Genomic DNA, 72089 nt, shown 5'->3' with positions numbered 1-72089 from the left:
AGGCATCCCGGTGCGCGTAGTCTACCTGGAGACCTGCTAACCCGCGGTGCATTGCCTGCGCTGACTCCCGTTGGAGCGCCCATTCGTCGTCACACATTTCGTCCAGAGTTATGGTATGTGCACGGGTTGGCCAAAGATAAAAGTGACAGAAGTGGGAGCTCCAGGCGACCGACTGTTTAGAAATGACAGCTTTTTTGGCACGGGTCGGGCGCGGTATAAGCCATTTCTGTCAGTGCAGTTTCCCAAGCAGCGCTCGGTGCGCTGCAAGGACAACAGAACGACAAAGTGAGGGTCGTGGGTTCGAGTCCCTACAGGGAACCTTTTTTGTTTTCAATTTTTACGTTACTAACACTCCAAATAAACCGAAGTAATGCTCAATACAGGGTGGTCCATTGGTAGTGACCGGGCCAAATATCTCACGAAATAAGCATCAAACGAAAAAACTACAAAGAACGAAACTCGTCTAGGTTGAAGTGGGAAAACAGATGGCGCTATAGTTGGCCGCTAGATGGCGCTGCCATAGGTCAAGCGGATATCAATTGCGTTTCTTAAAATAGGAACCCACATTTTTTATTACATTTTCGTGTACTACGTAAAGAAATATGAATGTTTTAGTTGGACCACTTTTTTCGCTTTGTGATAGACGGCGCTGTAATAGTCACAAACGTATAAGTACGTAGTATCACGTAACATTCCGCCAGTGCGGACGGTATTTGCTTCGTGACACATTACCCGTGTTAAAATGGACCGTTTACCAATTGCGGAAAAGGTCGCTATCGTGTTGATGTATGGCTATTGTGATCAAAATACCCAACGGGCGTGTGCTATGTATGCTGCTCGGTATCCTGGACGACATCATTCAAGTGTCCGGACCGTTCGCCGGATATTTAGGTTATTTAAGGAAACAGGAAGTGTTCAGCCACATGCGAAACGTCAACCACGACTTGAAACAAATTATGATGCCCAAGTAGGTGTTTTAGCTGCTGTCGCGGCTAATTCGCGTATCAGTAGACAAACTACGCGAGAATCTGGAATGTCAAAAACGTCGGTGTTGAGAATGCTACATCAACATCTATTGCACCCGTACCACATTTCTATGCACCAGGAATTGCATTAAGACGACTTTGAACGTCGTGTACAGTTCTACCACTGGGCACAAGATAAATTACGGGAAGATAGATCTTTTGCACGCGTTCTATTTAGCAACGAAGCGTCATTCATCAACAGCGGTAACGTAAACCGGCATAACATGCACTATTTGGCAACGGAAAATCCACGATGCCTGCGACAAGTGGAACATCAGCGACCTTAGCGGGTTAATGTATGGCGCGGCATTGTAGGAGGAAGGATAATTGGCCCCCATTTTATCGATGGCAATCTAAATGGTGCAATGTATGCTGATTTCCTACGTAATGTTCTACCGATGTTACTACAAGATGTTTCACTGCGTGACAGAATGGCGATGTACTTCGAACGTGACGGATGTCCGGCACATAGTTCGCGTGCGGTTGAAGCGGTATTGAATAGTATATTTCATGACAGGTGGATTGGTCGTCGAAGCATGGCCCGCACGTTCACCGAATCTGACGTCCCCGGATTTCTTTCTGTGGAGAAAGTTGAAGGATATTTGCTATCGTGATACACCGACAACGCCTGACAACATGCGCCAGCGCATTGTCAATGCATGTGCGAACATTACCGAAGGCGAACTACTCGCTGTTCAGAGGAATGTCGTTACACGTATTGCCAAATGCATTGAGGTTGACGGACATAATTTTGAGCATTTATTACATTAATGTGGTATTTACCGGTAATCACGCTGTAACAGCATGCGTTCTCAGAAATGATAAGTTCACAAAGGTACATGTATCACATTGGAACAAACGGAAAAAAAATGTTCAAACGTACCTACGTTCTGTATTTTAATTTAAAAAACCTACCTGTTACCAACTGTTCGTCTAAAATTGTGAGCCATATGTTTGTGACTATTACAGCGCCATCTATCACAAAGCGAAAAAAGTGGTCCACCTGAACCATTCATATTTCTTTACGTACTATACGAATATGTAATAAAAATGGGGGTTCCTATTAAAAAAAAAAAGTAGTTGATATCCGTTTGACCTATGGCAACGCCATCTAGCGGGCTAACCACAGCGCCATCCCCCTTCAAGTTAGACCAGTTTTTTCGTTTGACGCTTATTTCGTGAGATATTTGGCCGGGTCACGATCAATGGACCACCCTGTATATACTATTCATTAATAATTTCATAAAATGTGCAAAAAGGGAAGGCAAAAGAAAATTTGGGTTTCCAAATAAATTTACGAGAAAGAATTATACCTACAGCGTCACCGCGCGACTGCTACGGTCGCAGGTTCGAATCCTGCCTCGGGCATGGATGTGTGTGATGTTCTTAGGTTAGTTAGGTTTAAGTAGCTCTAAGTTCTAGGGGACTGATGACCACAGATGTTAAGTCCCATAGTGCTCAGAGCCATTTTGAACCTACAGCGTCCACGAGGCCTCTGCAAATAACTTTCTGAGAAGAGACTGTAATTAAATGGACAGGATTTAGTATTCCATTAGTTTCATTTTAAACTTCGAGCAGCCTTCGGCAGATATTGCAGTCTCTGATGTCTCTTTTTATTGTCGCGTGAAGAAGTTTATCATGAAGCTTCAGTACTGCTCGTTTCTCGTCGAGAGAGAAAAACAAATCACATCACGAGAAGACTGCTTCAAAATACGTTCCACCATACGTTGCCAGCTGTCCTCGCGAATATTTGGGGAGATGATGCTTTATGTGTGGTTTACTGGCGATCTGTGCAATGAGAGAGAACCTTTAAAACAACCATGCAGTTATAAAAGTTAAAGTTCGGCGTTTACAACGTAGGCAAGATACCGAGGAAATTACTGCTTCCGTTCTTTTTACGATGAAATTCACCGTACGTGTAATTCGTAAATTGTAAAATATAAAAAAAATATGATATTACTTACGAAGTTCTCGTGTACGCCTTACACTCTCTCCTGGGAAATTTATTTGCAATCCTAAACTGTCCTTTGTCTTTTCTTTTCTTGCCTTTTATAACAGTATTGATAAATACAATATATTGAGCATTATTTCAGCTTATTTCCACTGTAAGTAAAGAAAAACTGAAAATAAAAAACTTTTCTATGTAGGGACTCAACCTTATGATCTTCATATGACCGCTTTGCACTATTTCCTCTGCGCCAACCGCTAGCTGCAACCTATGCTAATAGAAATGATCCATTCCTACCTTAACCGTGTCAAAACTGTTATTTTTTTGTAAACCCTACGTCATTTGGTGTTCCCACATCCGTCATTTTCATTTTTGGCAAAGTTCTGCATATGCCGCAAAATTTGGACAAAAACTGTGATAGCGCGTAGGCACGGTCCGTCTGTGAGTGACTTTTTGTCGATAGAGAGGAATTCTTTTTGACATCGTAAAATTTCAAGTCGAAAACTATACACCTTTATACGAGTTATGATATTCATACTTGTATTCTTGCTTTCGTAATGCTTTCTGTTTAAATTTTTAATTCTATTACTTAGATTATAGTTTGTAATAAATGAATTCACTTTCTGCTCGCTAGCCCAAACACTAACATTTCATTGTATGAGAATTTTCGGTTCTTTTCATTGAAATTCAGACTTTCTTCTTTAATCTTTCCAACGTAGCTCAAGCAGGTTCTCAGGTAGCAGATGCCTCAGTGGCAGACTATTGACTTGTTCAATGCTAGGGCTGGTTCAAAATCCCTGTCTGGCTTTACAGATTTAAGTTTCCTACGGTTTCACTAAAATATTTAGGTTTCGTACTCATTTCCTGAAACGATTAAGACAAATATTAGAGCGATTCCTTTAAAAGCAACAAGGCCAATTTTTCGGCCATCAATATCCTGTCCGTGGTAATGTCCTTAAAGCTGATGAGATCTTAAGGCCTTATTTTCCTTTCCTTCTCAAGCTTTTCATTTTTAAGGCCTCATTTTCCTTTCTTTTTCAAGCTTCTCATTTTTAATACATCACACAACTTTTTTCCTTGTCTCACCTTCAGGAAATTACCGTTCTAGTTTCATTCCACCTCCTCGTCTGGATTATAATGTGCAATTATTGAGTTTATTTTGTGGAAGTAATTTCGAAATCTACACTGCCACAGAAGCGAACTTTATTACTCATTTTCTTTTTTTGAGGGCACTTTTTTTGAAATACTGTAAACGGCATCATTTAGACAAGATTAGCAGTGGAGAATAGCAATGAAGTATTTTGTCTGCCTTCGAAAAGACTTCTGCGCCCTAGAAACGTCTTCCATGCAGCAACTAAGTTAGTTGCAGGAGAAAAATTTATTAATTGGGAATTCGTTTCTTAAACTCTGTAAAACGTTGTATTCTGTTGAAGTTATTAAAATTCTTTGATTTTTACAGCGCAAGCGAAGCATTTAAAGTGATTTCAATTTAGTATTCGTTATCATTGGAAGATATCCAGATCTTCAGTACGTCAGATGAGTCAGCCAAGCAGAAATTTAACACAGTAGTTGCCACGGCATGTCTCTAGATATGACCCCAGCGCGTTTTGAAGCAGTCTATAAAAATTATTCATTTCACGTATCTTCAAGAGAGAATGGAAGAGGTGAAAACATTTGAGTGCCTCCAACGAACTTGTCTTTCATTTTTATACTAATGAAGAACAAATCATATCATCTATTATAATTCTGTGAAAATACTACTTATTAATGGTTCATCTGACTGAAAACCGCAACAGATCAGGTAATAATCTTGTCTCATTATCTACTGCACGCTCAGTATCAGATGCTGGACCATTGCAGCAGCTTTATCTTGTAGATCATGTTCCTGTGTGTTCCCACCATATGACCATAACAGAAGTGATTTCAGGCTTTCCCCAAGGTAGTGTTATAGGCCCTTTGCTGTTCCTTATCTACACTCCTGGAAATTGAAATAAGAACACCGTGAATTCATTGTCCCAGGAAGGGGAAACTTTATTGACACATTCCTGGGGTCAGATACATCACATGATCACACTGACAGAACCACAGGCACATAGACACAGGCAACAGAGCATGCACAATGTCGGCACTAGTACAGTGTATATCTACCTTTCGCAGCAATGCAGGCTGCTATTCTCCCATGGAGATGGTCGTAGAGATGCTGGATGTAGTCCTGTGGAACGGCTTGCCATGCCATTTCCACCTGGCGCCTCAGTTGGACCAGCGTTCGTGCTGGACGTGCAGACCGCGTGAGACGACGCTTCATCCAGTCCCAAACATGCTCAATGAGGGACAGATCCGGAGATATTGCTGGCCAGGGTAGTTGACTTACACCTTCTAGAGCACGTTGGGTGGCACTGGGTACATGCGGACGTGCATTGTCCTGTTGGAACAGCAAGTTCCCTTGCCGGTCTAGGAATGGTAGAACGATGGGTTCGATGACGGTTTGGATGTACCGTGCACTATTCAGTGTCCCCTCGACGATCACCAGTGGTGTACGGCCAGTGCAGGAGATCGCTCCCCACACCATGATGCCGGGTGTTGGCCCTGTGTGCCTCGGTCGTATGCAGTCCTGATTGTGGCGCTCACCTGCACGGCGGCAAACACGCATACGACCATCATTGGCACCAAGGCAGAAGCGACTCTCATCGCTGAAGACGACACGTCTCCATTCGTCCCTCCATTCACGCCTGTCGCGACACCACTGGAGGCGGGCTGCACGATGTTGGGGCGTGAGCGGAAGACGGCCTAACGGTGTGCGGGACCGTAGCCCAGCTTCATGGAGACGGTTGCGAATGGTCCTCGCCGATACCCCAGGAGCAACAGTGTCCCTATTTTGCTGGGAAGTGGCGGTGCGGTCCCCTACGGCACTGCGTAGGATCCTACGGTCTTGGCGTGCATCCGTGCGTCGCTGCGGTCCGGTCCCAGGTCGACGGGCACGTGCACCTTCCGCCGACCACTGGCGACAACATCGATGTACTGTGGAGACCTCACGCCCCACGTGTTGAGCAATTCGGCGGTACGTCCACCCGGCCTCCTGCATGCCCACTATACGCCCTCGCTCAAAGTCCGTCAACTGCACATACGGTTCACGTCCACGCTGTCGCGGCATGTTACCAGTGTTAAAGACTGCGATGGAGCTTCGTATGCCACGGCAAACTGGCTGACACTGACGGCGGCGGTGCACAAATGCTGCGCAGCTAGCGCCATTCGACGGCCAACACCGCGGTTCCTGGTGTGTCCGCTGTGCCGTGCGTGTGATCATTGCTTGTACAGCCCTCTCGCAGTGTCCGGAGCAAGTATGGTGGGTCTGACACACCGGTGTCAATGTGTTCTTTTTTCCATTTCCAGGAGTGTATATAAACGATTTGGGATACAATCTGAGCAGCCGTCGACGCTTGTTTGCAGATAACGCTGTCGTTTATCGACTAATATAGTCATCACAAGATCAATACGAACTGCAAAAGATTTAGAAAAAATATCGGAATGGTGCGAAAAGTGGCAGTTGACCCTAAATAATGCAATGTGTGAAGTCGTCCACATGGGTACTAAAAGGAACTCGTTAAACTTCGGTTACACGATAAATCAGTCTAATCTAAAAGCCGTAAATTCAACTAAATACCTAGGTATTACTATTACGAACAACTTAAATTGGAAAGAACACATAGAAAATATCGTGGGGAAGGCTAACCAAAGACTGCGTTTTATTGGCAGGACACTTAGAAAACGTAACAGACCTACTAAGGAGACTGCCTACACTTCGCTTGTCCGTTCTCTTTTAGAATACTGCTGCGCGGTGTGGGATCCTTACCAGGTAGGACTAACGGAGTACATCGAAAAAGTTCAAAGAAATGCAGCACGTTTTGTATTATCGCGAATTATGGCAGAGAGTGTCACAGAAATGATACAGGATTTGGGCTGGACATCATTAAAAGAAAGGCGTTTCTAGTTGCGACGGAACCTTCTCACGAAACTCTAACCACCAACTTTCTCCTCCGAATGCGAAAATATTTTATTGACACCGACTTACATAGGGAGGAACGATCACAAAGGTAAAATAAGGGAAATCAGAGCTCGTACGGAAAGATATAGGTGTTCATTCCCCCCGCACGCTATACGAGATTGGAATAATAGAGAATTGTGAAGGTGGTTCGATGAACCCTCTGCCAGGCACTTAAATGTGATTTGCAGAATATCCATGTAGATGTAGATGTAGACCATGAGCATGTGGTGGCTCAAAATTTTGCCAGTGGAATAACATATCATTTCAAAAGTTTATTACGTTACTTGTTGAAGTTTTCTGTCACATTAACTGCTATTACCCAGTACTCACAGTGTTCAGCGCCAAGAGTGGATAAGATAAGTTTACTACACATTAACTTCTTTTTTAATTGCGTACTTTGTTTGAGATTCGGAGGATGACTTCCATTGACTTAATTGGGTTCATTGATTTGCAGTGTGAGTTGTAAGTAGTTAAGAACAAGGTAGTAAAAGTTTCCGTTTTTCCACAGAAACATTTTTTCAGTAACACTTGCTCATTTGCCAATTCTCTTCTGATCGACTACACTCCCCGAATGCTTTGATCATATTTGTTAAAAGTATCTACATGCTACTCTTAGCTGAAAACTATCTAGAATCAAGATGGAAAATTGTAGCCAATAAATTTCTAAGTGGTAAAGTCCATAATTAAAAATCAGTCATCGACACTGAAATGCATTTTACGCCTTTGTGTCCTGCTGGGTCATCTATCCTTCCCTCAACAGCCGCAGAGGTGGGGAGGGGGGGGGGGGAGATTTAGAGTACTGCGTCATTCTGGAAACTGAAGCAAGCGACGGTTTGACTTTATGGCACCAAACTTCTTCAGGGCATCTAATATTCTGGATCTAAATGTTATTTTATACAAAATGCCACAATTTGGTTGACGTGTGAGATACATTGTTATTGTTGAAAGTCGGTTGTAGCGCCTGCACTTTCACACTGTGGTGCGGCATTCTACCCGAAAATATTTCATACAAATCTAAGCTGAACGCATAAACGTGCATAGAACTTCTCACCGGTTCTCTGTTGATATACTGTCGAACATGAACCCGACTGGTTGATTGGTTGCTTGATTTGGGGGAGGGGACCAAATGGCGAGGTCATGTCTCATCGGATTAGGGAATGATGGGAAAGGAAGTCGGCTGTGCCATTTCAAAGGATCCATCTCGGCACTTGTCTGAAGCGATTTAGGGAAATCACGGAAAACCGAAATCAGGACGGTAGGACGCGGGTTTGAACCCTCATCCTCCCGAATTGAAGTCCAGTGTGCTAACCACTTCGCCACCACGCTCGGTGAACATGAACCCGAAAGCGAGGTCCTCCAATTGGCTTAATGTGCTGTCAAGCGCGCGAAAACTGAGGCCGTGGCGTCTACAACGCCGAGTACGGACGCTCCTAAATTACTGGTTGTGCCGCACGATGACTTCAATATTTGCACAAGACATATTCAGAAAATAAGGGTAGATCACTTTGTTTAAAAATTGACAACTTACTCCGAAGTTGCACATATGCAGCATCGTCTATTGCTTATAAAGCCACAGAAGTTGCTATGATTCAGTAGTTGCCTGATTGTGGGTGAAAGCAAATAGCTATTCTTGCTCACTCCAGTTCCGAAGTGCGCGCTGTAATTCGATTTTTGTGTACTGAGTGCTCAAATTCAACCGCTGTCGGGCCTAGTTTATGAGCCTACTGCGGTGAGTGAAGGAAAGATTAAAGTATAGTGTCAGACTATTTAAAAGAGGCGCCACAAATATGAATGACGCTAAACGGAGTGCAGGCTCAGCATACAGACCGATCAAGTTGTGCAACAAGTGGATCGATAACTCCTATTTCATGGACGGTTGATTTTCGAGGTTCTGAGTGGCGAATTTCCTCAAGTTGGGCCCACCACTGTTTACATGACTGTCACGAAAAAACTCTGATATCACAAATTGTGTGCAAGTGGGTATCAAAAAAGCTTACCAACCAACACCCAAAGAAGGAGATGTCAAGTGGACGGTCGTTTATAGATCGCTGTCCACAGGATGGAGACGATCTGTTTTCCCACATTGTTACGGACAGATATCCTGCTCCAACGTGGAATCAAAACAGCAGACAGTGTAATGGCGCCTTTCAGTTCCTCCACAGCCCAAAAAGATCCAAGTAGTCTCCTTATTCGGAAAACGGTGGCTTCCGTTTCTGGGACGAAGTGGGTGCTCATTTGGACGACTTCAGGCAACGTGGGTCAACAATTACTGTTGACACGTACTTTGAAACGCTCACTAAACGGAGGTGTGCCACCCAAAATGGACGGCGAGGAAGACTGCTACCCAGGTCCAATATCTAAGAGAAGAATTTCTATACAGAGGAGATGAAGAAGCCGGTGCAGCGTTACCAAAGTGAAGTGCTTAGAGATGAAAGGCAAACACGTAGAAAACTCAAGTAGTTCTGTAGGGAACGAAATCTCCCTTTTTTCTTTTTTTTTTTTTTTTTTTTGATGTGGTTCGTTTGCGCAACAAAATGAAAGGCAGCAAGTTTGTTTTGTGCTACAGATGTTTTGCTTCTTTTTATTTGTGAAGCAGCTTTACTGTTACATGTGGTGTTTTTTATCTGTATGATGATTACATACATTTTACTATATTACAGCTTTTATTATTCTCTTGTTGCTTGGTAACAATGAACTTTTTCGAGTGCAACATTCGTATGGTTATATTAGTGTTTGATTCCACTCACTTTTTGAGATCTTATTAATCCATATGTGTCATCCTGGGGCGGCCGATGTGGCCGTGCGGTTGTAGGCGCTTCAGTCTGGAACCGCGAACCGCGTGACCGCTACGGTCACAGGTTCGAATCCTGCCTCGGGCATGGATGTGTGTGGTGTCCTTAGGTTGGTTAGGTTTAAGTAGTTCTAAGTTCTAGGGGACTGATGACCACAGATGTTAAATCCCATAGTGCTCAAAGCCATTTGAACCGTTTGTGAAATCCTGGACTTGTAACTCAGTTGGCATGTGTACACCAGGGTGCCCGACTTTCAGCTTTTTTCTACTTCAGCTTTCACTCTTCACTGTGTGTTAGTTGCATGCTTTTACTGTACATAGTGTTGCCAACTGTCGCTGTGATTTCTTCTGTCACCTTTTGTTTGTGTTGTGATGTCCGCATGTAGCTTTACATTAATTTGTTATGTGTGCATGGTTTTGATGTGTGAGATTAAGCTGTTATTTAGTCTGCTTATATCCTTTACCTCTGTTTGTTATTGTTTTAGAGGCTAAAACAATCAGTAGGCTGTTATTTAAATTGAATTAGTCATTTATTACTTTCTTGTTCATTGCAAGAACTCTTAGTCTGTGAAAGTTATCCTGTTTTGATAAGAGTTTTCTGTTGTAATTGTTCATTCTAAGAATGTCCATATCCCGTTCATAGATGGTTTTTACCCATGCTTTATTAGATGCTCAGCATATGTAGAACGAATATTTTTCTACCTGCAGCTTCTTACGTGTTCTTTGTATCTAGTTTTGAGACTTCTGCCTGTTATTCCCAGATACAATGATCGGCAAGCTTGAGATTCTAACTGGTGTATATCAACTCCTTGGTATTTGTCTGGATTTTTATTGGTGTTTATAAATGTGGCAGGAGCGTGCTTCTTGTTGTGTATACTATGCGTAATCCTTGTTTCTTCAGTAGATTTGCTAATCTGTGTATAGCTTCATGTTTGTATGTTATAGTGTACCATTTATTTTTGTTAGTCACGTCATGAGTGTTCGTGGTGTGTGTGTTTGTCTGAGCTGTAGTGTCTGCGTTGTTAGTGGAGTTTTCTAATACTTATGTTCCCTGTTTATTTTCACTTTTGTTTAGTTGTGTTGTATAGATGTTACTTCCATTGTTTTTGACAATGAGCTGTATTGTTTCTTTTTTTATAGTTTTCTCATTCTGCACATCAGTTTTTGGAATGCTGCTAGTCTGTGGTTTTATGGGTAGTTTGATGTGGCATGTATAATTGTGTCTGTCGCCGTTGGCAATGTGTAAATGTCAAGTTTGTGCTTATTGCTTGCTGTCTATGTTTATTGGTACATCAAACAAGTATACTTGTGCTTGTGTTTCTTTTCTAATGAATATTTTTTTTGGCTAAATGACCCTTACGTTTCGAATACCTTTCATATTTTCATTTTCTGTAACTCATGTTCTGTACTGTAAGGGTAAACTATACTGGTAGTGAGATGCATAAACATTTTGTTATTATTCTGAGGTCTATTTCAACCGACTCATGATGTCTGTACGAGCACTATATCACAATATCAGTGGTAATGTTGGCAATCTACTGGTTCATGCAACACTATTCTTTTTGTAATTATATACTAAATTATTTTTCAGCTGGAGGAGTGTCTTCAGTTCCGACGTGTTAACGTATCTAGATGCTTGAATAATCCCCATTTAGTTAATATACTGAAGGCAGACGAAATAAATGTTTCATTCTGTGCCTTCTTATTTTCAAAGCGGAATTATTAAATTAGTTCCATTGCAGTCATAACAGAAATACTAAAAGATGAACTATGGGGTAAGGGGTGGTGGTTGTATTTACAATTTTAATTACAGTAGTACTCTTTAGTGTAATTTTTTGGTAAGTCATATGTAGCAAATAACGGTCATTATACATAAATACATTGACGTCGCATTAGATACAAGATTATTTAGATTATTTCAGTCACTAAACTAATACACTGTAATTATGACTGAATAGAGAAATGATAGTGGCATTCAAAGGGATGTGATAACTCAAACGAAAAAGGAAGGAAATCACGAATGTCTGTGCCTGTCAGGAGTTATTGCGGTTTCTTATTATCTACTGACGTAGCGTAGTTGGTCATAAATAGAGCTAGAACTTTTTCTGCAAAAAAAGTACCAGATTTCAAAAGGAGTTAAAAATCTTAGACCATCCTTTTATAAAGGACACACTAAATAATTCAATGATCGCAAGATACCTACGAAATATTAGCACAGTTAAACCAAATAAAATAAAGCATTTTTTACAGAGATTCTATCCGCATTAATCAGGAAATGTTTGTAGATAAGGAAGGGTCGTTTTTCACCAATAGTCACAAAGTGGACGTGTTTTATACCATGGTAAAGCGTCTTCTGCAGGTAATTTTTTTTAACATGGTTTTGGAGTACATAATACGTTTAGGTAATAATTGTGGCTATGCAAAAAGATGAGTAACATTACGTAACTTGTACTTATACAACGGTTCTAGCTAACTGATTCTTAGTCTTGAAGCATGCCTCAAATTTTTGTTATTATTCTTCATACTTGACGCCCACCACCAATCATGCTACTAGAGATATTCCAGCTTTGTGTGTCATTCCCTCGTGCATTCGCCAGACTAGGGACTTACTAAACGCCGGCAGTGCGCTCTCCAAGACAACAGGCCTTGAGATAACAGGGAGCAGCGGCAGTGGCGGCGGCGGCGCGTACGTTACGAAATAAAACGGTTGTGCGCCGGCGCGTGCTGACGTCACACGCTGCCATTCAAAGCTTCTTATCTCCGACGCTGCGCCACGCTACGCTGCCGACAATACGGGCAGGCACGCCTGCCAACATTTGAATTACTCACAACGTTCAATTCGACAGCGTTCAGCTATCTTTGATATCCTCATATGCAGTCTCTGATAATCTTTTGCGAAAGGAATGCCCAGCTGCAATCGTTTGCAACATACGAATATGACTGCGTTATGGGGACCATACAGTCATAACTTGCTGATGTAAGGACGTGGCGTGTTAGGACGCTAATATATATATTGCATAACGGATTTATTTCATGGTATAAAACACTGGCAATGCTTAGATATCTGTAAAATTTTGTTTTTCAGTAAGCAAAAGGATAAGGCGGATTTCAAATGTGGCGCTAAAGAAGGATGTGAAACAGTTAAGTACCGTGGGCAAAGAAGTTACAAAATGAAAAGCTGCCATGAGCAGTACGGAAGGAACCTTTGTCAGAATTACAGAGACGTTTGTGGCACATCTGGTAGGGCATCCAGCTAGGAAGCTAAGGAAGAAAACAGTAGCAACAGCCAGAGTTTGGAACATTTCTTTGACGACGTTTGGTTTAGCAGAGATGGAGATATGAAAAGATATAAACAGATACAGGACTGCGTGAAATTAGTTGACTGGACCTTTCAAAACATAAATACGTACAAATTTAGAATCTACAACAGAGTGGAGCCCTGCAAAACATTCAGAAATTAAATGTATAAAAATTGTTAAAATACAACTGACGAGGAGTGAGGTTAATAGTCCTGCCTTAGTATGGACTATGGCACCCACACATGGGCCCCTTCTGCTAAAACTTCATTGGTAGTGCAAGTGGTCATTTGTGCAAATTATGCATGTTTGTATGACGACTAAACTTGAAATTACTGTTACTGTACGCCGTTCACTTCCATACAACCAAAATTAAAAATTAACAATAAATCACAATCAAATGTTAACAGTTTCACTCGTGAAAGCGTATGATTTCTTAAAGATGTAGTTATATAAGGTTGAAACACTGTGTGCAACGATTTTTCTGCTGATGCTGATGACGGTTTTAGGGAGACTAAGAACATTTAAGATCACCAGTCTCCTCTTCACCACAATTTTAATGCACAGATTTCTTCGATTGTCCTCCCGCTCAATTGTGAAGTTCTTTGGCACCATTTTGGCACAAACCTTTCGCATGTGCAAAATTTCGGTCATAATTTAATGTACGGTGAGAGTGTTCAAGTTTAACAGGTCACCTATCATCCTTATTGTTAAACGTTGGTATGATCTCATGAAAGCAGGCACACGTTCGACATTTTCGTCAGTTTTTGAAGCTGAAGATCTTCCCGAGCGAGGTTCATCTTGATCGTGTGCTGGTCTTTCCCATAGGCCTGTTTCAACTTTTCAAACGTCATTCCCCTAGTTTAACGCAAAGCGCAATGGCATAACTTTGCTCTTTATTCCGCTGTTCCATTTTCGTAGCAAAAAAAGAAAAAAACCTTCGCTCACGGCTGTACGGAACTGGAAATCGGAAAGGTTGCTGAAGAGCAGATAAAATGAGAAATGACTCTAAAAGGAAAGAACCAAATGAGCTACCAATAGCAGAAACATAATACGGACCAAGATTAAATGAGAAAAACACGTTCTGCGATTTTTGTTTTTTCCCTTATTGAGTTTCGATTCCCCCCGAAGGGGGCGGGCTGGCAGCAGCTTACTACGCCGCTCTTCAGCCTACAGAATTTGTTTTAAAAGGATGAAGATAATAAATAATAAAAGCAGGCGATAATATCGGTGACTTAAATGGTAAAATGGCGGAAAATCATGGTACTTAAAACACAAAACAAAGGGTAGATGATGCTAATAAAAATACATATGAAGCATACAGGTAAAAGAATAGACATACAATTAAAAAAAAAAACACAGCGACAGTCTGGTTTCTGTTTGCAAGAGATATAAAATTTACACCCAGTGACAGCATTGTTTCTGTTCGCAACACTTTGGATAGATGAACAACACTGATCATTCACTTGAACACTGCACTAAAAAATTTTCACAAATATGATATACCACAGGGCAGATGGGAGGGGGAGGACCTGGACAGATGACGGGAAAGGAAAGGGGGGGAAGGAGAGGAAAAAACGATGTGGGGGAAGGGGGAAGGGAGCCGATGGGGGATGAGGACCCATAAAAGGGGGAGTGGGTGCTGGGCAGACTTGACAGGGAGTGGGGAAAAGCAGAGGATGAGTATTCAAAAGGACTCAGTGGGGGGGGGGGGGGGGGAGGCAGGGAGAGGTGAGGTGGGGAGAAAACAGGATGGAAGGGCGAAAGGGAGCCCAGGGAAAGGACAGGAAAGGAGGATAGTGAGGATCAGGGTTGATAGGAGGGACAAATGCAGGGAGAGAGGGCACTGTCTGGGAGGGGGAGTTGATGGAAGCCACCTTGGAAAAGGAGAGGAAGGGTGTAGAGATGGAGGGTAGGGGGACACAACAGTGAAGGCGTGGCAGGGGGAGGGGATGGGAGAGGAGAGGAGCAAACAGGGGGTGAGGGGGATGAAGGCGGTGGGAGGTGTAGAGTATGCGGATATGTTCGAGGAATAGGAGCAGATGGGGGAGAGGAATGAGGTCATAATGGATCCGCATGGGGGATGGGAGGCATATACAGAAAGTGAGGCGGAGTGGTTCTGTGAAAGACAGAGACAAGCATTCCAAAGCAAATCCTACATTACAGCCTTGAAGGAAGACACTGGGTGAAATGCGTTTTCTTCCCCTCCAGTCTTGTTTTTCTACTGCTACTTTTTCTCTAATACAAGCATACGTTTCAAACTGTAGTTTCATTAACTCTTTTGCAGTTTACTTTTCATTTTCTGTTTATTTATATTATGCTCTGCAGTTCAATAGCTTGTCTCCAGACTGTTCCTTCGGATTTTCTCCACGTGTCCTCGAGAACAGCTAGTGCAGTTAACGCAGCTATTGCGCGCGTGTCCGTTTTCGGAAGCAAGATCTGAGGAGTGGGTACGCCAGATGTAACAGGAAACTGCCGTCGCAGATGAAGTTGCCGAGCTCGTGCTGCGAGATCGTTTTTGAACGCTCACCGATCACGCTGGAAACCACGCAACGTGCACGGTCGCTTTCACACTTACGTCTCCTGTGAGGACAAAGTAGGTTAACACCGCCCGCTGGGCCACGTCAGGTAATGCTACTCGTGCTGAGGATTAGTGGCTTGTAGAAATCACCGGTGCGTTATGACACGAGTTTAATGTTTTAAAGTTGTGTCATAACGCACCTCTTTCTTTCTTTTTTTACCCGAGCTGCAAAATACACCCCCTGAATTGACAAATATGTTCCGGCCGCTGGTGGCCGAGCGGTTCTGGCGCTACAGTCTGGAACCGCGCGACCGCTACGGTCGCAGGTTCGAATCCTGCCTCGGGCATGGATGTGTGTGATGTCCTTAGGTTAGTTAGGTTTAAGTAGTTCTAAGTTCTAGGGGACTAATGACCTCAGCAGTTGAGTCCCATAGTGCTCAGAGCCATTTTGACAAATATGTCTGCCGACTGGTTTAACCGTAAAGTACCCGTTAATAGCAGCGTAAATTTGTTTAGATAATTTTTGACGGAACAACAACTAGAACGTACAATACTACCGATTACACTATATAACTTATTTCCTAACGCGCAGACGATGTCGGAAGCTAATGTGGCAACAACGGTGTTGACTAGTAAGCCGGTACTCGCAGCTCAAAATCACGTACAAATGTAGCGTTTCTATAAAGTGGGTGCTAATGAACCTCCTTCACCTTTAATCGAGACGGTAGGTGTATGGAAACGAGCGCTAGATGCTACAGAGAAATAAGCTGCGATACACTCCATCTAATGATATCATCATCGCTATTAATGTTCCTCCCACACAGATATCAACAGATTTGCTGGTATCACGTGAATATTCCATACCTCCGTGACGTTTTAGTAACATAATGCGGCCAACTACACAGGAAACTGCCACTCAGTCTATTAGTGCGACAGCTAACTCCTGATGATGAAGTAAGAGGAAGTCGTTGAAACCTTGAGAATACAACAAAATTAGAAGTGACAAGAAAAGCGAGACGCGTTTATCCACTTATATATCGTTCCGAAACGATACTACATGCAGATGCACACGGTCTGCTCCATGTCAACATTTATTTATTAACAGCACAGCTTTCCTGACGAGTTTCACTATTCCCACTGCGACTTATTTTTTATATAGTCTGAGATCCGACCAAAGTGTGAAATCTTGAATTCTATTATTGGAACTTTTCCAGTTCCAAACTTCCTTCCTTACTTAAAAGATTACATTTTCAAAAAAAGGCTTTGAGCACTATGCGACTCAACTTCTGAGGTCATCAGTCGCCTAGAACTTAGAACTAATTAAACCTAACTAACCTAAGGACATCACGCACATCCATGCCCGAGGCAGGATTCGAACCTGAATGGCCTCCCTATTGCGAGAGACCGTCTGTGCTTCGAAGCAAAGCTCCTACCGCGTCTAGACCATCGTGGAACAGACTGGTCCTGATAACAGAGTTACAATAAAACCGTCGCGAGTCGGAAAAGTTAGCAATTATCCCGACTGCTAAGAATTTAATGTAATGACAATCTAGGCTCTAGTAGCACAGTTCTGGTGATGGAGTCTCCCTACACAATAAAGAGAATGTGCGAAATCTAACTTTGAAATTAAATTTAATGTCCAAAATATTAACTGTTTCAAAAGTGTCTTCTCACCCTCAACTTTACAAAGATTTAAGCAAATGAAAGTTGTAACAAAAATAGACTGTACAGAAGATAACATTATGAACAGCAAAAATGACGATACTAACGTTCATCTGAAGTACTGGGAATATGGAGGCTACATTATTAAAAAAATGGACTGGTGCAGAAAATAACTGAAATAAAAACAGTATGCGATTTTGTGATGAACGAACGTGTGAAATAAGTAAAAACATTCTTTAATGAATATATAAATCTATTTTGATACGGCGACAGGGAATATATAGAAAACTGTGCAATCTGTTCAAAAATGGCTCTGAGCACTATGGGACTTAGCATCTAATGTCATTAGTCCCCTAGAACTTAGAACTACTTAAACCTAACTAACCTAAGGACATCACACACATCCATGCCCGAGGCAGGATTCGAACCTGCGACCGTAGCGGTCGCGTGGTTCCAGACTGTAGCGCCTAGAACCGCTCGGCCACCCCGGCCGGCCTGTGAAATCTATGAAGAAGACAATATGTAATACCGTTTGTCTTCCTCGTTAGGAGGAGAATGCAGAACACTACTTCTCTCGACTGAAAATAATTAGGTTCTATTATACGCTGATCGAATGTAAGGATCTGTAATAATTGCGTTAATGTCAGTATATGTTTTAAAACGAGTTCTTTGTGTTTCTTTAAGTAGTACTAGAAGATATCCTCCATTTCAAAGAAATAAATATCACAAAGTGCGAGAAATAAATACCGCCAATATTAACAGCATCTCAGCTGTCATACTTCGAAGCTCAAAAATACGCCGCCATTACTCGCTGGGTTCTAACATCCTAAGTTGTAACGTAGGATCTTCACACCATGAGGTAAAGATAGAATAATTCCAATTTGAATAACAATTTTGGAGAAGTGTAAAGTTATATTTTACCGTTATTACGTTTCCAAGTAGGTATGCCAGCGAACAGCTTTGGCCTGTACTCATGTTTGCAAAAGTTTGCGAGAAGTGTAAATTAAACTCGACACCCAGAAAATATTAAGGAAATAAATAACAACCACATTTGGTTCAAAGAAAATATTCAAAGGAAATAACAATTTTTATTTTTTCTACTAACTGTCATGTAACTTAGTATTAATAGTACAAAACCCAACATAAAAACGCATCAGGCTAACATCGCGAGGGACGTTATAGACGTAAGACCATACAGGGAAGGAATAAGGAAAATAATTTTGTCATATCACGCATGAAAGCAAGTCACAAGTTGACCCTCCACTGACCATCGACATGAGTGATTACTCGATACCTAGTGAAGTAAAAAACATGGCACAAAGCCCAAGGTGTTCGCTGGTAATCTCCGGTGAGTCTCGCAAACACATGCATCCACCGTCTAACAGTTCCAAGTTAACTAAACTATAAGTCGACTGCTCCTAAGTATTATTACCCACTCGATTCACAGCGCTGCACCACCGCTGAACTGAGGATGGTTCAAATGGCTCTGAGCACTATGGGACTTAACGTCTATGGTCATCAGTCCCCTAGAACTACTTAAACCTAACTAACCGAAGGACAGCACACAACACCCAGTCATCACGAGGCAGAGAAAATCCCTGAACTGAGGACTACGGTAGCAAAGAAGAAAGAGTGGCCGTCAACCTGAAGAGCACAGAATTCGGTGAGTAAGCCAAGACGTCTTGCTCCGAATAGACCGACCTCTCTCCAAGAACGCCGGTGACCGAATAGCTCAACAGACTTGCTCATTTCTCTCTTTCTGAGTTCTGTGCTGCGTTTCGCGAAAATTTCCAGAGCCAGTCGGAGCTCTGGTTTTCAGAAAGTTGCTACCAATAAAAAGATTTTACAGTAACGTTTCATCACTCACCTGGATATGTGAGGAAAAGCGAATCAAAAACGTTCCCGAGTAGGCGAAAGTGCGCACAAATTTGTTCTCTGCCTGTGAACTCAGGTGAACCTTTTCGCCTCTACGAAGAGAGAAATGAACATGTAGCCCTGAGTACACCTTGGTTTCACGAAACGTTGGAAAGATCTGTTTAAAACAGCCCTTCAGTTACTTTGCAGAGGCAGGCCTCTTGTAGGAACATAGTACTGTTCATGTTGCCTCTCCCCGAATGTATCCTCAGAAAAGTCCCCCGTCGGCGGTTCGAGTCCTCCCTCGGGCATGGGAGTGTGTGTGTTTGGTCCCATAAGACCTTACGACAGATTTCCAATTTTTCCTCTGAAAAGACGTTAATTTCCCATTTAAGTCGCTGGTAATGCCCTCAATCGTATTGCCGGACAAATCCTCCGTCCCGGAGTCTGCAACTCTCATTTTTCGCTAACAAGCTCCACGCTGATTCCGACTTCCTGGCACTCGTCACTTCAGAGTTTGGCCCAACCGACTCCTCGACTTTGTCCTGTACCTGGCTTCCTGTGGGCCAGCCCTTGCGGCAAGCAGGCTATGGCTGTAAATACCTCCCCGTTCCATCAACACTTGAACCCACACAGAGTTCCCCAGAAAAGATGAATCCCGTATTGCCGAAGTCGTACACAGGACATATTCAGGATGAAACGAAATAAGCAGAGAAAAAAATAACGACCTGCAGATTAATCTCGCAATCACTCATTGCATCCGTGAAATCAAGCTTATGTTAAGGAAAGTGATCAGAACTGAAATTAGTACTGATCAAAGAAACAAATGAGAAAAATAAGAGGAGGAGGCCCAGTCCCAGAATGACGTGTCTCACCGAGTATAAAACGGTTTCAACATCTGATTACTTTACAAAAGACTTAACGTGCTAAATACCTGACGTTAACCATGACAAGCTTTTATGGTTCAAAAAATGGCTCTGAGCACTATGGGACTCAACTGCTGTGGTCATAAGTCCCCTAGAACCTAGAACTACTTAAACCAAACTAACCTAAGGACATCACACACATCCATGCCCGAGGCAGGATTCGAACCTGCGACTGTAGCGGTCGTGCAGTTCCAGACTGTAGCGCCTTTAACCGCTCGGCCACTCCGGCCGGCAAGCTTTTATGGTTGAAGACGCAAAACCCTAATTGTATTTGTTTTATTAGTTTCGGATTTTCAAAAAAATGGCTCTGAGCACTATGGGACTCAACTGCTGTGGTCATCAGTCGCCTAGAACTTAGAACTAATTAAACCTAACTAACCTAAGGACATCACACACATCCATGCCCGAGGCAGGATTCGAACCTGCGACCGTAGCGGTCACGCGGCTCCAGACTGAAGCGCCTTTAACCGCACGGCCACACCGGGCGGCTTCGGATTTTCCATTGGGTGAGTATAGTCTGGGTAAACTGCAATCCGCTTTAAGAAAAGTTAGCTTTTCATGCATGTCAGAGTTTATGCCGTCATATCTTCAGAACTGTGTGTTGTACAAGGGGCGCTCAGTAAATAACGTAACATCTTTCTTCTTATGAAAGCAATCTGGTTTTATTCAGGATTCCAATACGCCACACTTCTTCTACTTCTTCTTGCGCTACTGCCTTTACCCCACACCATGCACAGGGTCGGCATGGTTAAATACAGATTTGGCATGGTTAAGATTAAGGTGTGGCCGGATACCCTTCCTGCCGCCACCCCATAACCCCTGGGACGGAAGTAGTGTACCCCATCTGTCTGTGTCGAGTGTAAATCGTGAAAGAGTGTGAATGCGTTTCAAATATCTGCGAGTGGTGGAACTGAGGCGGGACGTGGGGACCAGCCCGGTATTCACCTAGTAGGATGTGGAAAACCGCCTAAAAACCACATCCAGGCTGGCCGGCACACCGGCCGTCGTCGTTAATCCGCCGGGCGGATTCGATCCGGGGCCGGCCAGCCTACCCGAGTCCAGGAAGCTGCGCGTTAGCGCTCTCGGCTACCCTGGCGGGTTCCAATACGCCACACTATTCATCACTATTTTGGCTACAAAACCCTATTTTTCAACATAATCTCCGTTCAATGTGGCGGCTTTACGCCACCTTGCCGGGAGTGACTGTACGCTCGTGTGGTACAACTCTACTGGTCGACGTCGGACCCAACGTCTTGCTGCATCAGGGACCTCCTCATCTTCCACGTACTGCTTCCCGTTGAGTGGATTCTTCATTAAGTCAGACTGACGTAAGTCGAAATGTGCGAGATCCAGGCTGTACGGAGGACGAGAAAGAACAGTCCGCGCAAACAACTTCGCGCAGATAGTCCGTCGTTGTTCTTTATGGTCTTCGGTTAGGCAGCGAGGAACCCAATGGGCACACGCCTTTGAGTATCCCAACTCTTGTACGTGTGTCAGTACTATCAACAGAGACACCCAGTTGAGCAGCGAGGTGTTTGATCGTAATTCGTCCATCACCTCGAATGCCAGTGGCTGCACGTCCCAGCATTACGGGCGTCACATTTGTGTGCATCCGGTCGATACGCGGGAGATCGGACAGATTTGAGCGACGTTTTTGCGATGATGACAGACACCTTAATTTTGTTCACTGCCATGTCTCCGCAGACATTCTGCAGTCGCCTACGAACATCTACGATACTCCGGTTTTCCGTCAAAAGAAACTCAATGAGGACTCTCTGCTTGGAACGCAAGTCCGTTACATTTTGAAGGCTAGTGCCGCCACATACCGGAAATTCGTGAAACTGTAGGAGCTGAAACGGGAACATTCCACGATATCCCACAGTAAATTCCGCATTTTTTCAACCGGAATTTGCGAGAAGAAAGTATTGCATTAATTACTGAACGCCCTCCGTGCACTGATATGATTTTACAGGTACATTCAGTGGTATGTGTGAATACTGTCTGCAAAATGTGTTGCAAATAGAATTAGTATAAAGAAGTAATAAATTAAAATGTCCTGCCTGATGATGAAGTTTTGCTGCATGGACAGTGAAAGTGCAGTAAGCAGTAAACTTGTTATCCTTTCATTATTTTGTAGGGGATGTCAGGGAATAAAAGTTTCGAAATGGTTTTAAATAGCGTGTAAAGTTTGTTAGAAGGCGCTACGTGTTCTCATTCTCAAAAACTCAACGAGTAGTGGACTACGCAATATGAGCGCTTTGAGCGTCGCTCTATTCAGACATCTACACAGTTTCTACTTCTAATTCTTGACTTATTTTGTTAAGCCTTTAATTTAAGCTTATACCACTTTGACAGTTGATTATGGCATGATTTTAAACTTTTAAAATCGGTCATTAACTATACTACCAAAAAAAATAGTACACTTTTAAAAGTTTCCGTTTCACTCATGATTTATTGCTGCATCAGTGTGCATGGAATACATGAAACGATTACTTGTACAGATCAATAGCACAAGCGGTGGCCCATCGGGACCATCCGACCGCCGTGTCATCCTCAGTTGAGGATGTGGATAGGAGGGGCCTGTGGTCAGCACACCGCTCTCCCGGTCGTTATGATGATTTTCTTTGACCGGAGCCGCTACTATTCGGTCGAGTAGCTCCTCAATTGGCATCACGAGGCTGAGTGCACCCCGAAAAATGGCAACAGCGCATGGCGGCCTGGATGGTCACCCAGCCAAGTGCCAGCCATGCCCGACAGCGCTTAGCTTCGGTGACCTCACGGGAACCGGTGTAGCCACTGCGGCAAGGCCGTTACCGAAAAAGAATGGCTCTAATACAACTCTGAAAGTACCGAGCGCTGGTCAGCGTCCCCTCCAGAAACACCAAAGGAGAAAGAGAGTTGTAGACCATAAGGGCTGGGGTGGAGCCACTGTGTTTCTGACGATTGCATTCTACGAGAGAACGCCCACCAGGTCTACGTCATATGTGAAGCAACCATCGCTTGCGTGCAAGCAGAATCTACTTTCATCGTTGAAGAGCACGGTGCGACATTCCATCTTCCAAGTAATCCTCTGACGGCACCATTCGAGCAATGCACGTCGATGCTGTGGTGTCAGTGGAAGACCGGCCAGATGTGCGTACGTGGCTGCAGTTCCACCGCGAATAACCAGTTCGCAACTGTTCGTATTGACACGTCTGAGCTCACAAGCACTTTCATCTGCAGCATGGTAGCTGTCCGATCTGCCACGTTGGGGAGTTTCTCTGCTGCGTGGACTTCCAGAACCTCTTCTACTGGTGCGAGAACGTTCACATTACCACTGATATCAGCATCGTTGAAAACTGACGCAGCACTTCCAACTTGGGTGGCAATTCTCCGAAAGCGCCACCTCACGACTCAAATGGTTCAAATGGCTCTGAGCACTATGGGACTTAACATCTGAGATCATCAATCCCCTAGAACTTAGAACTACTTAAACCTAACTAACCTAAGGACATCACACACATCCATGCCCGAGGCAGGATTAGAACCCGCGACCGTAGCGCCCCACGACTCGGAAGGCCACGATTTTACCCCTTTCAAACTCAGTCAGTTGGTTGTTGGAAGCAAAACATGGTTGCTTTCTTCCTTCACATGTTTGCACCACACCGAGCATTCCCTATTAAAGAAGAGACACAGATGACGCTCTGGTAGCTATGCCACTACGCTCTCTGTTGGTGGACAACGTTCAAACCGCTATCAATACATCTACTATCCCCCAGGTGACATATGCCGTCGTCGTTGTTGTTGTTGTTGTTGTGGAATGCAGTCCAGAGACTGGTTTAATGCAGCTCCCCATCCTACTCTATCCTGTGAAAGCCTCTTCATCTCTCAGTACCTACTGCAACCTACATCCTTCTCATTCTGCTTACTGCATTCATCTCTTGGTCTCCCTCTATGATTATTACCCTCCACGCTGCCCTCCAATACTAAATTGGCGATCCCTTGATGCCTCAGAACATGTCCTACAAACCGATCCCTTCTTCTAGTCAAGTTGTGCCTCAAACTCCTCTTCTGCCCAATTCTAGTCAATACCTCCTCATTAGTTATGTGATCTACCCATCTAATCTTCAGCATTCTTCTGTAGCACCACATTTCGAAAGCTTCTATTCTCTTATGTCCAAATTATTTATCGTCCATGTTTCACTTCCATACATGGCTACACTCCATACAAATACTTTCACAAACGACTTCCTGACGCTTAAGTCTATATTCGAAGTTAACAAATTTCTCTTCTTGAGAAACGCTTTCCTTGCCATTGCCAGTCTATATTTTATATCCTCTCTACTTCCACCATCATAGGTTATTTTGCTCCCCAAATAGCAAAACTTTAAGCGTCTCATTTCCTAATCTAATTTCCTCAGCATCACCCGATTTAATATGACTACATTCCATTATCGTCCTTTTGCTTTTGTTGATGTTCATCTTATATCCTCCTTTCAAGACACTGTCCATTCCGTTCAACTGCTCTCCCAAGTTCTTTGCTGTCTCTGACAGAATTACAATGTCATCGACGAACCTAAATGTTTTTGTTTCTTCTCCATGGATTTTAATACCTACTCCGAATTTTTCTTTTGTTTCCTTCTCTGCTTGCTCAATATACTGATTGAATAACATCGGGGAGAGGCTACAACCCCGTCTCACTACATTCCCAACCACTGCTTCCCTTTCATGTCCCTCGACTCTTTATAGCTGTTATCTGGTTTCTGTACAAATTGTAAATAGCCCTTCACTCCCTGTATTTTACCCCTGCCACCTTCAGAATTTGAAAGCGAGTATTCCAGCCAACATTGTCAAAAGCTCTCTCTAAGTCTACAAATGCTAGAAACGTAGGTTTGCTTTTCCTTAACCTATTTTCTAAGATAAGTCGTAGGGTCAGTATTCCCTCACGTGTTCCAATATTTCTACGGAATCCAAACTGATCTTTCCCGAGGTCGGCTTCTACTAGTTTCCCCATTCGTCTGTAAAGAATTCGCTTTAGTATTTTGCAGCCGTGGTTTATTGAACTATAGTTCGGTAATTTTCACATCTGTCAACACCTGCTTTCTTTGGGATTGGAATTATTATATTCTTCATGAAGCCTGAGGGTATTTCGCATGTCTCATACATCTTGCTCACCAGATTGTAGTTCTGTCAGGACTGGCTCTCCCAAGGCTGTCAGTAGTCCTAATGGAATGTTGTCTACTCTTGGGGCCTTGTTTCGGCTTAGGTCTTTCAGTGCTCTGTCAAACTCTTCACGCATCATCGGTTCAAAATCGACGTCTTTTTTCTAGGTGCACTATTTTTTTTCCGGCAGTGTATATGTTACGGTGAAAATCAAATATCTGTTGCTCCTGGAAGCTGTCGGATAGGTAAACTGAAACTCGTATCAGGTGACTGGGTGACCGGATGACCATTTTATCTGTCTGCTAATACAGGTTAGGTATGACTCAATGTGTTGGTCTTAATCGACAGCCATCTCCAGAGATGCTGTCAGGCATACCCTCAAATAATGTAACAGGCACGTCGCTGTCTGCAATTTTTGTAAATTTAGTGGCGGATGTAGTCTACAGATGACGCAGCTACGTGTAGGGAAGTAGTGTCGTTAGAAACTTGTTAGAAAATACTAAGAAATTTGAAGATGAACGGATTATGAGCTGACCCTCAACACAAATAAGTGTAACACAGTGTCTGTAAATAGACTATAGTATCCGATATAAGCGACGAATTAGTATAACCACTCACTGGTCATTACCTTCACGAATCTAGAATTTCCGCCCGGTGTGGATTACAGCGGCATAACCGTATAAATGTAGCGTCGGAAAGGCAGATACCACAATCCTGAAGATGTGTCACTGATGCATGAAAGCTGTCTTTCCCAAAGAATTTTTTCGATCAGTTCTAAGAGTTTTGTTTGTCGGTGTAATCATCTTATCAACTTAGATTGCAGCTGTTTGTACAATAATGTTCGCCCATATGAAGTAAGGAACAGATTTACTACTAAATTTTAAAGCCGCGCCATTCGTTTATAAATATTCTGTAATAGGCTAACCGAATAACAAAAAATGGTTTTGCTCTGATTGGACGAGTATGAAATAGACTCCAGTCGCCACGCCAGTTAGCCTAACTCACTGACAAGCTCAATAGCCGAAGCACTCGGAGCATCCGACTAGAGCGCTCCACGCGTATGTTTCCGCTACTCTCGCACGGGGAGTTTATTTCACGAGCGGCTGCCAATGTGCTTCTGTATGTTGCACGAAACTTTATGCGCCAAATAGACAGGTATGTAGGCCGCAGTTTGCAAAATTTCACTAAGTCTTCTTTCAGCAGTGTACAGCACATTTTTGGAGAACAATTTTTTGTTTTTAATCTAGTAACATCATTTTTAAATACGTAAAAATGAAAATCGTATGTGTGTCAATTTTTTGAAAGGCCTTTGGAGCAGAATGGGATTTTTATTTATGAGTTACTATTATTTTATAATCATTATTCGGATTCAACATGTCATTATTAGCTATCGACGTATTTATTTCTTATTCCTAAACTATTTGCGTTGCTGCCAGTTATTATAATAATTTTTGTTACTGCTCGCGCCAGAACTTCATTTTTACTAGTTTGAATTCAATACAGTTAACAGACCTTTCTAGGCTCCCTCAACAAAGAACACAATAGTTCTACGCGAATGAATTACAAACTTCTGGCGGAAGACGTCGAGACAGTCCGCTCGAAACAACTATTCGAAGTTCCTGCACTTTCTGCTAAACCGGAAGAAGTCAGAGGTCTGTATCCCTGCCAAAAAGTGCTCTGCGACCAGCATTATGCGCGGGCTAGCTGCTGCGTTATCATTTCCGGTAGTAACCTGCTAAGAGAGAAGGGTTTGCTCATTGCAGTATTCAGTGTGACTCAACAGTGACTAAGTTCTAGGGTTGGCCACCCTGGTACTGCTAACAATTTGGTTGTTTCGTAGTGCAGTCAGTCGTGGCAGCTCTGCCGACAAGGAGAGGTCAGACCTCGCGACCTACCGGTTGCAGTGCTCTTCGGCTTACTTGTCGGAGGCATCTTGCCGCTAAATCCCGTCAAGGATTTTGAGTCGCTATGCACCGTTTTCGAATAAAATCGAGGCCAAAAACCTTGACGCCGTATCCGGTACGGATCAGGAACACTCTGAAAAAAAAAAAAAATGAAAGTTCATTTATACATTTTTAATAGTTCCGATCCGTTACAGATTTGAGAAGGAATGCCTAGGATACACGCTGCGGCATAGAGCATGGGTTGAGGTCAGAGGCGACTACTGTGAGCGTGGATTCGAACCTTAACGCGTTTGACAAGACGACAACTTTTAAATCCCCATTCGGATTGACGCTAACCTGTTTTACTCATTCTGTGTTTTGCGTATTGTATTAAGAACGATATGTGTCTTTTAATACATCTACATCTACATGATTACTCTGCAATTCACATTTAAGTGCTTGGCATAGGGTTCATCGAACCACAATCATACTATCTCTCCACCATTCCACTCCCGAACAGCGCGCGGGAAAAACGAACACCTAAACTTTTCTGTTCCAGCTCTGATTGCTCATATCTTATTTTGATGATCATTCCTACCTATGTAGGTTGAGCTCAACGAAATATTTTCACATTCGGAAGAGAAAGTTGGTGACTGAAATTTCGTAAATAGATCTCGCCGCGGCGAAAAACGCCTTTGCTTTAACGACTTCCATCCCAACTCGCGTATCATATCTGCCACACTCTCTCCCCTATTGCGTGATAATACAAAACGAGCTGCCCTTTTTTGCACCCTTTCGATGTTCTCCGACAATCCCACCTGGTAAGGATCCCACACCGCGCAGCAATATTCTGTCTCTTTAGGAGACTTGTTGCATCTTCTAAGTGTCCTGCCAATGGAACGCAACCTTTGGCTCGCCTTCCCCCTCAATATTATCTATGTGGTCTTTCCAACTGAAGTTGTTCGTAATTTTAACACCCAGGTACTTAGTTGAATTGACAGCCTTGAGAATTGTACTATTTATCGAATTCCAACGGATTTCTTTTGGAACTCATGTGGATCACCTCACACTTTCCGTTATTTAGCGTCAACTGCCACCTGCCGCACCATACAGCAATCTTTTCCAAATCGCTCTGCAACTGATACTGGTCTTCGGATGACCTTACTAGACGGTAAATTACAGCATCATCTGCGAACAACCTAAGAGAACTGCTCAGATTGTCATCCAGGTCATTTATATAGATCAGGAACAGCAGAGGTCCCAGGACGCTTCCCTGGGGAACACCTGATATCACTTCAGTTTTACTCGATGATTTGCCATCTATTACTACGAACTGCGACTTTCCTGACAGGAAATCACGAATCCAGTCGCACAACTGAGACGATACCCCATATAGCCCGCATCTCGTGGTCGTGCGGTAGCGTTCTCGCCTCCCACGCCCGGGTTCCCGGGTTCGATTCCCGGCGGGGTCAGGGATTTTCTCTGCCTCGTGATGGCTGGGTGTTGTGTGATGTCCTTAGGTTAGTTAGGTTTAAGTAGTTCTAAGTTCTAGGGGACTGATGACCATAGATGTTAAGTCCCATAGTGCTCAGAGCCATTTGAACCATTTGATACCCCATAGGCCCGCAGCTTGATTAGAAGTCGCTTGTGAGTAACGGTGTCCAAACCTTCCGGAAATCTAGAAATACGGAATCAACTTGAGATCCCCTGTCGAAATCGGCCATTACTTTGTGCGAATAAATAGCTAGCTCCGTTGCACAAGAACGATGCTTTCTGAAACCATGCTGATTACGTATCAATAGATCGTTCCCTTCGAGGTGATTCGTAGTGTTTGAATACAGTATATGCTCCAAAACCCTACTGCAAACCGACGTCAATGATTTAGGTCTGTAGTTCGATGGATTACTCCTACTACCCTTCTTAAACACTGGTGCGACTTGCGCAATTTTCCAATTAGGTGCAGATCTATCGTTGAGCGAGCGGTTGTATATGATTGCTAAGTAGGGAGCTATTGTATCAGCGTAATCTGAAAGGAACCTAATCGGTATACGATCAGGACCTGAAGACTTGCCCGTATCAAGCGATTTGAGTTGCTTCGCAACCCCTAAGGTATCTACTTCTAAGAAACTCATGCAAGCAGCTGTTCGTGTTTCAAATTGTGGAATATTCCATTCGCCTTCCCTGGTGAAGGAATTTCGGAAAACTGCGTTCAATAACTCCGCCTTAGCGGCACAGTCGTCGGCAACAGTATCATCGGCACTGCGCAGCGAAGGTATTGACTGCGTCTTGCCGCTTGTGTACTTTACACACGACCAGAATTTCTTCGGATTTTCTACCAAATTTCGAGACAATGTTTCGTTGTGGAACCTATTTAAGGCATCTCGCATTGAAGTCCGTGCCAAATTTCGCACGTCTGTAAATTTTAGCCAATCTTCGGGATTTCGCGTTCTTCTGAACTTCACATGCTTTTTCCGTTGCCTCTGCAACAGCGTTCGGACCTGTTTTGTGTACCATGGGAGATCAGTTCCATCTCTTACCAATTTATGAGGTATGAATCTCTCAATTGCTGTTGCTACTATATCTTTGAATTTGAGCCACATTTCGTCTACATTTGCATAGTCAGTTCGGATGGAATGGAGATTGTCTCTTAGGAAGGCTTCTACTGACACTTTATCAGCTTTTTTAAATACAGTTATTTTGCGTTTGTTTCCATAAACTCTGTTCGACACGCTGGAAACAGAAACTCCAATGTCAACGTCTTTGTTTATACCAGATATCGTAATTTAATACCTTTGAGACATCAGAAGATAAAACAAAAATAAACAAATTCTAAAATCAGTTAAAAATGAAGATGGTAAAAGACTTATACGGGAAAGGAAAAATTTCCGTTTTAGGAAAGAAAAATTTTAGTTTGAAGTGGAAAGAGTTTTATTTTCAAAGAAGGAAAACAAATGTGAGTTACAAAGGTTGAAGAACTTTCAGTTCCCAAGACGGAACACATGTGGTTTTTCGAGTGGACAAAATTAATGCAACAAGAACATTTTATCGTCATTTTTTCATTTTCCCGTTGTTTCTTAATAGCTTCAAAATTCATGGAGATATGTTCCGTCTTTGGAACTAAATGAAAGGCAGTTTGTTTTTTTTTTTTGCCATAGACGGTTCGTTTCTTTTATTTGTGAAGCATCTTCAGTGGCCTATAATACATGTTCTCTTTCAGATTAGAAAGAACTTTTGTAGCGTAAGTTTCGTGAATATAAAACTATCGTTTGGCGTTACGTACGATTTACAATGTTATTAGCCTATGTGTGTGGATCTGGAGGTGCGTTCATTCCGTTCCCATATTCAAGATGATCGATTTCCGGCGTTTTTTTAGTCTGAAAAAGAGAAGAATATCCATTTTGAATTTTGTTTTCAAGAACAAACAAGTTTTGAACAAAACGAATTTGCAGTTCTTGCAGTATTTAAAAAAACTTTAGCGAAGAGGTAGTGAGAACTTCCACGAAATTAATATGCTGTTATTTTAAATTAAATAAATTTTACTGTGACTAACGGAAAAACGTGATCAGGGTATGTTCTGCGGACTTTGACGATATGCGTTTTGTCTTCAGAGCAGACTGTTCTTTCTTCCTGTATTTTTTTCTCACAAATATGTTGTTCTTTTTTGGAGACTATGAAGAAAAAGTTCAAAATGGCGACTGACACGGTCACTGAATTACAATTATACCGTCTTAATGACCTTAAACAAGATGCAAGAAGGTAAGACTTTAAAAATTTTGGCCTTTAAAAATAACCAAATTTAAAAGCCCTAAAAAGTGTTACGCAATTGTTGTTGCTTTCCCTCCCCCCCCCCTCTCCCTCTCTCTCTCTTCGTTTGTCGAAGACAGTCTCATTTCTTTCCTGTTGAAAGCGGCGGCAGTGCATCCAGTCTTATGCATCATGGAAAGTGGGAAAACTGAGAAATCCTCACTGACGTTCTTTTATTCAACGTATTTTCATTGTCTTGCTAAAGGCTGAAATAAATATTTCAATAATTCCATTCGAACGCCGTGTGCACAAAAGCTGCCGGTAATCTGAACGTGCTGAATTTGTGAACACCCTAGCTGCAGTAAGCAAGGGCTTTCCACCTCAGGGGTTCTTGCTGCAAATCGAAATCAGTAATTCTTCTATTTCTCGAAATTTATGTATACGTATGAGTCAATTTTTGTCATTTCTGTTTTTTCTATCGATTCCACCTAGTGCGAAACGGATTCTGTGCCGTGACATTTGAGCTATAATTATTCAGGGACGAAAGAATTTTGGCTTAAGCGCCTTCAAAGCAATAGCTTTCGAGTGGTCCTCGCCTGGTAGGCCAAAGCTCGTCTCGGTGCCCGGGCACTTGGAGTACGTAGCGGCGGCCATCTTGTGCGGACGTTAATCGCTAATTAGGTAGGCAGCGCATTAATTGGAGCATGTGCAGCGTGGGGCCGCAGACCTCCCTGCCCCCAGGGCCGCCAACTTAAGCACGCTGCCCGGATGCAGCCACGTGGACTATGATTTCCAGAGCAGCTGGAGATCTTATGCTCTGTTTCGACACACACGGCAGAATCAGTATTATCGCGACAAGTGGAAATGAAACCTAAAAGTGCGGACTGTGGGAAATTCTTCCCGTTTTCTACCATATATCTCATTATTTGTACGAAAAAGTTTAATTACCGCCATATCATCATTGTCAATGCAATCATCATCATTTACTAGATGGTGTGTTTTCTCGCCGGAACCTGCAGTTCATTTCATGCCTTCCTGTAGTTTAAAGTTCTCAAAATGGTTCAAATATTAAAAGCTCTATAAGGACGAGTGTTGTGCACATAGTTCTGCGTAGTCAGCACGTACACAACTTTCCCACTAGAGCGCGCCTCGCTAAGCACAGCAGCGCAGGCGCAGCGCTCGTCCATCTCCGCACTACGAGATGGCGCTGTCTTAGAGACCGACCAAATTCTGCTTCCGCCGATCCGCGTATTAATATGTAACGCAGCCAATGAGATTGCTGCTAACATAGAACCTTTTCTCCTCACAGATCACACTCGCGCAGTGATACATGAACGCGCGAGGTATTATAACGAGTGTACAGACCTGCGATTAGTCAGTCTGTATTAGTCTATAGTCAAGTTTGTCTGCGCCTAATAAGATTATCATATTCCTGTACATAGCCTTGAAGATAAATGAATAGACACTTTGTCAAGTATCAGAGATATGTGAGAATAAGATTAACGTACCAAGACCAAAGGAACATCAGATTGTCAATTGTAAACAGCATCCAGAATCAAGTTACGTAATGTCAATGATTTTTATTATTTTAATAAATGTGTGTGAAAATGAATCAAGTTTTGGAATGAGATTTTCACTCTGCAGCGGAGTGTGCGCTGATACGAAACTTCCTGGCAGATTAAAACTGTGTGCCCGACCGAGACTCGAACTCGAGACCTTTGTCTTTCGCGGGCAAGTGCTCTACCATCTTTTTTTTTTTTTTTTTTATAAAACCTTTATTAAAAAAAACAATGTTACACATTGCAAATACATACTAAGTTATACATACATGAAGTTATTTGAACAAAGCGGTTTGATCATTTCAATTGCGCTGACATTAAGGAAAGACAACAGAAGATTGTGTTACTGACTACATCACCAGAAATAATTAAATTAAGCATAAATACTTGAGAATGGCGGAAAGGAGATATATAATAAAGTTGACTAGCCTTCCAACTACACTTACTGGACATTAATTGAATCTAAGTATTTGAAGTGATCAGATCTATATAATCAGTCTTTCTCTGCAAAAATGAACAGGGCAATGTGCCAGCCATTGAATATTACATTTATCGGATAGAATCTTATGGTTTTAACCAATCGATAAGGAGATTTCTATAAAAACTGTCTATTTCCAAATTTCTAGTATAATCCAATAATGCACCTTTCATGATTTGTGTTTGGCACTATTAGACACACAATCTCAATGTCACCTAAGTTCTGTACATTAGCTTATAAATTTCAAAAAACTACTCTCTGAAGTAGAGAAAGCACACATCATAAATATACTGTAAAATCTTAAATAGTATCCTTAAGGTAACTACAATACAACACTGTCAACACAGTCTTCTTTTTTATATTAACCAATGCCCATTCTTTCAAATACAATTTTTAGCATATTACCGAACTTTTTCTTGTGATTCGAATAGCTTCTAATTTTGTGGAACTCACACAGCATGTGTACCTTGAACTCTATGATGCTATCGGATCCTAATTTGTTAAAGACGTAGTTAACAAAATTTCCCAGCAACCAGTACACAGCGTTATTTTTTGCTTCTGGGAAATAGCGTGCTTCAGGCCTGTGTATCAATGACAGCGATATATACTCAGGGGATGTTCTTGTGATCAGAGCTATTTGCTCCCGGATCCACTTCCAACTATTCATGTGACCACTGCAAGTATATCGATGAACTACTGTGTCAACTAGATGGCATTGTTGACATAAATTTGTTTCACAGAGTCCGATTGCGTGCAGTCTTTCATTGGTGCTAACTATGTTGTTAACTGTCTTGTACCATGACGTTTTTATATTAGACGTGAGCACATTAGAACTAATGTTTTTCCAAATCTCAGTCCACTCAATGTTTGGAAACTGTCGTTCTATTTTGTTTCTTCCTTCGCTTTTCTTTCGTTCCCGCATTATGGCTCTCGTGTTAAGTGTCGCCGGCCGAAGTGGCCGTGCGGTTAAAGGCGCTGCAGTCTGGAACCGCAAGACCACTACGGTCGCAGGTTCGAATCCTGCCTCGGGCATGGGTGTTTGTGATGTCCTTAGGTTAGTTAGGTTTAACTAGTTCTAAGTTCTAGGGGACTAATGACCTCAGCAGTTGAGTCCCATAGTGCTCAGAGCCATTTGAACCATTTTTTTGTTAAGTGTCGGGACTGCCTGAGTTCGACACTGACATAACTAAACTCAACATAGAAAATCCTCACGTGCTGTAAGCGACTGTTGATATTCTGCACGTCAATCGGGGGAAGCAGGATTGGAGGTTTAATGATCTCGAAAAGTTGGCTGGTTATGCTTTCTCGCGAGTCTCTTATTAAATTAACTTGCCTTTTGATAAAAAGAGCAGAGGCTTTATCCGTTATATCAGTTAATCCTAGTCCACCATTTTTAGGATCTAAAGTGGCTACTTTAGCAGGTACTCTGAACACTTCACCTCTCCACAAAAATTTTATGATTTTGGACATTATTCTCCTCGCTATCATTCTCGGTATTGGAAACAGCTGGGCAGTATAATAAGCCTTAGCAAGGATGCATGAGTTGATATACTGTGTTCTTTGAACTTGGTTCATATATCGAGTTAAATTCTCTACAATGGCTCCTTGCACTTTATCTGCTGCAACTTTCCAATTTAAAGCCGTCATTTTCATAGCGCATGCTGTCAGGGTGATCCCAAGTGTTTTATGTTGTCGGACTAATTTTGCCCACTCGACGTTGATATTATCAAAACCTCTGAGATTTAACATCTTACTTTTTTTTCCGTTTGCATTGGCTCCAGATGCTCTACAGTACGAATCAATCACTGTTGCTAGCGTGGTTACCTCGTCATTATTCCTTATAATTACCCCTATATCGTCAGCATAGGCTCTTATAACTGTTTTGTTTCCTGATAATGTTAAGCCTTTTAATGTAGCATGGACATGTCGGAGGAAAGGTTCCAGCGAAATTGCGAAGAGCGACGTGGACAGAGGACTTCCTTGAGGAACACCTCGTTGTATTTGCATCGGCCTGGATTGTTGACAATTCACCGCTATTTTAGCATTTATTCCAGTTGCTATGTTCTTAATCAACTGTATAACCCTATCGTTGAAACCTATTTTCTTCAATGTCTGTAGAAGATATTCATGGTTTACTACATCGAACGCCTTATAAAAATCTAAAAACAATAAAGCACACTTTATGTTTGTTACAAAAGTTATTGCAATGATATCCCTGAATTCCGCTAGATTTTGAAAAATGGTTCTGCCTTGCGCACAGTTCTGATGTTGACTAATAATTTTATCTGTAAGGCATGAAATTCTCTTGTTTATTATTCTAGCTATTAATTTATAATCAGAATTCAGCAATGAAATTGGACGAAAATTATTTAAATCTTTGTTTCCATTATTTTTTGGCACCAGAACAATTTTACTCTCCTTAAACTCAGCCGGAATCATTTTACCCTGAATAACCTCATTTAGCAATGTCCGTGATTTTCGCACCTACTATTGGCCAGTAACGGACGTAAAATTCTGCTGGCAGACCATCCGGTCCTGGGGATTTTTTTGGTGGCGAGGCGCACAGAGTCTCATACACGTCTTCTTCACTGACAACCTCGAGAAAATTTTCGTTGTCATCTTCTGTCAGCTGTGGGGCTAGGATGTCAAGAAATTCTTCCAAGGAAGCATCACTACTTTGATGTACAGAATATAGCTCGCAATAATAGCGATAAATCTCGTCCATGATATCCTGCTGGGTTCTGAGAATCGTCCCGTGTTTTGTTCGAATTTCTTCAATAAAAGTCCTTCTCCCGTTTTTCGTATGCTTCACTAAATGATATAAGGAAGTAGTTTCATCTGCTGACGCCGAATTTGCATTCGATTTTATTTTCAACCCTTCCATTTGAATTCTCTTGATATTAAGCAACTTGGCTTTGACTTTTTTTATGTCTGCTATCCGAAGTGAGGAACCTGCTGAGACTTGATCATATAGATCTCTCAAAACGGGATAGTAATACTCTATAGTGCATTTCATTTCCCTTGCGCTCTGGGCACTGTATTGAATAAGAACTTTCCTCAACTTTGGCTTTGCCATTTTAACCCACCAGTCAATAGCAGTGGCATATCTACTACGGGCTCGCAGGCATATTGCCCATGTTTCTTTAATCAGATCTTCTAAATCATGATTAACTAACAAGAAAGTGTTCAAATTCCACTGATTCTTGAATCGGCGAACCGGCTGTCTTGTTAGATTTATGCAAGCTAAGACACTTGAATGGTCTGAAAAGTACGTAGGAATGGTTTCTACTTTTGTCACGGAAGTTACAAGATTTTTAGAAATATATAGTCTATCAATCCTGCTACGTGATGTTGCCGTGACATAAGTGAACTCAACAATGTAGGGGTATTTGATTTCCCATATATCCTTTAGTTCTAAACCAGTAACTAATTGTTTTAGTTCACTTGAGAAATTAAAATTAGGTAACTGATCTTTTCGATTTAAAACACAATTAAAATCACCTCCAAGTAATAACTGTCTTGGTGATTTCCTTAACAAGTATATCAAGTCATCTTTGAAGAAACGTGCCCTGTCAGCTCGATGAGAACTTCCTGAAGGGGCGTACAAGTTGATGATAGTCACATCATAGATATTTGGTCCTATTCCCCTTCCGGATTCCAGTCGTTCCACCTCGCTTACTGTAATCCCTTCCCTTACCAAAATAGCTGTTCCAACACTTGTTTCGGGAGACACATTTATGTAACTGACAAAACCGGGAATTACCAAATCCGAAATTAGAACTTCTTGTAACAGGGCAATATCAGTCGCGGATTCGTACAAAAATTCCTTAAGGGCCGATAATTTCAAACAGGTCGTGATTTTATTTATGTTTATAGTGGTGACAGAATAAGATTGCGTCATTGTGCTGTCACTATGTAGTTGTTTTGTTGAACTAATTTAGTTTACTGTGGTTCAGGGTTCAGTTAAGCTGTAACAGTTTTCTCGGAAGGCTGAGCATGGAATAACACTTCAATCAGTTTATTAGTTACTGTCCCGTTTTTTTCTACTTCTGATGTTTTCTCTTGTACCGAAAGCAGACTGATGTCCTGGTAAACTTTCTGATTTTTCCTCCAGTGGTTCGTGTACGACCGTTTCGGACTGAACATTCTTTGGGCTTGGGTCGCCCCTACTGGATTTTCCTTTCCCTTGGTTACGAGCTACATTCTCATTTGGTTGCGTTGGTATTTTACTTCGCGGCTTATCAGGAGCAGCAGCAGACGATTTAGCAATATCGGTTGCCGGCGCCTGCCCTGAGGTGTTGACCGTGATTTCAGTTTGGCCACCACTTCCTCGTTCTTTATTAATTTCACTCACTTTCTGATCGAGGGAAACAAATGGAGACTGCAGTTTTGCATCCTCTCCCTGAATTTGGTTATTAACAGATAGATTCTGATCTTTGCAATCGGTTACTGCACCTGTTGTTTCTTGCAAATTAATGCTGCTTACACCCCTTTCATTTTCTGTTACCGTATGTGTATTATCTTTCTGTTCATTAGTTTCCATTCGCATTTTGCCTTCAGGTTCCTCTGCCTTCTCATCGCACTGTTTTTGCTTGCGAAGTGAGGGAGTGGGACAAGACAGCTCGTCCTCTGAACAACTATCAGTTATCTCCAGAGGTCGTTTTTTCGGTTGCATTTCAGTTTCACGAGCAGTGGCAACGGGGTTTCCTTTTGTTGTTAACGGGGGAAATTGACTGTTGTCGTGAAGGGAGACATCAGCTTGTCCCGCTGCGTTAACATCCTCAACCAGTTGTTCCGGGCTATTCTTTGGTAACAGATCATTTAAGGTAAGCTTCTGACGCTGTATCAAATTACTTTTAAGCACAACAGTTCGCCGCGGACATTCCTGTCTGAAGTGGCCGGTTTCGTTACATATATGACATGTAGCTTCCTGACCTGTATAAACAATTTGTGCCTTATACCCACAAACAGTTATGTGAGACGGAATATTCGTCTTAACGTCCATCTCTACACAGCGGACCCCGTTAAAATACTGCAGTTTAAAGCGAGGCGACCATCTTTCATTTGCAATTGATTTAACGTCTCCGTAGTTTAAAAGAGCTTCCTTAATCTTATCATTTTCAATTTCAATGGGGAGATTAAAGACACGAACGGTTTTGTAATGAATGTCCGCTCTATAGATGGAAACCTTACTTTTATAACCATTTCTATGCACAAAATCTACTTCGTAGCCCCACTTTCGTAACACTTTATCAACAGTCGAAGCACTGATTAACTTGACAAAAACACCGTATTTTTCCTGATCCAGTTGCCAGGTATGAACGGTTTCAGAATTTAGACCAATTACCTGTGTAATCCAGTCATCTATTTCCAGGGATGTCGGCTGAACAGGACGGGATTCTTTGTCAAAAGCAAATACCAGAGTATTCTTCCTGAGGTTTGTAGCCATGGTTAATCCAGCGAAGCAATTTCGGTTGAACAACCGAAATTCCAAGTAGCAGCAGCAAGACCAGAAAGAGCGATCAGATCACAAGGAACAGGAACGAACACGGAGATTAACGGACGGACGGCACTCGGCGAAGCACAAGTACAGCGATGTAAACACTGAAGTGCAGCGCAACAGTTAACAGCGGCCACTCGCGAGCGCGGCTGAAACGGAACTACCATCTGAGCTACCGAAGCACGACTCACGCCCGGTACTCGCAGCTTTACTTTTGCCAGTACCTCGTCTCCTACCTTCCAAACTTTACAGAAGCTCTCCTGCGAACCTAGCAGAACTAGCACTCCTGAAAGAAAGGATATTGCGGAGACCCTAGCTGCAGTAAGCAAGGGGGATGTTTCCAGAATGAGATTTTCACTCTGCAGCGGAGTGTGCGCTGATATGAAACTTCCTGGCAGATTAAAACTGTGTGCCCGACCGAGACTCGAACTCGGGACCTTTGCCTTTCGCGGGCAAATGCTCTACCATTTGAGCTACCGAAGCACGACTCACGCCCGGTACTCACAGCTTTACTTCTGCTAATTTTATCAGGTTCGCAGGAGAGCTTCTGTAAAGTTTGGAAGGTAGGAGACGAGGTACTGGCAGAAGTAAAGGTGTGAGTACCGGGCGTGAGTCGTGCTTCGGTAGCTCAGTTGGTAGAGCACTTGCCCGCGAAAGGCAAAGGTCCCGAGTTCGAGTCTCGGTCGGGCACACAGTTTTAATCTGCCAGTAATCAAGTTCTGTTTAAAGTTGGTCACCGTCAATCTGCTACTCTAAGCGTGCAAGTGGCATTTCTATCGTCTGACCGAACGACAGAAGATAAACACGCCACGATAAGACCACGAGACATATTGCTGACACTCGCCTACTTCGTTAGAGCGACAAATCAAATAATCTGATCGTGTGTGTGCCGAAGGTCTTACAGTACGCACACCACAAGGAGAAAATTTTGCATAAATATTCAGTCGTGTATGTTTGTCGGCTTAAAGTCGAAACAGATCGATAGTTACTATACCTACTGTTTTCATCGTACTGTAATTTACACTGATCAACCAGTATATTATGACCACCGACCTACTATGATACAAGCCCGTCCAGGCGACAGTAGCGTTACCTGGCGTCACACACAAGCACGGCGCATGTAGTATCAGTGAGCGTGCTGTCCGTGTGTGGAATGGGGAAGGCGCGCCATCTATCTGACTTGGACCGAGTGCAGACTTTGGTGGCCCGGAAACTGCTCGACTTCTCGGGTGTTCGAGGAGCGTTCTCGACGAGCGTCTTCAAGAAGTAGCGAAGCGCCGGCCGAAGTGGCCGCGCGGTTCTGGCGCTGCAGTCTGGAACCGCGAGGCCGCTACGGTCGCAGGTTCGAATCCTGCCTCGGGCATGGATGTGTGTGATGTCCTTAGGTTAGTTCGGTTTAACTATTTCTAAGTTCTAGGGGACTAATGACCTCAGCGGTTGAGTCCCATAGTGCTCAGAGCCATTTGAACTATTTTTTATTAGCGAAGCCGAGGCGAAATCACGTCCAGACGTCTTGGGGTTGGGTATACTGATAAAACAGGACATGCGGCAAACTGTGGCGGAACTGATATCATACTTTAGTACTGGGCAGAGTACTAGTCTGTCTGAACACACTGTGCACCGAACACTCTTAACGATGGGCCTCCACTGCCGACGACCCAGGCATATACCAATGTTAACGCCACGACATCGGCAACTACGACTGAAATGGGCACGTGACTATCGGCACTGGACGTTGGCGCAGTGCAGGGTGTTGCACGGTCTGATGAATTCCAGGGCAACAGCTCCTTGATGGGATGGAGACAAGCCGGCGACAGCTCCATTATTCTCTGAGAAACATTCACATGGGCAACCATGGGTCCAGTGGAGTTCGTGCAAGACACCACGATGGCCAAGGAGTATGGTGCACTGCTTTCAGACCACGAATACCCCCTCAAAAATGCTTCAAATTGCTCTAAGCACTATGGGACTTAACATCTGAGGTCATCAGTCCCCCAGACTTAGGACTAATTAAACCTAACTAACCTAAGGAAATCACACACGTCCATGCCCGAGGCAGGATTCGAACCTGCGACCGCAGCAGCAGCGCCTAGAACCGCTCGGTCACAGCGGCCGGCAATACCCCTTCATCAAAATCATGTTTCTCGGCGGCAGTGGCATTTATCATCAAGATATGCGCCATTTCACAAGGCAAGGAGTGTGATGGAATGGTTCGAGGAACACAGTGGCGAGTTCAAGTGGATGTGCTGGCTCTCCAAGTCGCCTGACTGCTCCACTGTCTAATAAACCTCGTGCAATTAAGGTGACACCAGGCCCGTGGCGTTCTTCCTTTCGCCTCTCCCGCCAGGACTCGACCACACTGTGTCGTCTCCGCATTGGCCATACCAGGCTGACCCATGGTTTTCTTTTGCGTGATGAGCCACCCCCGCTATGTGGTTGTGGAGCCTTCCAGTCAGTGGCCCACATTTTGGTTGAATGCCCCCTTCTTTTGGTTCTGCGTGCTAAGTACAGACTCCCCCACACTTTACCTTTGATATTGGCTGACGATTCCCGGATGGTCTCTCTGGTTATCGGTTTCCTCCGCGAGAGTGGTTTTTATTCTCAGTTTTAAAGTTTTTAATCTCTCTCTGGTGTTGGGGCAGGGCGGTGAGTGTTTGGGTGTCTCCCACTGTAGGCAGTGTTCAGAGATTCCCGATTCACCTCCCTGACCGGAATCCTCTTTTCTTCCCCTTTTACTCTGTTTTTACCCCTTCTTTTTAAGGCTTGGTTAGTCTTTCTATCCCCATACGTACTTTCTGCATTATAGCAGTTGTACCTTTTAAGTCACAGGTGGTCTTGCCTATGCTCCTTCAGCATAGTGTTGGGTTCGTTCTCTTGCCGACTTCCCTCATTTGTTTTTACTAATGACAACGTGACTGCCCTTTTACGTTTTTCCCTTTTTCCGTTTTATTGTTCTGACTTTTCTGAGATGCCCCGTTAGCAGAATGGAGTCTATTTGAAACAAGGGACTGATGACCTTTCTGTTTGGTCCCTTTAACCTTAAACAACCAACCAACCAACCAACTCGCCTGATCTGAACCCTATCGAACTTATCGAGGATGTGATTGGACTTGACGTCAGAGCTCATCGCCCCCCTCCCCGGAATTTGCGGGAATTGGGTGACTTGTGTGCGTTGATGTAGTGCCAACTGCCTCCAGCGAACTACCAAGGCATCATTACTTCCATGCCAGGACACGTCACCGCTGCCATCAGCGCAAAAAAAATGGTTCAAATGGCTCTGAGCACTATAGGACTTAACATCTGAGGTCAACAGTCCCCTAGAACTTAGAACCCCTTAAACCTAACTAACCTAAGGACATCACACACATTCATGCCCGCGTCAGGATTCGAACTTGCGACCGTAGCGGTCGCGCGGTTCGTGACTGTAGCGCCTAGAACCGCTCGGCCACTCCGGCCGGCTGCCATCAGTGCAAAAGGTGGACATACCAGCTATTAGGTAAGGTTCATAATATTCTGACTGATCAGCGTATACTTACATCTCCAGCCTACCAGTGACATAAAACAAAAATGCTGGTTCTTTTTCTTCTTCTTCTTAGCTCTTACATCGTTTTAGTTACGGGCTGTTGTTAATCCGGCCCATGGATTCGATTCTGGTCTAGCTCGGTCTCCCGTCTCGCAAGCTAGTGCGTTGCGCTATGCGACCATTAAAACAAAAATATGCTTCGCTATTGTGAAATGCTGTGTACTGACAGCGCCGGTAAGAGACAGCGAGAGTCCATCAAAAATAAACGTCGAGCTTTGCAAAGGAGTTGGGGTGACTGCAGGAGGAACGCTAACTCCAGTTAGACAACAGGAAAGGAGAAACTCTTTGAAGAAACCGCAGTGGCATTTATGCAGCTCACATAACCGCAGTAGCCTAAATCGATATACAGAGGTTGGACAAAAATACTGGAACATCCCGGGAAATGGATGCTTGAATTTAAATGTAGATGCTAGCCAAGCCTATATGTCGCGCTGTTCTACGTTGTATGTTACCACGAAGGTCACCTGTATGAAGTCCTCAATACGTTGCAGATGTCAGTCCGAACGTGTGCAAAATGTTGGTGCTATTATGGTAGCTTACTCTCTCCCGGAGTGCTGACACGTAAGTTTCAGATTATCTGCGAATCCAATCATGCTGGCAACTGATGGGTTATGCATGGGGATCGTATCAATCTGTACCGCATCAAAACAGCCTGAAGATGACGCAATGAAGCGTCGAAACTGGTAGCGACAAAATAAAAAAAAATCTTAAGGACGGCATTAGGTGTTTTTATTTTTGGTCACGTCTGTTACTATAGGTTATCTGTCTTGCGCTTGGCTGCATTCTGAATTACACCAGACGCGTTTCGCTTTTATTTACAAAGCATCTTCTGTGATTATTGGTGTTTCTTTACATAATATGCTCCTTCTCCTATTGCTAGCAGTCGTTGGTGTCGATAGGATTCATTTCACACCTGCGCTTGGCATTCTGCATTATTTTTTCTTGTGCTGCACTATTTACAATTGACTTTCTTAATTGTTTTTCATTCTTCACTGCCACAGTGTAAACAGTTAAGAAAGTCATGTGTTATAACACTTTGGCAGTGAAGAATGAAAAACAGTTAAGAAAGTCAGTTGTAAAAAGTGCAGCACAAGAAATAACGCAGAATGCACAAACTGCCAAGCGCAGATGTGAAATGAATCCTATCGGCAAGCCGGAGTGGCCGTGCGGTTCTAGGCGCTAAAGTCTGGAGCCGAGCGACCGCTACGGTCGCAGGTTCGAATCCTGCCTCGGGCATGGATGTGTGTGATGTCCTTAGGTTAGTTAGGTTTAATTAGTTCTAAGTTCTAGGCGACTGATGACCTCAGAAGTTAAATCGCATAGTGCTCAGAGCCATTTGAATCCTATCGAGACCACCAACTGCTAGCAATAGGGGAAGGAGCATATTATATAAAGAAACACCAATAATCACATAAGATCTGATTTGATCCATTATAAATGGTTTTTGAAAGCCGATGTGTAAAATGTACAAGTTGTGTGTGATGTTAAGTGTGTGTGACTCTCTACACAAATGGACCATTAGAAAAAATTTAAAAGTCAACAAAATGAAGCAGACTCACACACACTGACAACATCAAAAGAAATGGCTTAACACACATCATAAAAACGCACTTGAAAATGGGAATTAATTCTCGAAACGCGCCGTGCAAATAGTAAAATAAAGAAAATCGTGACTGGTAGCAGAAGATTTATTTATTTATAAACAAACCTAATCACATAAGATGCTTTGTAAATAAAAGCAAAACGCGCCTGGTGTAATTCTTTTAAATCAGACTGCAGTCAGCTCAAGACAGATAACCTACAGTAACAGAAGATAAGAGGACGATATCTGCAAAAGTCACTTTAGGGTTGAATGTCGCACTCGCGAACTCTGTCAGCATCGAAGCTGCGAATTGCAGAGCCAGTCATTAGTGACGCAAATGTCCTTAAGAGGAAGACGTGGTGCCGAAGCCATAAAGCCTGGACTATTGAGCCTTTGTGGTCTACTTTGGAGAAAAGGGTCCGTGATCACTGTCCACCTTCGTCAGTGCCACCTGAATTGCCATTATTTTACAGGAAGAATAGTATAACATTCGAATGCAAACCATACAGTCTTACAGTTATCGATTCCGAGACGACTAGAAGCTGTTTTGAATGCCAACAGGTTTCCTAAACCGTATTTGGTAATGTGTTTTTGATGTTTCATAATGTTGTCCCAGCTATGCATCTGTGTGAGGAACCGAGCCCAGGTCACTTAGCCTCTAGAGGCGAACAGAGTAACCTGTTAGGTGATAATCAGCGCCTACATGTTTCGAAAAGGGTGAGCGATATCTTGACTCGTTGCCCATAGATACCGCACTGGGATGGCGCCATAAGGCAGAGAGCGATACAGTGGCTTGCAGCTGTGCAGTTTCGTGTAACAACATAAATTGTACTAAAGTGTTTCCACCAGTAAGATGTCAACTAAAAATCAGAACTACTTAAATCTAACTAACCTAAGGACATCACACACATCCATGCCCGAGGCAGGATTCGAACCTGCGACCGTGGGGGTCGCGTGGTTCCAGACTGTAGCGCCTAGAACCAATCGGCCACACCGGTCGGCTAAAAAAATTAGAAATTCTGACCATACGTTACATGCTACATACCCTTTATGCTCGTTTTTCACGTTAAGCATGTAAAAATACGAAGGGGAGGGCTGAAATCATTAGAAAAGATTTTTGTGATTGGCCAGTGTATCATGTGATACCCTCATTATGTGACTCAAGCCAGCAATAACATCCATGACATTTATTATGTCTTGCATTTATGTAATGTAGTCTGACTTGTAGGTCATCATCATGAAAAATGAACACTATTGAGATGAAATGTTAGCACAAGTGGAAAATCAATGTCTGACAGTATTGTCATAAGCTTCAGTGTTTTGTATGTGTACTGTAAAATTTTTGTTTTGTTTTAATTTGTTGTTCAAACTATAACCCTCTATGGGGAACACATACATAATTTAATGTTACACTCCACCATTTTTGTCACTTTTTGATTAACGTTTGACCACATCACTGGAATCACTATTTATAGATGTGTACACCAATCCTTTTTATGCATAGTGTGTAGTGAACCGACGCAAGTTTTGTATAAATGATTTTCTTTTGACATATGACCATGTGCAGACTTCGTCACCTACGTCAGTTACAACACACTTCAAAATTATTTAAATTCTTTTTAAATTGTCTCTGAATGGTTCTTGAACGAAACTGTAAAACATCATTTGAGTCGTATGCGCAGAATTAAGTCACTCAGTCCAGTTGGTTTGCGCAAACTTTTTTAATTTAGATGTCATTTGTTTCTTCTCAGAAATTATATTAACGCAAGTTATCTGATTTAATAAATATTAGAACCACATTGAATAAACTTTCAAGACTCAAACTCGCGATGAACGTTGTCAAAATTAATGATCTTGTCACATAAATTTAATTCATTAACATAATTCTTCATAAATAAATTCTCGGAATACGTATTTAAGCTTTTGTAGCATCCACTAGTTTATTATCTTCCTACACATAGACGTGTACCTGAGCCTTGACAAGATAGGACTGAGCATTTACAACATGATTAAACTTTTTATGACGTCATTGTTGTAGAAACATTACAAATTCTTAATTTTCAATTTTTAGAAGCACGACGCAACAACTCGGTTTCAGGATCTTCTGTTGCTCTTTGGCTGTCGACCCGCGACGTATAGTGGCCAGCAATTTTCTCTCTGGTCCCGGCAGTGAAGATGCTGTCTCTGTTCGCTGCGCCGCCCTCTCCGTACATGAAACATAAAAAATAAATACAAACTTTAGACAATTCACAACCATTACAAATATTACAAAAATACATAACCAAAACACTAAATTAAACTTATATTCACCTGCAAACTGGACTGACACTGGTGGATGGGTGACGCTTCAATTTGGCGTCCCACTACAAGTGCCACAAGTGTGAAGACTGTAGGAAAGATTCTATCTTATTTTTTATATGCCTTGAGCTTTGTATGTTTTGCGCTATTTGTGTTATTGTATATATCTGGATTTTCACACACACACACACACACACACACACACACACAATGTGTGTGTGTGTGTGTGTGTGTATTTGTGTGAATTTGTGTGACAGTCTACTTTCGTATGAGTTTTACTGCGTTTGTAGGTCTTAATTCACGTATTTGTAAAAGGGAATGAATGAGTTAAATTATAAAATCATTGTTTTTAAGTCAGAATGAATGATCCATTAATGTTTTGAAAAGGAATGAAAAAGTGTGATTGTGCCTATACAACAATGAGTGAATGAGTAAGGAAATTAATAATGCACTGTTTTTGTAAAGTCAGCGGGAGTGAATGAAGGTTGACAAGAAAAGAAATTGTAATACAAGTTTAAAAGAAGAACGAATGAGTTGTATGCTAGTGGCTCTGAGCAGTATGGGACTTAACATCTGTGGTCATCAGTCCCCTAGAAGTTATAACTACTTAAACCTAACTAACCTAAGGACATCACAAACATCCATGCCCGAGGCAGGATTCGAACCTGCGACCGTAGCAGTCGCGCGGTTCCGGACTGAGCGCCAAGAAACGCTAGACCACCGCGGCCGGCTGTATGCTGGTACTCCAAATAAGTATCACACGTTTTATAAAATGAGCTAACTTTTTATGACAGCACGAAAAAGAATGAGTGCGTGATGGCTTATTAGAACGTACGGAATATAAAGAGTAATGATGTGTACCCTCGGCAAAGCCTGATGGCCGAGTTAAAAGAAAGCTTCGCTCATGAGCTCTTCGAGCCTCCTCCGATCTAACAACAGTGTCTGTACGATGTGTGTCCTCCTCGCACCTCCTCCCCTCTCAAATCCCCCTTCCCCCGCCGTTACCTAGCCGACGATTCCTCGATGCCTCAGATTGTACCAAACAAAGCGTTCCTTCCTTTTGATCAAGTTATGCTATAAAATACTCTTTTTCTCGATTCGACTCAGTGCCTCCTCGTTAGGTATTCATTTATTCTTCAATAATTTTCTGTAGCACAACGTCTCAAAAGCTTCTATTCTCTTTTTATCTGAAGTGTTTATCGTCCACTTTTCAGTCGCGGGTATGGCTTCACTTTAAACACAGAGTCTGGACAAAAATATGGATCATCGAAAACGCGACACATTACCACGTCTAACACGCTGTAGGAAAACCGTTGGACCGCGCGGAGTTGCCGCGCTGTTTGAGGGACCATGTCACGGAGTGCGCGGCCCCTCCCGCCGGAGGTTCGAGTCCTCCCTCGGGCATTGGTGTGTGTGTGTTGTTCGTAGCATAAGTTAGTTTAAGTAGTGTGTAAGTCTAGGGACCGATGATCTCAGCAATTTGGTCCCTTAGGAATTCACACACATTTGAACATTTGAAAACCGTTGGCATTCAAAATAGCTTCTAGTCGTCTCGGAATGGATAAATACAGGTCCTGTACGGTTTTCAGAGGAGACTCATACTACTCTTCCTGCAAAATGGCGCCACGAGTTCGAGTGGATGGTGGAAGTGAATAGCGATCACGTACTCTTCTCAGCAAAACAGGCCACAGAGGCTCATTTATACTGAGATATGGTGACTGGCGGCCAGGGAAGGTGCGACAGTTTATCATCGTGTTCACAAAACCAGTCCTGCACGTTGCGAGCTGCGTGAACAGCCGCCTTGTCGTCTCGGAACACAGCACCATCAATGGGAAACAAGTATTGTGCCTTGGTACGGATTTGATCAGGCAAAATGGTCACATGATCCACGGCAGTCATGCGATCTAGTAGAGTGACCGCGCAGCCCATACAATACCACTGTATGTCTGCCCAGATCATCAACGAACCCATGCCGTGTTTCACTCTTGGCAGCCAGCAGTCGGCAACCTAGGCGTGGGATGGAGTACACCAAACGGCGCTCGACCGGAAGTTGGAAACAATGTGAAACGAGACTCATTCGACCAACTTATGTTCTTCCATAACTCCACAGTTGAGGTATTATGAGTTCGAGGTCACGTTTTACAGTTACAGGTATTTGCGTCGCTGATGTGTTGTTTTGGAATTCCAGCTCCCCCTCCAGTTCGCTGCTTCACGGGGCTTCTTCGTGCCTCTTGATGCTGAAGTGTGTTCACGAGTGCGACATTCAGTTCCAAAGTGACTTTTCAGATGTCGTCCTCTTACTTTCGTCTCAGTGCTCTTCAGTGACCGTCTTTCATGATCATTCAAAACCCACTTCAGTCCGCGTTCTGACTTAGCTCATGATGTTTTTCCGCTTTCCCTATATGCGGTGTAAATCTTCGATACGTTGCCTCTTGAAACCCCAAACAATTTCGGCTGCCATTGTTACGGAAGCACACACCATACGTGCATCAACAAGCTGCGCGCATTCGAATTGATTTGTCTGCGATACAGTGCATTCACAACTGCACGAAAGACTCTTCTGGCCACGAGTGAAACTTGCAACGTATTGAGGATATTACACAGCACCACCTGCAGGCGTTGCCTAGCATTTGCACTTACATTCAAGCTTCCATTTCTCGCGGTATTTCCAATCTCTGTATTTTCAGAAAAGATTTCCTAACACTTAAATCTATATTATACGACAAATGCTTCACTTGTTACTGCCAGTCTACATTTTATAGTACACTCCTGGAAATTGAAATAAGAACACCGTGAATTCATTGTCCCAGGAAGGGGAAACTTTATTGACACGTTCCTGGGGTCAGATACATCACATGATCACACTGACAGAACCACAGGCACATAGACACAGGCAACAGAGCATGCACAATGTCGGCACTAGTACAGTGTATATCCACCTTTCGCAGCAATGCAGGCTGCTATTCTCCCATGGAGACGATCGTAGAGATGCTGGATGTAGTCCCGTGGAACGGCTTGCCATGCCATTTCCACCTGGCGCCTCAGTTGGACCAGCGTTCGTGCTGGACGTGCAGACCGCGTGAGACGACGCTTCATCCAGTCCCAAACATGCTCAATGGGGGACAGATCCGGAGATCTTGCTGGCCAGGGTAGTTGACTTACACCTTCTAGAGCACGTTGGGTGGCACGGGATACATGCGGACGTGCATTGTCCTGTTGGAACAGCAAGTTCCCTTGCCGGTCTAGGAATGGTAGAACGATGGGTTCGATGACGGTTTGGATGTACCGTGCACTATTCAGTGTCCCCTCGACGATCACCAGTGGTGTACGGCCAGTGTAGGAGATCGCTCCCCACACCATGATGCCGGGTGTTGGCCCTGTGTGCCTCGGTCGTATGCAGTCCTGATTGTGGCGCTCACCTGCACGGCGCCAGACACGCATACGACCATCATTGGCACCAAGGCAGAAGCGACTCTCATCGCTGAAGACGACACGTCTCCATTCGTCCCTCCATTCACGCCTGTCGCGACACCACTGGAGGCGGGCTGCACGATGTTGGGGCGTGAGCGGAAGACGGCCTAACGGTGTGCGGGACCGTAGCCCAGCTTCATGGAGACGGTTGCGAATGGTCCTCGCCGATACCCCAGGAGCAACAGTGTCCCTAATTTGCTGGGAAGTGGCGGTGCGGTCCCCTACGGCACTGCGTAGGATCCTACGGTCTTGGCGTGCATCCGTGCGTCGCTGCGGTCCGGTCCCAGGTCGACGGGCACGTGCACCTTCCGCCGACCACTGGCGACAACATCGATGTACTGTGGAGACCTCACGCCCCACGTGTTGAGCAATTCGGCGGTACGTCCACCCGGCCTCCCGCATGCCCACTATACGCCCTCGCTCAAAGTCCGTCAACTGCACATACGGTTCACGTCCACGCTGTCGCGGCATGCTACCAGTGGTAAAGACTGCGATGGAGGTCCGTATGCCACGGCAAACTGGCTGACACTGACGGCGGCGGTGCACAAATGCTGCGCAGCTAGCGCCATTCGACGGCCAACACCGCGGTTCCTGGTGTGTCCGCTGTGCCGTGCGTGTGATCATTGCTTGTACAGCCCTCTCGCAGTGTCCGGAGCAAGTATGGTGGGTCTGACACACCGGTGTCAATGTGTTCTTTTTTCCATTTCCAGGAGTGTATATCCTCTCCAGTTCTATCACAGGCACTTATTTTGCTGACGAAATAGCAAAACTACATTTACGTTCAAATTATCTGATCAGTTACCCTCAGCATAACCTGTTTTAATTTGAGTAAAGGCGCATTCTTAACCTTGCACATGGAGCTAAGGAATATTTTGGTGCCAGCCATTGATTGTGCAAGAGAATCTTTGCCGCCGCGCGGGATTAGCCGAGCGGTCTCCCGGCGGAGGTTCGAGTCCTCCCTCTGGCATGGGTGTGTGTGTGTGTGTCTTTGTCCTTAGGATAATTTAGGTTAAGTAGTGTGTAAGCTTAGGTACTGATGACCTTAGCAGTTAAATCCCATAAGATTTCACACACATTAAAGCCTGCACGGTAGCTCAGCGTGTTCGGTCAGAGGGTTTAGCTACTCTCTGTAATAAAAAAAAACCGAGTGAACTGATCAACGAGCAACTTGAACGAGTGTTATCGGACGTCCGCCACGAACAAAACGAACAATAGAGAACAAAATGAGACCAACAACAACAAAAAAAGCGGTGTAAGGCGCTGCAGTCATGGACTGTGCAGCTGATCCTGACGGAGGTTCGAGTCCTCCCTCGGGCATGGGTGTATGTCTGTTTGTCCTTAGGATAATTTAGGTTAGTTAGTGTGTAAGCTTAGGTACTGATGACCCTAGCAGTTAAATCCCATAAGATTTCACACACATTAAAGCCTGCACGGTAGCTCAGCGTGTTCGGTCAGAGGGTTTAGCTACTCTCTGTAATAAAAAAAAACCGAGTGAACTGATCAACGAGCAACTTGTACGAGTGTTATCGGACGTCCGCCACGAACAAAACGAACAATAGAGAACAAAATGAGACCAACAACAACAAAAAAAGCGGTGTAAGGCGCTGCAGTCATGGACTGTGCAGCTGATCCTGACGGAGGTTCGAGTCCTCCCTCGGGCATGGGTGTATGTCTGTTTGTCCTTAGGATAATTTAGGTTAGTTAGTGTGTAAGCTTAGGTACTGATGACCCTAGCAGTTAAATCCCATAAGATTTCACACACATTAAAGCCTGCACGGTAGCTCAGCGTGTTCGGTCAGAGGGTTTAGCTACTCTCTGTAATAAAAAAAAACCGAGTGAACTGATCAACGAGCAACTTGTACGAGTGTTATCGGACGTCCGCCACGAACAAAACGAACAATAGAGAACAAAATGAGACCAACAACAACAAAAAAAGCGGTGTAAGGCGCTGCAGTCATGGACTGTGCAGCTGATCCTGACGGAGGTTCGAGTCCTCCCTCGGGCATGGGTGTATGTCTGTTTGTCCTTAGGATAATTTAGGTTAGTTAGTGTGTAAGCTTAGGTACTGATGACCCTAGCAGTTAAATCCCATAAGATTTCACACACATTAAAGCCTGCACGGTAGCTCAGCGTGTTCGGTCAGAGGGTTTAGCTACTCTCTGTAATAAAAAAAAAAACCGAGTGAACTGATCAACGAGCAACTTGAACGAGTGTTATCAGACGTCCGCCACGAACAAAACGAACAATAGAGAACAAAATGAGACCAACAACAACAAAAAAAGCGGTGTAAGGCGCTGCAGTCATGGACTGTGCAGCTGATCCTGGCGGAGGTTCGAGTCCTCCCTCGGGCATGGGTGTGTGTCTGTTTGTCCTTAGGATAATTTAGGTTAGTTAGTGTGTAAGCTTAGGTACTGATGAACTTAGCAGTTAAATCCCATAAGATTTCACACACATTAAAGCCTGCACGGTAGCTCAGCGTGTTCGGTCAGAGGGTTTAGCTACTCTCTGTAATAAAAAAAAAAACCGAGTGAACTGATCAACGAGCAACTTGAACGAGTGTTATCAGACGTCCGCCACGAACAAAACGAACAATAGAGAACAAAATGAGACCAACAACAACAAAAAAAGCGGTGTAAGGCGCTGCAGTCATGGACTGTGCAGCTGATCCTGACGGAGGTTCGAGTCCTCCCTCGGGCATGGGTGTATGTCTGTTTGTCCTTAGGATAATTTAGGTTAGTTAGTGTGTAAGCTTAGGTACTGATGACCCTAGCAGTTAAATCCCATAAGATTTCACACACATTAAAGCCTGCACGGTAGCTCAGCGTGTTCGGTCAGAGGGTTTAGCTACTCTCTGTAATAAAAAAAAACCGAGTGAACTGATCAACGAGCAACTTGTACGAGTGTTATCGGACGTCCGCCACGAACAAAACGAACAATAGAGAACAAAATGAGACCAACAACAACAAAAAAAGCGGTGTAAGGCGCTGCAGTCATGGACTGTGCAGCTGATCCTGACGGAGGTTCGAGTCCTCCCTCGGGCATGGGTGTATGTCTGTTTGTCCTTAGGATAATTTAGGTTAGTTAGTGTGTAAGCTTAGGTACTGATGACCCTAGCAGTTAAATCCCATAAGATTTCACACACATTAAAGCCTGCACGGTAGCTCAGCGTGTTCGGTCAGAGGGTTTAGCTACTCTCTGTAATAAAAAAAAACCGAGTGAACTGATCAACGAGCAACTTGTACGAGTGTTATCGGACGTCCGCCACGAACAAAACGAACAATAGAGAACAAAATGAGACCAACAACAACAAAAAAAGCGGTGTAAGGCGCTGCAGTCATGGACTGTGCAGCTGATCCTGACGGAGGTTCGAGTCCTCCCTCGGGCATGGGTGTATGTCTGTTTGTCCTTAGGATAATTTAGGTTAGTTAGTGTGTAAGCTTAGGTACTGATGACCCTAGCAGTTAAATCCCATAAGATTTCACACACATTAAAGCCTGCACGGTAGCTCAGCGTGTTCGGTCAGAGGGTTTAGCTACTCTCTGTAATAAAAAAAAAAACCGAGTGAACTGATCAACGAGCAACTTGAACGAGTGTTATCAGACGTCCGCCACGAACAAAACGAACAATAGAGAACAAAATGAGACCAACAACAACAAAAAAAGCGGTGTAAGGCGCTGCAGTCATGGACTGTGCAGCTGATCCTGGCGGAGGTTCGAGTCCTCCCTCGGGCATGGGTGTGTGTCTGTTTGTCCTTAGGATAATTTAGGTTAGTTAGTGTGTAAGCTTAGGTACTGATGAACTTAGCAGTTAAATCCCATAAGATTTCACACACATTAAAGCCTGCACGGTAGCTCAGCGTGTTCGGTCAGAGGGTTTAGCTACTCTCTGTAATAAAAAAAAAAACCGAGTGAACTGATCAACGAGCAACTTGAACGAGTGTTATCAGACGTCCGCCACGAACAAAACGAACAATAGAGAACAAAATGAGACCAACAACAACAAAAAAAGCGGTGTAAGGCGCTGCAGTCATGGACTGTGCAGCTGATCCTGGCGGAGGTTCGAGTCCTCCCTCGGGCATGGGTGTGTGTCTGTTTGTCCTTAGGATAATTTAGGTTAGTTAGTGTGTAAGCTTAGGTACTGATGAACTTAGCAGTTAAATCCCATAAGATTTCACACACATTAAAGCCTGCACGGTAGCTCAGCGTGTTCGGTCAGAGGGTTTAGCTACTCTCTGTAATAAAAAAAAAAACCGAGTGAACTGATCAACGAGCAACTTGAACGAGTGTTATCAGACGTCCGCCACGAACAAAACGAACAATAGAGAACAAAATGAGACCAACAACAACAAAAAAAGCGGTGTAAGGCGCTGCAGTCATGGACTGTGCAGCTGATCCTGACGGAGGTTCGAGTCCTCCCTCGGGCATGGGTGTATGTCTGTTTGTCCTTAGGATAATTTAGGTTAGTTAGTGTGTAAGCTTAGGTACTGATGACCCTAGCAGTTAAATCCCATAAGATTTCACACACATTAAAGCCTGCACGGTAGCTCAGCGTGTTCGGTCAGAGGGTTTAGCTACTCTCTGTAATAAAAAAAAACCGAGTGAACTGATCAACGAGCAACTTGTACGAGTGTTATCGGACGTCCGCCACGAACAAAACGAACAATAGAGAACAAAATGAGACCAACAACAACAAAAAAAGCGGTGTAAGGCGCTGCAGTCATGGACTGTGCAGCTGATCCTGGCGGAGGTTCGAGTCCTCCCTCGGGCATGGGTGTGTGTCTGTTTGTCCTTAGGATAATTTAGGTTAGTTAGTGTGTAAGCTTAGGTACTGATGACCCTAGCAGTTAAATCCCATAAGATTTCACACACATTAAAGCCTGCACGGTAGCTCAGCGTGTTCGGTCAGAGGGTTTAGCTACTCTCTGTAATAAAAAAAAACCGAGTGAACTGATCAACGAGCAACTTGTACGAGTGTTATCGGACGTCCGCCACGAACAAAACGAACAATAGAGAACAAAATGAGACCAACAACAACAAAAAAAGCGGTGTAAGGCGCTGCAGTCATGGACTGTGCAGCTGATCCTGGCGGAGGTTCGAGTCCTCCCTCGGGCATGGGTGTGTGTCTGTTTGTCCTTAGGATAATTTAGGTTAGTTAGTGTGTAAGCTTAGGTACTGATGACCCTAGCAGTTAAATCCCATAAGATTTCACACACATTAAAGCCTGCACGGTAGCTCAGCGTGTTCGGTCAGAGGGTTTAGCTACTCTCTGTAATAAAAAAAAAACCGAGTGAACTGATCAACGAGCAACTTGAACGAGTGTTATCAGACGTCCGCCACGAACAAAACGAACAATAGAGAACAAAATGAGACCAACAACAACAAAAAAAGCGGTGTAAGGCGCTGCAGTCATGGACTGTGCAGCTGATCCTGACGGAGGTTCGAGTCCTCCCTCGGGCATGGGTGTATGTCTGTTTGTCCTTAGGATAATTTAGGTTAGTTAGTGTGTAAGCTTAGGTACTGATGACCTTAGCAGTTAAATCCCATAAGATTTCACACACATTAAAGCCTGCACGGTAGCTCAGCGTGTTCGGTCAGAGGGTTTAGCTACTCTCTGTAATAAAAAAAAAAACCGAGTGAACTGATCAACGAGCAACTTGAACGAGTGTTATCAGACGTCCGCCACGAACAAAACGAACAATAGAGAACAAAATGAGACCAACAACAACAAAAAAAGCGGTGTAAGGCGCTGCAGTCATGGACTGTGCAGCTGATCCTGGCGGAGGTTCGAGTCCTCCCTCGGGCATGGGTGTGTGTCTGTTTGTCCTTAGGATAATTTAGGTTAGTTAGTGTGTAAGCTTAGGTACTGATGAACTTAGCAGTTAAATCCCATAAGATTTCACACACATTAAAGCCTGCACGGTAGCTCAGCGTGTTCGGTCAGAGGGTTTAGCTACTCTCTGTAATAAAAAAAAAAACCGAGTGAACTGATCAACGAGCAACTTGAACGAGTGTTATCAGACGTCCGCCACGAACAAAACGAACAATAGAGAACAAAATGAGACCAACAACAACAAAAAAAGCGGTGTAAGGCGCTGCAGTCATGGACTGTGCGGCTGATCCTGGCGGAGGTTCGAGTCCTCCCTCGGGCATAGGTATGTGTGTTTGTCCTTAGGATAATTTAGGTTAGTTAGTGTGTAAGCTTAGGTACTGATGACCTTAGCAGTTAAATCCCATAAGATTTCACACACACTTGAACTTTTGAGTCTTTGCCACTAAAAGCGAGAGTGTGTGTAGCAATTTACAAGCTAGCCTGCAATGCACAGTATAGGGAAGTGGCCAAACATCTATTTTGCTAATTTAGTAAATATAATATATATTATGTAGCTTTTTTCATCACGTAAGAAAAAAATTGTGCTTGTCATCAATTAAATAACGGAAATTAATAACTTCCTGCTCAGCCCACTCCACACAAAATCACTATGTACATGCTTAACAACGTCTTAAAGAGCAAGTAGAGGCCATCTGACGTTTTCCTGACACATTTCTGATGTGCAGAAATCCAGTGCGTCCTCCCTAGTCACGTCGTAACTTCTATACGTTATTTCGACGAATTTGTTGGCGTCTTCAGGTGGAAAACCTGCAGCTAGAGGCGACAGAGCTGAAACTGAGGGCCTCAGTTCTTAGCGGGGCGTCGCCACCCCCAACACCACCCCCAGCATCCGCCGCAGCGGCTGCATGGACAGCGTCAGTCAGGGGCGGAGTGATGGAGGGGTAACGATCAAAGTACACGGGACGCGGACAAGAGTAGAGAAGCAATCATCAGTAACCGCATGAAGATGTCAACGAGTCTGTTGTGCCAAAATACCGTGGACATCATTCTCACACGTTCGCACTATGCCAGACATCTTCAAACTGTTGCATCAGTCGATGGTAGTAGGATAGCAGCAGCACTGCGATTCTGGAGGCACGTAGTTATAACACTTCCTGTAATTTTGTTCGTTTCTTTTTTCCAGAGCTTGCATGATAGTGCCTACTTCTCCATACTTGTTTTCTGTGTTTTAGCGAATCCGATAGGTGATTTACGTTTCATTTCATTTTATGTCTCTGTTTGTGTCTCCGTTTCGTTCTTGTGAAGAAAATTGTCGACTCATTCAAACACGTGATGTAACTTAAGTGATATCCAATGAAAAAATAGACAAGATTTGGAAAATAACTGCCAGATAAGTAGGGTGCTCATTAGTCAGAGGTAGAGCGTCACAGATACACTTAACAAACTTTATTGGGTAATGCTGCAAGAAAGACACATGACGAAAAAACTTGCTAGTAAAAGACAAATGCACATTCTAACATAAGGTAACAGTGTAACATCTGCTCGCCGTTGAGGTGATTAAAGAAGCATCCATGTGTGGAATAGAACATAGAAATATATATGAACATGGTATCTTTCCGAAAGAACAGATACCATCTTCATATAGTTAAGGCTAACCGGCCGTTGACCTACTTCTTCAGTGCGGATGCACACGCATTGCCCAAACCCTTACGGGACTCTGTAAGATTGTCTGCTGCGAGTAATGAGTGTAGTGGGCAGAGGCACTACGAATGTAGTGTGTGGACATTAAGTTGGGAATGTGTGTCTCACGGAGAGAGTGCCATGTAGGCAGGAGATCCCGGGTTCGAGTCCCGGTCAGGACACACATTTTCAACTGTCCCCGTTGATGTATGTCAACGCCTGTCGACTGCTTAGGGTGTTGATTTAATTGTCATTTTATAGAAATATATTGCCCGTGGCTCTTTCAAAGGAACGACCCCAACATTTGCCGATTTAGGGAAACCACCAGTAAATCCGAAGAGAGCTTCAAAAGTCGCCACTCCCGATTACGAAAACATTGTCTTATCCATCGTGCTCCTCTCTTGTTCTGTCCAAGAAGAGACAAGACATGTTATCTCTACGTATCGAGATCGGTGGTCTAATAGTAAAGCACTTGCCTGGAAACTAAAAGACTACAGAATTGAATCGCAGTCGGATGACTGAATGTTTCAGTGTGAGGGAGTGAGACAGTGCTTTCCCGGACGTATACACTGAGCAAGCAGTAAGGGAAAAATAAAAACTTTGAGGTTTGCCGATGACATTGTAATTCTGTCAGAGACAACAAAAGGATTTGGAAAAATAGTTGAACGGAATGGATAGTGTCTTGAAAGGAGGGTATAAAATGAACTACAACAAATGCAAAACAAGGGTAATGGAATCTTGTCGAATTAAATCAGGCGATGCTGAACAAATTAGATTAGGAAACGAGACACTTAAAGTAGAAGGTGTGTTTTGCTATTTGGGGAGTAAGATAACTAATAACGGTCGAAGTAAAAAGGATATACAATATAGACTGGCAATGGCAAACAAGGCGTTTCTGAAGAAAATAAATTTGTTAACATCGAATATAGATTTAAGTGTTAGGAAGTTTTTTCCGAAGATATTTGTCTGGAATGTAGCCATATTCGGAAATGAGCGATAAATAGTTCTGACAAGAAGATAGTAGAAATTCTTGAAACGTGATGCTAAAGAAGAATGCTGAAGATTAGATGAGTAGATCATGTAAATAATGAGGAGGCACTGAATAGGACTGGGGGAGAAGAAATTTGTGGCATAAGTTGACTAAAAGAAGGTGTCGGTTCATAGCACACGTTCTGAGACATCACAGGATCACCAATTTATATTGGGGGAGGGGGGGGGGGAGGGGGCTAAAAACCGTATAGGAAGCCCAAGAGATGAATACAGTAAGCAGGTTGAAAACGTTGTAGGTTGTTGTAGTTATTCAGAGATGAAAAGGCTTGCAGAGGATGGAGTATCATGGAGAGCTGCACCAGACCAGTCTTCGGACAGAAGACCAGAATGTTCACCTCTCAAAGATGTGATGATTCGCCATGAACGACACGTGGTTCTGATTCCACGTTACGCTATAGGTTCCCTTTCCCCCGTGTGAGTTTTGGGCTAGATCAGGGCACGCATGTCGCCAAAGTGGCGAACAATTGAAAGATTTACACTACGTCTTGAGCACACCACCGAGCGAGGAGGCGCAGTGGTTAGCACACTGGACTCGCGTTCGGGAGGACGACGGTTCAATCCCGTCTCCGGCCATCCAGATTTAGGTTTTCTGTGATTTCCCTAAATCGCTTCAGGCAAATGCCGGGATGGTTCCTTTGAAAGGGTACGGTCGATTTCCTTCCCCATCCTTCCCTTACCCGAGCTTGCGCTCCGTCTCTAATGACCTCGTTGTCGATGGGACGTTAAACACTAATCTCCTCCTCCTCTTTTTTCTTGAGCACACGGAATTAGTATATCTCAAAATAAGCATCTCAAATCTTTATTACACAAATGGCACATTGATCCGGCCGCTGTGACCGAGCGGTTCTAGGCGCTTCAGTCTGGAGCCGCGCTAATGCTACGGTCGCAGGTTCGAATCCTGCCTCGGGCATGGATGTGTGTGATGTCCTTAGGTTAGTTAGGTTTAAAGTAGTTATAAGTCTAGGGGAATGATGACCTCAGATGTTGAGTCCCATAGTGCTCAGAGCCATTTGAGTCATTTTTTGGCACATTGATGTACTCAAGTGCATCATGTGTGCCACGGTATTTCTCTTATTCGATGTTGATAATTGTTATCCTTCTCTTCTGTCACTCCCATTCATTTTTAAAGGCTTGTGGCGGTACATAGCTAGACTGCCTCTTTTTGTGCAAGCAGCCACTGGACCTTAGAATTTCTTTTAGGTCTCTACCATGAACAAATAGTCTTTGGTGTGACGTCACGCGTGCCGGACTGCTGTTGAAATTGCTTGTCAATAATTTATAAAGTTTTAGTCTTCAGTTACTTATTTTAAAGCTTATGTGTGTTAATATTCGCTGTAAAAGTAACTTATTAGTGGATTTTCATTAATCTCAGTCTTTCTTCCCGTGTTATTGACTCGAGTGGTATGTTGTTCGTGAGTGTGCGTACGTCGCTCATCCAAGCCTCATGCCTCAGTAGTGTGTTTACATTTCGCGGCGTGCAGTTGCAGCTGTAGCGGTTATGAAGTTAAGTACTGACAAAGTTATTTGTGCTCTATTATACAGTTATTAAATTTAATAGGTTTAAGGGGTATTTCGTGCTGTTTGTGGCGCAATAACGATTTAATAAACTTTTGGAAACGTTCGCTCGCTGTGTTTTTTAGAGTTTTTTGTGCGTTGAATTCATTTAGTAAATTTCGTGCTTTAGTTTTCAGCTGATGTTTCTTATTGATTCTAGAGAAATATTTCAGTAAAATTTTCATTCAGTGTTTTAACAGCGCTAAGTGTTCTAGGGGCCGCTTGAATTTTTGTCTTTAGCTAAAAATTTTGTGAAGTTTTGTTGGTATTGGTATTATCTGTGTAGTAGTATTAATACAAGTAGTTGCGATCTTAGTAGACAGAGAACTTTGAGACAGCTATTAGTTCTATAAATAATTCTACTAGTGTAACTGAACTTAGGCAACATAGACGCATAGCTTTTTCAGTTACTGTGAAATTTTACCATGAGTGAGAAGTGTGGGCTCTGTCCATTAATCCGTCGTGGGTTTGTGGGTAGTGGGTTATCGTATAAGATTTGTTGAAAGTATTTTCATTGGGGGGGGGGATATGAAGTGCGGAAGCCTGTGGGTATTCTAGCGAGATCATCTCCTGGGAATGCAGAATCTGTAGTAGAAATAAATTGATAGAGGAGCAGGAGCGTAAGATCTGTGCCCTTCAGGTGCAGTTACAACGCGCAAAGAAGGAACTAGATATGTTGAGGATGGTGAATGGTGGTGGGGAATGAGAACTGGCAGTGGGCAAGGAGGCAGCTAGGAGGAGGGGGTATTCAGATTGCGGATATGCAATAGATTTGACCAACTGTCAAGAGTTGAGTGGAGAGGAGCCTCTTGTAGCTGTAGATGTAGGGAACATACAGCAGTCCTCAGGAATAGGGAGCCTAGGTCAGTATAAAGTCTAACAGAAAGAAGGTTGTGCTGCTCGGTAGTTCGCATGGTAGAGGTGTGGGCCACCAGTTGCAGGAAGTGTTGGGAAATGAGTACCTGGTCAGCAGCATTGTTAAGTCTAGTGCAGGGTTGGCTCAGGTGACTGACAGCATAGGGAAGTTATGCAGGAATTTTACGGAGGAGGATCAGGTAGTGAAAGTGGGTGGGGCAGGGAACAGTCTTGATAGGGTTGGGGAATATGATGTAGGTGGTGACCTGGTGAAGATAGCTACTAAAACTGGTGGCACTAATGTGCATTTTGTGCAACTGTTTCAGCGTCATGATCAGCCTCATCTTGATGCGGCTATTAGCCGCGTTAACGTGAGGCTGGAAAGAGTGCTGACGGCAGAGGGCATGGGTCATATCTCAGTGGTGTCGTTTGGATCTATCAGTAGACAGGATTTCAAAAGGCATGGCCTGCACCTCAGTAGATACGGGAAGGGGAGGCTGTCAAAACTTACAGGTGACAATGTAGTGGGTGGTGTTGGGATCCACTCATGGAAAAATTCCCGTAGTAATTAGAGCTGGACATTTTTTAGATTGAAGTCAGCTGATAGGTATAACTTCTTAAAGGAAGTCCCTCTAACTAAGGGCTCACCTTCAGAGGACGTCATGTTTCGAAATAGAGAAGCAATTACCGTATTTCATCAAAAAATGAGGTATTAGAGATAAAGGTAGTGAACTGCTTATAAATGTTGACTCTGAAATTATTCGTATATCGGAGCACCATTTAAATAATTTGACACTTCAGAGGCTTCTTTTACCAGGATACAGATAAGCTGGCTGTTTTTTCAGAGAGTTCCTTGCGGGGTGGGAAGTGATTAAATACATAAACCAGTATTCCATTTGAGTACATAGACGTATCTTGGATCTGCACTGGACAGATATTTGTGCAGGGGCAGTTGTATTTAGTGATGCTAAACTTGTAATTGTTTATTGGTCCCCTAACTCCGACTTCAGAGCGTTCTTGATACAGTTTGTAGAAAGTGCTAGAAATTAGTTATGTGGTGACTTAAATATAAAATTTTTATATGATGCAAGGAAAAGGATGTTGGTAGATCTCCTAAATTCATATGATCTGATGCAGCTGTTTTTTCCAACTGGGTACAGGGGAACAGTAGCAGAGCCATAGACAATATTTTTATTCATTCTTCATTACTAGATGGGCATTCAGTTAGTAAAAAGGTGAATGGCCTTTCAGACCACGATGCACAAATTTTAACACTAAAAGGCTTTTGTACTCATGTCAGATGTAATTACAAACTGTAGGAAAGTTAATCCAACAGCAACAGAATTCTTTAAACCTTCTCAAGGAACAAGAGTGGCAGGATGGTTATAGTGCCAATAACATAGATGATAGATATAATGCTTTGCTTAACACATTTCTCATGCTCTGAGGGTTGCTTTCATAGAGCGTACTAAACAGGGTACTAGCAGTAATAGACAGTCTGGGTGGCTGACTAGTGGAATAAGGATATCGTGCAGAACAAAGATGGAATTATATCAAAATGTTAGTCGTCACAATCAAGCTACAGTACCCCATTACAAACAGTATTGTAAGGTGCTTAAAATGTTGTTAGGAAGGCAAGGAGTATGTGGTATGAAAATAGAATAGCTAATTCACAGGATAAAATTAAAACCATACCGTCAGTTGTGAAGGAAGTTTTTGGGCAGCAGCACAAATTCTACAATATAAAGTCAGTTCATAGCAAAAATATTTCTCTTACTGATAAATCAGATATATGTACGCTATTAACAATCGTTTTCTGGGCATTGCTGGTGACTTAAATAAAAAGTTAGTTTCTACAGGGAATCGTATCTTTCTTGGCAAATGCCTTTCAGAGATTGATGTCTGAAATACTCCTCTGTGATACAGACAAGGGGAGATTGAGTCAATAATTAAATCACTGATGACAAAGCACTCTCATGAATATGATGGAGTGCCTAGCAGAATATAAAAGTACTGTGCTGCACATGTTAGCCCTGCATTTAGCCATATTTGAAATTTTTCTTTAGGAATGGTCAGTTTCCTGAACGATTACTCAGTAGCAAAGCCGCTTTATGAAAAGGGTAATGTAGACAATTTTAGACCTATTTCTATGCCATCAGTGTTTGCTAAAGTTATTGAAAAGGCTGTGTATGTAAGGACAATTGATCATTTTATATCACACGATTTGCTAGCAAATGTACAGTTTGGCTTTAGAAGTCGTTTAACAACTGAAAATGTTATATTGTTTTCTCTGTAAGGTACTGAATGGGTTAAACAGGTTTCGAACGCTAGGTATATTTTTGATTTATCTAAGGCGTTTGATTGTGTTTCTCACAAAATATTGCTCCAGAAGTTGGACCATTATGGAATATGGGGAGCAGCTCACAATTGCTTCACTTTCTTACTTCAGCAACAGACAGCAAAAGGTTATTATTCACTATGTTTAGAATGGCTGTGATATGGGATCTGAGTGGGGTACTGTCAAGTGGGGAGTGCCCCAGGGATCAGTCTTGGGACCACTCCTGTTCCTTAATTATGTAAATGATATACCCTCTAGAATTATGGGTAACTCTAAAATATTTGTTTGGTAGTGTAGGATGTTGTGTGTAACATTGGTCCAGTTTCAAATAGTCCAGTTCATGACCTAAGTCCATGGCTTGTAGAAAATAAACTAACGCTAAATTACAGTAAGACTCGGTTTTTACAGTTTCTAACACACAATTACACAAAACCTGAGTTTCAAATTTCACAGAATGGGCATATAATTACAGAAACTGAAAAGAATTTGTAGGTGTTCAGATAGATGGTAAACTTTTGTGGAAAGCCCACGTTCAGGATATTGTTCTAAGACTTAATGCAACCATTTTTACTATTCGCACGGTATCTGAAGTGAGTGATCGTTAGACACGAAAATTAGTCTACTTTGCTTATTTTCATTCGCTTATGTCGTATGGTATATTTTGGGGTTACTTTTCCCATTCTAAAACGATATTTTTGGCTCTTGTCGACGAGTTTGGGTATTTTGGCTTTGGCCTCTCTCTCTCTCTCTCTCTCTCTCTCTCTATATATATATATATATATATATATATATATATATATATATATATATATATATATATATACTTATTTCTTGTTAACAATATTAGCTTATTCCCAAGAATAAGCAGCTTTCACTTAGTTAATACTCGGCAGAAATCAAACCTGCATTTTGATTGGACTTCCTTAACACCTGTGCAGAAAGGTGTACAGTATACTGCTCCATCATTTTCAATAAGCTACCGCTCGAATTCAAAAATGTTAGTAGCAATCTACGCGCTTACAAATCGAAACTGGAGTGTTTTCCTCATGGGTTAGTTCTTCTATTCTGTTGATGAGTTCCTTGAAAATTCGGATTCTTGTTGTATTGTTTATTGCGTTTAATTAAATTTACGAATTGACTTTTTTCGGGTTCATAAACATTTTATTTCTATCTGGTATTACTTTTATGTTGTAATTTCATGTACTGACATGTTCCATGACCTTGGAGATTTGCTCCTCAATTTGGTTGTACGGTACTTGATACGTAAATAAAAAAAGGTAAACAGTGCTGACACCAAGGTTCTACTGAACTGAAACAAGTCTTGACGACCGAAAAATGCCGCACCGCATTGCTAAATGAAATTTCGCACTGTACCGAGTACTTTATTTTATAACGTGTCGATTATGAATCTACGCCATTACAGGGCAACGACACGTTGAAGGTTTAAAAAAGGCATCGTTTTTGGTACAATTCGTTAATGATATACCAATGATAAAGCTTTCAGGACGTCGTAAAATTACATACTCGTACAGTGTCGGGAAACTAAATTGGGCCGGAAAATGTTCCTTGCTCCTTAACATAGGCAACCCAAGATACGTGACCGACTCCCAGAGCAGATGTGTAAGTTGGTTTTCCTATCTAAAAGAGCAAGGAAATTTTCCAGGCCAGTTTTAGTTTGCCCTCCGTATGTTACGAAGATAGAAGTGCGCAATGTGAACTAAGAGTTTGTTGATTTATTAGAATTAATTCTGGAGTATTTAACACTGTCTATGCAAAAAGAGGGCTCTCCATCTAGGCGTGAGTTTGTTGAATTTTTCTAACATCGGAGCGAACGTGGACCAGCGGACTGCAAGATTGTCTACACAGTGGCTGATCCTTGGGAATTAAGTATAGTGTATAGTGATGACAGAACAATACGAATAGCCTGTGGGCAATGGAAGAAATGAGCAGTTTATTAGACACGATGAGAGAAGAGCACTGTTTGTGTAAGGTAAATGTATCAATTACCATAATAAACATTTGCATTCAAAGGTGCTTTCCCGCATACTAAAAGGGCAAATGCGTTATGTCAGGTTTAATGATTCCAAAGGAAAGCGACTCCACATTTTAAAACTTGCGTAACTTGATATCGATGTGTCCATACTGCTCTTCGCGATTTTATCTACTCGTCTTCTACGATCGCTAATGGAGTTAAAGTAGCCGTTTTGTGTGTGCTCATTCTCGTAAAGGAACTGTGTGGTTTGTAAAACTGCTATAGCCGACAACTGCCAATGGAGAGCACTGCGGTCGAAAATTACGCTGAGGAGCACGTTCCATGTAAAGGACCAGCTCGTTTGTAAGCGTTCATAAACAGCGTTGAGTACCACGTTTGGTGTGCTTCACAATGAGACACGTCGTGTGAGGACGGTTGAAATCTAGTTCACATGTAGACGCTACGTTGTGAAACTAAGTTGCAAGACTATGTTGCTAGCCACTGCGCATGCATGGTCCGCAGTGGCGAAAGTGGTTCTTGAAACTTCCGTTTCGGGGCATTCCAACGAAACTAACAGAAGCTTTAGTTTTTCTTTTAAGGTGTGGTGGCATTTTAATAAATGACATGGAGCAGGAAAGTGAAAAGTTTTGAGTTTTGGGCGTTTACAGTATCCATAAATGCTTGTGGGACGTTAATGATAATCATTTCACGAACGAAAGTGTGACACAGTGCTGCACTTGACAGTCCTTCATGATATGAACTTAGGATTGGCGATGCCCAAGTTAGTGGCCAAAATACGTTCTGTAAGAAATAATTAGGTATATAAATTAATGAAAATCCCTTCCTGAATTCGGAAGATGCTCTGTGATCAATATGAAGCCATCCTGTAGAGACCGTAATAACTAAAATCTGTTGCACAAATGCGGAAACTACCCAAAGAATGACGTTGGAAATTGAATATGTATGTAGCGAAAATCGAAACTAAGAAACTCCCCAAATAAATGGCTCCACAAACACTTGGCACAAATTTGGCAGTTGTGGACTTTGGCACGCGAAATGGATACTACAGGGCCAGGAATAAAAATCTTCACTTCCAAGAAAAAAATTGTTCTCGAATTTCATTTCCGATTATGTTTCACACATTAGTATATCTTCTGTCCCTATAATTTCTTGACCTCTGTAAAGACCAGTGAATTATTCTGACATTCTCAAGTGGTTTAAGTGGCTGACGTAGATTTCGTGTAGTCTACCAAAATTTCGTCACTGAGCAGTCACGAATTCAAACATGCTTGTACTTTTCTTTGGTACAGATTTCAAGCAAATAATGTTAATTTCAAGCACTGCCAATGAAACAGCCACAATTTTCATTTCACAGACGAAAATGGTGCTTCTGTACTCACAAATGTCGAAACTGGAGTTCGCACTGATGTCGCCGTGTTGACAGCCATTTCTGAAACTAGTTTTGCAAATTCGGTTTCAAGAAACGAGTTTCGTAACCCAGTGTCTCCGTGTACACTTGGCTTAACTGTAAGTTATCGCCAGATAGATAGAATACCATAGACAGGCAGCCCAGTAACAACACCGAAGCAAACCGAACAACCTTCTGCCTTGTTTTGTGTTGTCAAAAGAAATGGGCATGGTGTAAGACAGCGGTAAACAATGTCAGGTAATTATGAAATAACGTCCACCCGTTAAGGTTAGGCAGTTACAGCTATCAGCGAAATTACCCCTGATTGTGACATATGAACAATTTATATAGAATGTTTCAAAACTACGCCGACAACGTCACGGCTGCTGCAGGTTAGGAAATGAGGGGGGAGGGGGAGGTGGCATAGCGGCGGGCACCGGCCCCTATAACTTCGATGCTCTGTAGCGTCGTTTGACGTTTCCGGACACGGTTCCTATTCTCATTTCGTTTCTTTGTTCCTTCGTAGTTCTGAAACAGTGACTGTAACTCATACACATAAACTTTAGTCCCAGACGACCAACTGTGTGAAATTCAGAATATGAAGACACGGCCTAGAAAATTAATTTTAGGATCTGTTCCCGTGTGGTTTAATACACCCTTTTGTATACATAAGGTATATCCAATATAGAAAAAATTACAAAATTTGTTAATGATCTTCACATTTTACTGATCGAAACTTTGCAAAATGACTGCCTATGCATAAAAGAATAGCAAGGTTGTTTCATAGAATAATTTGCTCTTTTAACACTGCATATGAAGAAATCATATTACAGTTTGGTGTTATAATTTAAAACAAGTAACTGTCTACTCACAGGAAATTACAGGCCTTTTCTGTCTGTAATCCACATTTAGTAATCAAATTTCCAGAAAGCAACAAAAACTATTATTGGAGTAACATCTGTTGCAAGAGTCAGACTGCGTCATTCACTTTACATTACTCGTACAAAAAACTGTAATTCATCATATCTTCCATCCAGCAATGAAGTTTTCAGTTACAACAAAAACTTACAAGATGATGCCCCTGACGTTTCAGAAATATTACAAAGTATGGCGGAAGCCTTTGTCAAGCTTCTCTAGTCTAATAAAATTCGCGGAACATCATATAGCTTAATTTATGCGGCAAGGAGTTCTTGGATGAAACAAGCTTTATTACACAGTTAAACAAATACATGGCTGGACAAAAATATGAAAACAGTGCGAGAAATGCATGCTTGGTCATAAATATAGGTGCTGGTCAGCCTGTAGGTCGCGGTATTGCCATTAACGGCACCTGAGCAGTGTCCTCAGTAAGTTTCAAATGTCAGTCATCAGAATGTTCTGTGTAGTCGTGGCTGCATGAATTCGGAGCTAAGTGAATTTGGACGTGAGGAAATTGTTGATGCACGCGTGGTTGATGCTTCAGTAATTAGGATAGCAGAGGTTGGGTGTTTCAAGAGGCACCGTACCAGAGATTTATGCCCCTTACATGAAAGCGGATGAGGATGAAAGTGTAGAGTGATCCTACAGACGATCATTGAAGAGGATTGTGACAAAAAATAAGAGGATGATAGCTGCAAAACTTACTGTAGAAAAAAAAGTTCAAATGTGTGCGAAATCTTAATGGAACTTAACTTTTAAGGTCATCAGTCCCTAAGCTTACACACGACTTAACCTAAATTATCCTAAGGACAAACACACACACCCATGCCCGAGGGAGGACTCGAACTTCCGCCGGGACCTGCCGCACAGTCCATGACTGCAGCGCCCGAGACCGCTCGGCTAATCCTGCGCTGCGTTACTGTAGAACCCTCTCAGCACAAAACAGCACGAAGGGAGCAGCATAAGCAGGAAATTGTAGGGCGAGCAGGAACCTCACTGATGCAAATGCCCCTGTAAAAGAAAAACATGGTGCTGAGGCCATGAAACCTGTATTATGGCGCAGTGGAAGAAAGTCATTTGGTCGGATGAGTCTTGTTTCAAGCTGTCTCCAACTTTCGGTCGTGGGCGGGCGTACGGTGAAGAATTGGGCAGCCATATTGTGGTATTTGGTATTCCGTGACTCCCATGGTCATCCTGCAAGGTCACGTTACTGCCAAGGATTATGTGACCATTTTGGCTGATCGGGTGCATCTCGTGGCACAAAGTTTGTTCCCCAATGGTGATGCTGTGTTGCAAGACTCCTGTTCGCACAGCTCGCATAGTCAAGGACTGGTTTTGTGTCCAGGAGGATAAACTGTCACATCTCCACTGAGCACCCTATCTCAATAATATTGAGCCTTTGTGGTCTGCTTTGGAGAGAAAGGTGCGTAGCCGCTGTCCACCTCCATTGTTATCTGAACTTGGCACTGTATTGCAGGAAGAACAGTATGAAGTTCCCTTGAAAACCATGCAGGATATCAAACTTCTGGTAGATTAACACTGTGTGCCGGACAGAGGCTCGAACTCGGGACCTTTTTGCTTTCGCGGGCAAGTGGTCTACCATTTGAGCTACCCAAGCACGACTCACGCCCCGTCCTCACAGCTTTACTTCCGCCAGTATCTCGTCTCCTACCTTCCAGATTTCACAGCTCTCCTGCGAACCTTGCAGAACTAGCACTTAGGTGGTAGAGCACTTGCCCACGAAAGGCAAAGGTCCCGAGTTCGAGTCTCGGTCCGGCACACAGTTTTAATCTGCCAAGAAGTTTCATACACAACTGGCCATTAAAACTGCTACACCAAGAAGAAATGCAGATGATAAACGAGTATTCATTGAACAAATATATTATACTAGAACTGACATGTCATTACATTTTCACGCAGTTTGGGTGCATAGATCCTGAGAAATCAGTAATAACGGCTTTGATACGCCTGGGCATTGAGTCAGAGCTTGGATGGCGTGTACAGGTACAGCTGCCCATGCAGCTTCAACACTATACCACAGTTCATCAAGAGTACTGACTGGCGTATTGTGACGAGCCAGTTGCTCGGCCACCATTGACGAGACGTTTTCAGTTGGTGAGAGATCTGGAGAACGTGCTGGCCAGGGCAGCAGTCGAACGTTTTCTGTATCCAGAAAGTCCCGTACAGGACCTCCAACATGCGGTCGTGCATTATCCTGCTGAAATGTAGGGTTTCGCAGGGATCGAACGAAGGGTGGAGCCACGGGTCGTAACACATCTGAAATGTAAAGTCCACTGTTCAAAGTACCGTCAATGCGAACAAGAGTTGACAGAGACGTGTAACCAATGGCAGCCCATACCATCAAGCCAGGTGATACGCCAGTATGGCGGTGACGAATACACGCTTCCAATGTGCGTTCAGTGCGATGTCGCCAAACACGGATGCGACCATCACGATGCTGTAAACAGAACCTGGATTCATGCACCGAGCTTCGTCGTTGAGTACACGATCGCAGGCGCTCCTGTTTGTGCAGATGGTTGTTGTCTTGCAAACGTCCCCATCTGTTGACTCAGGGATCGAGACGTGACAGCACGATCCGTTACAGCCATTCGGATAAGATGCCCGTCATCTCGACTGCTAGTGATAAGAGGCCGTCGGGATGCAGCACGGCGTTCCGCATTACCCTCCTGAACCCAGCGATCCCATATTCTGCTAACAGCCATTGGATCTCGACCAATGCGAGCAGCAATGTCGCGATACGATAAACCGCAATCGCGATAGGGTACAACCCGACCTTTATCAAAGACGGAAACGTGATGGTACGCATTTCTCCTCCTTACACGAGGCATCACATCGCTTCAGCAGGCAACGCCGGTCAACTGCTTTTGTGTATGAGAAATCGGTTGGAAACTTTCCTGATGTCAGCACGTTGTAGGTGTCGCGACTGGCGCCAACCTTGTGGGAATGCTCTGAATAGCTAATCACTTGCATATCACAGCATCTTGTTCCTGTCCCTTAAATTTCGCCTCTTTAGCGTCATCTTCGTGGTGTAGCAATTTTAATGGCCAGTAGTGTATCAGCGCACACTCCGCTGCAGAGTGGAAAACCTCATTCATGCAGGATATGTTTTCATCCTTCCTGGGACGACTGGAAGCTGTTTTAAATCTCAGTAGTTCTCCTACACTCTATTAAGCACGGTAATGTTATTTTTTGATGTTTACATACGGGGTGTTTCTAAATTAAAGTAACCTTTAACAGCGGAAAAGGTTAATAACTTGCAGGTGCACTAAATGCAGTGTATGTTAAAGTTTTATTCGCAAATGTTCAACGTGGGTTCCGTTTGTAACACAAATGTCTCGTCTGTAATTGGTTGCCTGCCAAATCTCATAAACGAATTCATGATGTATGGTGGCAATTGCAACTGCTTGTATTATCCATTATCGCATTATGTCACTTTACTGCAGGTATGGATACAGTTTTATTATGGAAATTATTTTCATCTGTATCTCGTTAAACATTTATACACAAATCTCAGCTCGTTTTCCCTTGTGACTTCAGATTTAGTTTTGAGTTTTATTCGTGCAGGTTTTTTTTATCGCTTTATCTAAGTGTTCGTCCTTTTTGTGTTGAGCCTAGCCTTTGGCCTATTTTAGACTGGGGTTTTTAGTGGGTTTATTCGTGGTTGGCTTTTCCTTTTTTGTTTCTATGGTCAGCCAGCCACTGTCACACTCGGTGTGATTGTAATTCTTTTTTTTTTCTGGTCCCTGGCTGTGTCTTTGTCATGTGTCGTCTCTTGTCATCTCCATTGTTTTTTTATTCTTTGTGGGTCTTTAACAACCTTGTGACTTTCTCTTAAAGCTTTCAACTGTTTCAGTTCGTAGGTTTGGAACACAGGCGTTTCCATAATACTTGTTATGCTGTAACACTAGGCATCAGTTCTATGCTGGCATTTCTCACTGATTTACTCATACTATGCATGTGAGAGTGTTGTACTTGCTCAGTTGTTGCAAGGGGACTGCTGGCCGCTCCTGAGCTGGACATTCTATGTGATTCAGCCAGTTTTGGTGAAACGATTGTACCAATTAATAAGTCTGCATTTGAGGCGATGGCCTGCGATATTTAGTCCTGGATTGTCTCTGAACTTAGTGCATTTGTATTCATGAAACCATAAACAACACTGAGCATGTACCGCAGTTACACGACTCCATAATAACTACTGGCATAACTCATTCGCATATGCCACCTAGCGGGAACGTCGGGAACTAACAACGTTAGGCGGGAATGAATCGTGAAGATATACTGCATTCAAAGCTGTATCAAACATTTCTGGAGGTTATGTACCCTTTTCACAACTATAGGTTATTTTTGTATAATTCATAAACACCATATATTTTTGTCGAGCCCTGTACATCAATGTACACAGAATACAGCGTAGTTACAGAACACATGGAAATATATTTATACCAACGTTCAGTCTTTTTTCCAGATATGTGCATGCAGCTAGCTCTTTATTCACACGAAGTAATGGCCGCTATCGACAGGGGATCTCAAGTTGATTCCGTATTTCTAGATTTCCGGAAAGCTTTTGACACCGTTCCTCACAAGCGACTTCTAATCAAGCTGAGGGTCTATGGGGTATCGTCTCAGTTGTGCGACTGGATTCGTGATTTCCTGTCAGGAAGGTCGCAGTTCGTAGTAACAGACGGCAAATCATCACGTAAAACTGAAGTGATATCAGGTTTTCCCCAGGGAAGCGTCCTGGGACCTGATCTATATAGATGACCTGGGTGACAATCTGAGCAGCTCTCTTAGGTTGTTCGCAGATGATGCTGTAATTTACCGTCTAGTAAGGTCATCTGAAGACGAGTATCAGTTGCAAAGCGATTTAGAAAAAATTGTTGTATGGTGTGGCACTTGACGCTAAATAACGAAAAGTGTGAGGTGATCCACATGAGTTCCAAAAGAAATCCGTTGTAATTCGATTACTCGTTAAATAGTACAATTCTCAAGGCTGTCAATTCAACTAAGTACCTGGGTGTTAAAATTACGAACAACTTCAGTTGGAAAGACCACATAGATAATATTGTGGGGAAGGCGAGCCAAAGGTTGCGTTTCATTGGCAGGACACTTAGATGATGCAACAAGTCCACTAAAGAGACAGCTTACACTACACACGTTCG

This window comes from Schistocerca serialis, chromosome 4 (genome assembly GCF_023864345.2).
Source record: "Schistocerca serialis cubense isolate TAMUIC-IGC-003099 chromosome 4, iqSchSeri2.2, whole genome shotgun sequence".
Taxonomy (NCBI): Eukaryota; Metazoa; Arthropoda; class Insecta; order Orthoptera; family Acrididae; genus Schistocerca; species Schistocerca serialis.
This window is presented reverse-complemented; position numbering follows the sequence as displayed.